Raw genomic sequence first — 72,089 nt, forward strand, 5'->3', positions numbered from 1 at the left:
TCGCAACAGTTGCTGGTTTCGTTCATCCTGCCCAGTTACGACTCGCAACCAGCTGTTTGACCTTCACTCGCAACCGTGGTTTCGGCTCATCCTGTTTTGTTACGACTCGCAACCACTTCGGTTACGACTCGCATCCACAGTTTGACTTGACTCGCAACCATCGTCATTACGACTCGCAATCAACAGAAGTTTTTGACTCGCAACCTCGTTTCGACTCGCAACGACACATTGTGACGGACATTGGACTGTTGACTTTGGACTGAATAAAATTAATTAATTAATTAACTGATTAATTAACAATGTCAACCACCAACAGTGAATTGTCTACCCTAACTCAGCAACAAGAACTTGATTCGAAGCTTGGGACCACATCACGCATTCCTAGGCTAACTGATGCCAACGACTTTCCCGAGTGGAAGTGGCGCTTTGAACAGCATCTTAAGGTTAAAGATTACAAGCTATGGCGCAGCATCTTGAGGGACCTAGGGAAATCATGATGGAAAGTCCTACAGAACCTGATGTTAAAGTTAAGAAGCCTCGAGAACAATACACTGAAGATGATTTGCTTATTGTTGAAGAAGATGATCGAGCTTTCTCTTACTTGACCATGGGTTTGGGTCCTAATATTGCCATGGGCTTTCGCACCTGCAAATCTGCCAAGGAACTGTGGGACTCTCTGGTAGAAGTGTATGAAGGTAATGAAGATATGAAAGAAAGTCGAAGGAACTTGCTGCAACAAAATTTCAACAATTTCAACCATATTTATGGTGAAACAGTAGATAATCAGATCCAAAGGTTTGTCAAGCTGGTGACTCAAATGCAGATGGAAGAAATTCATACCTCAAACGCCTCCACCAACAGACAACTTCTCAATGCTTTGCCCAAGAGTTGGGATCATCATGTTGCTATGATCAAGAAGACTAAAGATCTTGCAAGATGCACCCTGTCTGAGATGATCTCGCACATCAAAGCTTGTGAATTGGATGACAAGCAGAGAGAGACTAACTACAAGAACAGCATGCTGGCTGCCGGTTTCTCAATAGCTCCAACCACGTCTAGCGACAGCAACACAGCTCTTCTATCACAAGGAGGATTTCAAATGTTTCGCAACAATTCCTCTGTCTCTCAATCTGGATCCTCAAATCAAATCGTCTCTTCAGCTTCTCCAGCTTCAGTTCAAAATGCTGGAAAGGCTTCTGCTGCTGCCTCTGCTTCTGCTCACTCTACGAACAATGAGATGATGGCATTTTTCGCAAGTCAGTCAAAGGAAAAGCTAGACATAGCAGCTTCTGTAATCAACTGTTTGAATGCTTTTCTTGCAGGGAAGCTTGATCCACCAAAGTGGAGTCAAGATGATTTGTCACAGATTCATCCAGATGATGTTGAAGAAATGGATATCACCTGGCAAATGGCAATGGCGGCGTTCAGAGCTCAAAAGTTTGTGAAGAAAACGGGTAAAAACAGGTGGGGCAACGCTTGGAATGGAGCTTCTAAAGTGCCCTTCAATCTTCGATGTTACAACTGTCATGAGGAAGGACACTATGCTAGGAACTGCCCGAAGCCACCCATGAACAGAGATCAGAATCCTACTATTCCTGCACAACCAGCTACTCCTAATCGAGAAAGGGCTCTTGTGTCTACTGCAAGTATAGCAGATGCAGCTGCCTCTGGAAGTCCACAGCCGCAGGGATTAGCACAAGCGCTGGTGGTGCAGCCAAATGTCAACTTTGACTGGTCCTCTGAGATTGAGCGTCTGAACATATCAGCTCCAGATAATCAAGCTGCAACTTCTAACATTGCTTTCATGACCTCAAACGAGCATGACCCTGAGCCACAGGAAGAGACTGCTGCTGACGATTTCGCTTTCATGACTCAAATCCTGTCAGCACCTGTCAAAGGTCTCACCAAAGAAGAGGTACTTTCAGTTTTCTGCACTCCTGAATGTAGGGAACGTGTTGAGGCTTATAGAATACACAACGCTGAGCTAATCGAAGATTACAATGAAATTAAAAGAAAAAATTTCACTTTAACGAAAAATGAAAAACTTTTCAAAGAAAAAGTCGAAGCTCAGCGTAAGGACATCGTTCAACTAAAGGACGATGTCAGTGTAGCTAAAGGCCAACTAATGATAGTCAAAGAAAAATTATGTGAAGTAACTAAGGAACTGGAGAGTGTAAGAGACAAATACCAAATCAATCAATTAAACATCAAGAAATTTGATTCCTCCAGTAAGTTAATAAAAAATCTGTGTGATGAACAATTGGCTTACTCTAAGAAGAAAGGGTCGGGTTTGGGTTACAATCAGACTCCTCCTCCATACAATAACAATTACACTTATTTGCCAATGTCTGAGGAGGAGATCTTAAATGAAAGCAAAATGACTTATGGCTCATCTAGCAAATCGTCTGTTCACAACAAAACTGTTGAGCCACAAAAGCCCTCGCCTTTAAAGTTTATTCCTAAAGGCACAATTGATCCTAACATCTCGTTGTCATGTGCAGATGATAGCTCAGAAGTAAGATGTGATGATGTTCATGGGAGTGAACCAGTTATTGTTTCAAACATTTCTGAACCTTATTTTGAATATTATTCTGAACCAACTGAGTCAGACATTGCTTTTACCAATTCTTTGTTTGCGTCGTTTTCTGCGTTTGTTTCGTCTTGTGAGCCTGCTGTTTTGGGCAAAACTGATAATGTTTGTGTGGATGATTTGAACAATATTTGTGGTGATGATAGTTTTTCAGCTAATGTTTGTGATGATAACATATCAAATGTTTCAGCTTGTGATAATGTTACAGGTGCGGTCCCCAAGGATGCATTCAGTGAAACCACTGAAACTATTTCTCAAGAAAATCAAGTGTATCCTGATTCTTCTTCTGAACCTGTCTCAGTGGGAGTCCCTAATGTTGAATCTAGTGGGACCCCATTGGAAACCGAATTACCAAATGAATCAGAACCTGTGTCACAAAGTAAATGCTCTGAGGAAATGCATGTTGATGAAACTTCTTCAGGATCAGAAAGTGAACCTGAATCAGTTTCACTCGAGAAAAGCATTAAGGAAGTGCAAGTTGATGAAACTTCTTCAGGATCAGAAAGTGAACCTGAATCAGTTTCACTCGAGAAATGCATTAAGGAAGAGCATACTGTTGAAACTTCTTCTTGTTCGGAAAGTGAACCTGAATCAGCTTCAGATGATAAATGTGTTGATAAAACACATTTGGATGAAGCTCATACATGTTCAAATTCGGAATCAAGAGTAAGTGAAAAGGAAAAAGGGGTTGATAAAAGGGTGAAATCATCAGCAGAAAAGTTGATTAAAGAAAAACCACAAATCAAACATGGTCAGAAAACTAAAACGTTGAATCACATGAAATCGAACAAGCAGAGACCTAATGTCAAAAATGTTCAGAATGTGAAGCGTCAAACTTGTTTTAACTGTGGCATTGCTGGCCACATTGCCAGAAATTGTGGTAGACTCCCAAGGACACCAGACAAGAAATCATCAGGGCGAAATCAGAAAGTTACGTCTAATCGATCTAAATGTTCGGAGTCTATGAAGTCTGCTCGGACTAAGACAATGAAGAGCAAAGATCTTCATAGGACTAGACCTTCTGATCAGGATTGGAATGCAGCCAAACGCCTTAATCAGAATCGACAAACAAATTTTCAGCGTAATCAGAGAAATTATTTTGGTAACGCTTTTGAAAGTTTAAATTCTAACTGGTCAAGACAGTTTTGGAAACCTAAGGTCAATGGCATGCAATCCAATCCAATGAAGTCATATCATCAAAAGGCCGCACACAGAAATGTTTCAAAATTTCTAAACAAAGAGAATTTAGTGTGGCAAAGAGTAACGTATTTCGATGCTCAAGGGAAACCCAGATCCACTATGGGCTGGGTTCCTAAATCTAACTAATCCCGCTACTCGTGCAGGAACAGCTGTGGAGGACTACCGTGCGCCTCTGGTACATGGATAGTGGCTGTTCCAGGCACATGACAGGAGACTTATCCCAGCTTGTGAATGTCAAAGAATTTAATGGTGGATATGTCTCATTTGCGGGAGGTGAATCTGGCAGAATCACTTTGAAAGGAACTGTTCAAAACGGAGTTCTCAGCTTTGAAAATGTCAATTATGTTCCAGAACTGAAACACAATCTGTTGAGCATTTCGCAGATTTGTGATAGAGGGAATTCAGTTCATTTTACGAAGAAGGGATGTCATGTTCTGAAGCCTGGGATCGTTATTCCAGAAGACTGGTTCTTGATGACTGCTGAAAGAAAAGGAAACGCTTACGTCATTGATATGAACAAGAAGCCGTGTGAAGAGATCACCTGCTTATTCTCGAAGATTTCAGAGCATGATGGTTTATTGTGGCATCGTCGACTCGGGCACGTGAATATGAAAAATCTGAATCGTCTTGCTAAAGGTCAATTGGTACGAGACCTTCCGATCAAGGACTTCATGTTGGTGGAGAAGTGTGTTGCTTGTGCAAAAGGGAAGGCTCATCGAAAACCTCACAAGTCTAAACCAGTACCCTCGACAAAAGCTGTACTCGAACTACTTCACATGGATCTTTTTGGTCCAGTGAATGTGCTGAGTATCGGGAAGAAAGCCTACTGTCTAGTAATCGTCGATGATTACTCTCGCTACACTTGGGTGTATTTTCTCAGTCACAAAAACGAAACTGCTGCACTGGTGAAACAGTTCATTACATTGGCTGAAAATCAAGCGAGTACTAAGGTGAAGGTTGTTCGATCAGACAATGGGACAGAATTCAAGAATGTTACTTTGGATACGTTCTGCAGTGAAAAGGGAATTGATCGACAGTTCAGTGCGCCTCGCACTCCACAACAGAATGGAGTGGCTGAAAGAAGGAATCGTACTCTAATTGAGGCAGCACGTACCATGCTGGCTGATTCAAAGCTTCCTAGCTTCTTTTGGGCCGAAGCTGTTAGCACGGCTTGTTATATCCAGAATCATGCTTTAGTTAATAAACGTCACATGAAAACTCCTTATGAGATTCTGGAAGGACATAAACCTTCGGTTTCACACTTTCGTATTTTTGGTTGTCCATGTGTATTATTACTAATGGACTCAAATGGGAAGTTTGAAGTCAAAGGTGACGAATGTTACTTTGTTGGATATGCTAAAGGCTCTGCTTATAGGGTATACAACAAAGTAACTAGGAAAGTCGTTGAGTCGTGCAACATCGAATGGCTTGAAGAGAATGCTACGGACGCTAGAGTCGGTCCAGATTGGTTATATGATTATTCTGCTCTGTTTAAATCATTTAACATTTTGTCAAGTGATGTTTCAGTTGCAGGTGAATCAGTTCCAAAACAACCATTTTCGTTTGAAGATACAGAGGACGAAGTACAGATGGATGAAATTGTGAAGCATCATACAGTTGATCCACCGGGAATGGTGTTCACGCAACATCCTACACCGACACCGGTGGTCAATCAATCCCCTGAAGGTGCATCAACCAGTGACTCTGCAATGTTTCCTGATCCAATCCCTGAGGATTGTACAGTCACTTCTCCTGTAATTCACACTACAAGTGCACCTGATGAGGGGGAGTGTAGCAACACCACCACTGAAGAGGAGACGGTACCAGATTTGGCCATACCGACGAGCGTTCAACGCAATCACCCAATCGAAAATGTGATTGGTCCTGTAAATGCAGGAATTTTGACCAGGAGTCAATCAGGGACCATCAACACTTGCTTATATTCTAGTTATCTTTCTCAAATCGAACCTAAAACCATTGATATAGCTTTGCAGGAACCTGGCTGGGTAGATGCTATGCACGAAGAGCTGAACCAGTTTGAAAAACTTGGAGTATGGAAGCTTGTCAAGTTGCCAGCAGGAAAGCGTAAGCTTGGAACTAGATGGGTTTTTCGAAACAAGCAGGATTCTGCAGGAGTCATAGTTCGAAACAAAGCAAGACTGGTGGTTCAGGGTTTTAGGCAAATCGAAGGACTGGATTATGATGAAGTATATGCTCCGGTTGCACGACTTGAAGCCATCCGGATCTTTTTAGCGTACGCGTCATACATGGGATTCACTGTTTATCAGATGGATGTCAAGACCGCGTTTCTCTATGGAGATGTGAAGGAAGAAATTTTTGTCGAGCAACCGCCAGGATTCGTGCATCCAGATCATCCTGACTATGCCTACAAGTTAGACAAGGCACTGTATGGGTTACACCAGGCTCCTCGAGCTTGGTATGCCACCCTAACAGAACATCTGTTGGCTCATGGATATACACGTGGCACTATTGACCAGACTCTTTTCATCAAGAGGGTAGGCAGTGATCAAATCTTGGTTCAAATCTACGTTGATGATATTATTTTCGGATCAACAAGCGAGGATCTATGCAAGGAATTCGAGAAAGTTATGAAGAAAAAGTTTGAAATGAGTGCTCTGGGGGAGATGACTCTGTTTTTGGGCCTTCAAGTCAAGCAGAGTTCGCAAGGAATTCTGATTCATCAAGGGAAGTATGTGGATGATGTGCTGGCAAAGTTCAAATTCACGGATGCAAAGCCTGCTGAGACACCTATGGCTGAGAGACCATTGTTGACTGAAGATGAAGAAGGAGAGTCTGTAAATCAACGTCAATATAGGTCAATGATTGGGTCATTGATGTATCTCACGGCTAGCCGTCCGGACATCATGTTCGCTGTTTGCAACTGTGCACGCTATCAGGCTAATCCTAAAACTTCTCATCTTATTGCTGTTAAACGGATCTTTCGGTATCTTAAAGGCCGACCTCGGTTTGGCATGTGGTATCCGAGAGATTCCAATTTTGACTTGTTTGCTTTCTCTGACAGCAATTTTGGAGGTACTGACAGTGACAGGAAATCCACTTCTGCGGGATGTCAATTTTTGGGTGATCGGCTCATTTCTTGGCAGTGCAAGAAACAACAAACGGTGGCGATATCCACAGCTAAAGCTGAGTATGTTGCTGCTTCTGCTTCTTGCTCTCAAGTGGTGTGGATGCAACATCAATTGCAGGATTATGGTTTGACATATCTTAACACTACTATTTACTGCGATAATGATGCTGCAATACAAATTGTTAGAAATCCTGTTTTTCACTCCAAAACCAAGCACATTGATATTAAAGTTCATTTCATTCGAGACTGTTTTGACAGAGGCCTGATTACGCTTGAACAAATCGACACAGATGCAAATGCTGCCGATTTGTTCACTAAACCTGTCAGCAGCTCGAAATTCAGAGTGCTTGTGGATTTTCTGAAAATGATCCGTTTTACTGATTGAGCATATTTTGTTTTGTTTTGTTTTTCGTAGGTAAATTTGTTCATAAAGTTTTCTATTCTTAGGTAGTTTTTATTTATGCACAAATTTAGGGGGAGAAAAATCGAAAAATACAAAAACATTGAAAAAATCGAAAAATACAAAAACATTGAAAAAATCGAAAAAATACAAAAAGAGTTTCAAAAGGAAGTATGGCTGGACTGGGAAATGAAATGAATTTTCACTTTATGGTCAAGGGCTGACTCATGTAAGACCAGTATCGAAATTGTTTGACTCTAGTATGATGTGTTGGTAGGCTCTATCCTTAAGATTGGAAACAATAGCTGTTTCTGTTCAGAACTAAACCTGTACATGACCTCAGAAAAGAAAATCACTTGGAATTAGCTCAAGTCTATTTGAATGTTTGTATGCTTTTCCCGATACACACAATTTTGGTCTGATTCTGAAATCTTATCTGAAAAAGTCGTGTACCTCCTCTGCTGCATCCAGATACATGCTGACCTGGAGGTGCTAGGCAACGTCAGCTTCTGCTGCATCCAGATACATGCTGACCTAGCTGTACGTTGTCGATCTGTAGATCAATTAACACCCGAAAGAGGCCCTTTAGTGCCCAAAAGAAACCCAACAAACCTATATCAAATTGAGAAAACTCATTTGATCTGTATATTATATCATCTCATTCTAAGATCTATTCTGTTCTTTTCTCAACCTATTCCCAGTTAAGATTTCAGAAATTTGGATTGGGCTTGTGAAATATGTGGTAGGGAAACTGCTTGCATGATAGAGTGAGATATGTATAATTCCGGGATTTGATTAGTATTTGTTTGGGTGCTCATTATTAAAATATCAAAACATGATAAAAGGAGATACAGGCAGTTATATGGAAAAGATCTAGGGAGATGAGTTTAAGAGGACAAATATACTGGCAATTGTCTAGATCATCCTCTAGTAGATCAGTGTTGATAAGTGAAGTCATGCCCGAGACCCTGTGATTTGATCCCTGAGCATCTATGCAAATTTCCTGTTTTTATTTTTGTAAATAATATTTTATTATTTATTTTTGTTTTTGGTTTTGTTTTGCAAAATAATGCTCAATGGGTTTGATGGGTTATTTGAAAATCAAATTTTAATTGGGTTTGTTTAAATTACTGTTGAAAACATTTTATTAAGCCCAAAATTCTGAAAATATTTGCAAAGCCCAAGTCCATGAGGCCTAAGCCCAACAGACTTGGCCCATGAGAAACAGTGGCCATATATAAGGTGATTACGAGTCATTATTTCATTATTCACTCGCAATCTTTACTGAATTCTCTCTCGAAGTTCCGGCCGTAACCAGATTCCGACTCATATTCCGGTTGCGACTCGCAATCAAGTTAGATCATCAACAGGTAAATGTGACGTCATTCTTCAAGATTTTGCAGGATTGTTGAAGATTCCGGCGAATCTATGAAGATTCCGTTGAAGATTTGATGTTTCCGATGAGTTTTCCGATGACATGTTGAAGTTTCCGATGAAGTTTCCAGTCGCAATCAAGAACAGCAAGACTCGAAACCAATGATTACGACTCGCAACCTCGAGATTGCGACTCATGGTTGCGACTCATTTTGGTCTGTTGCGACTCATGGTTGCGACTCGCAATCTCATGGTTGCGACTCAGTTATCCTGGTTGCGACTCACGGTTTCGACTCGAAACTTTGGGTTGCGACTCATGGTTACGAGTGAACAGTAACAGTGTTTGTTTTTACTTTTGGTTTTTATCACTGTTAAATCAGGAAACTTATAAGTTTTGTGTGAAGTGCAGAAAATGGATCTAAAGTTTATTGCTTCTCACAATCAAGTTGCGTATTTGGCGCCTCCACCTGTAAAGCACAAGCAGTTGTACACGTCTTTGATTAAAGGCTTAAATACTTGCCGTATTGTTCACGCTCTTCGAGACAATCCGGTTGTGTATGAAAGTCTTATACGAGATTTCTGGAAGACTGCAAAAGTGGAAATTGTTGAAGGAAAGGGAGCAATAACTGCTGAGATTGACGGAACGAAGATTATCGTGACAGAGCAGGTTATCAGGGAAGCGTTGCAGTTTAATGATCAAGAAACGGATCCAATCGAGCTTGCTGCTGGAGCAATTGAAGCTATCTTGCCACGTCTAAGCTATGAAGGAAGATTTCCTCCCCTGGTCAAAAAGTTTGTTCATCCATACTGGCGTTTGTTATTGCATATGTTTCTATTGTGCATGACAGAGAACCGAGGGGGAATTGATCAACTAAACACAACGCAGACGGCTGCAGTGATTTGTGTAATTACCAATGAGCCGTTCAACTATTCACGATACGTTCTAGAGGCAATGAAAAGGAATGCTATTGGGCTACGAAAGGATAAGTTTTTGATGTATCCTAGGTTTGTGCAGATGATTCTGAATGCTCGTTATCCTGAATTGAGGAGATCGGGTAACACACTGGAGTTAAAGCCCATGGGTCCTTCCTGTTTTGGTACTCTTACAACAAAGAAAGGAACAGAAAAGAAGTTTGAGGGTTTAATTGACTTAGAGAAGTTCGGTCAGTTTGCAGAGACTGAAGATGTTGTTGAGAATCCAGTCAGGGCACAAGCCGTACCTGCACGTGCCATAGTTGCTGAAGAACATGACATTCAAAGGAGTATTGAAAATGAGCCAGAGCCAGAGCGTATCACTATTAACTCTGACGATGAAGGTGTTGAGATTGCATGTGATTCTGATGATGATGACTTTGAACTTCCTCCTGAAGTCAATGCTGATGCTGTTTCTACTGTTAATCCGGTGATTTCTGCTGAGAATTTGGCTCTGTTGTTAAAGAAAGTGGCTGATACGATGGGTAATCCTCCTACCAATCTGTCAGTGTCTACTGAAGAGCCTGAAGAAAGCCCAAGGGATTCTGATGATATTCCGCTAAAAAGGAAAAGACGGGATCCTAGACCCGGAATGTTTATCGAACGAAGCAAAGATCAATCCGTAACTGTTGCTGATGATGCTGAAGGTTTATATAAGTTTGATTTCGAAACAAATGTTGATGACACCACCACTACTACAGATAGTTTCTTTGAGTCTGATGCTGGAATTCAAGGTGATGATACAGTTATGGCAAATGTTGAAGCTCAACATGAAGCTGTGCCTAATGTTGAAGTTCAAACTGAAGCTGTACCTAATGTTGAAGCTCACACTGAAGCTGGGCCTTCTGATACTGTTAGTGCTGGACCTTCTGGTACTATTCATGAAGAACCGGGCAGTTCAAGTGGTAAACGGCCTATTGAACCACTCAGAATGCCTTTCGACAGTGATTCCAGTGATGATGATGAATTTATAAGTATGAGAGATATGAAGAAACGCTTGGTTGTGCTCGAACAAGATTCTATTCATAAAGATGCGAAGATCATACAACTTGAAGACACCATTGTGAAGAAAGATCAACAGATTGAACAACTGCAGGGAGATGTTGGTCTATTGTTTAATATTGTTTATGATCTGCGAGGCAAGCTTGAAAAGAAATTTGGTCAAGAGTTTTCTGATCCCACTGATGTAGAGAACAGAAAGAAAGCTTTTGAGAAAGATAATGCTGAAAAGGCTGCTGCTATGGAAAAGTACTTTGAAAGAGTTACTGATCCAGAAGCAGAGAAAGCGAAAGCAGAGAGGTTGAAGAAGAAGAAGAGAGAGTTTGTAATTCTGAAGAACAAAAATGCAAATCCTGATGATGAAGATGCACGTGCTACACATCATTTGATGGATGTTGGTGAAACTCTCTACGACAAGAAAGGGAATCGATCTGGTGTTGTTAGCTGGGGTTATGATCATGATCGTAACAGGTGGTGGATTAAGAGAAAAGTTGGACCGGTTGAATGGTACAAGCGTTCAGGGCAATTTCAGTCATTCACTAAGGTAGACTTAACAGATTTGGTAAATAAACCTTATGTGGATGATAAGCTTAATGGACCTGGTCATATGTTCTTCGAGAGATTGAAAAGGGAAGTTGCAAAAGGTTTTCCCTCAATGCGTACAGCAGATACCACTGTTAAACCAGCAAAAGGGATCAGGGATCCATATACAAACAAGCGGATGAAGATAGTGCATTGGCCCGCTACTGACAAGGAAAAGACGATTCCGTTGGTGAGAAAGATTCCTAAAGGGGCGCTGAAGACTATGCACTTTTGGGCGTATAATGAACGTCTAGGTCAAGCTGTAATTGTTTGTGATGGAGATGAGAGTTACTGTTTGGTGGATCAGGTTGATTTATTGAATCTTGCTGTTGAAGATCTTGAAGTACTGGCAAGCAACCAAATCCGAGCTACAGAAAAGTATGAAGAAATTGCTAAGGGATGGACGTCTGCAGTAGCTTCTGTGATTCGTATTCATAAGGAAGGATTTGGAGGACGTAGTGACAGAGCAAGTGGTGGTCATCAAAGCAGCTGAAGTCGGAAGAACCTGCATGCATAAACCTAGGGGGAGATTGTTAGAACCTGAAGGTTTATTCATGTAGGTTAACAATAGGGATTGATCTTGTAACTAGTTTGTTTATGTTTTGGGTTAAACACTTGTGGGTTGGGCTAGAGTAGGTGTCGCATGGGCCTAAGTATGATTTCGGCCCTGATGTGTTTTGTATATAAACACCCCTAATCACTTGATTAGGGGTTGTTGGTTACGAGTAGAAGGAAAGGCGACACCAAGCAAGGAACCGAGTTCCATCGATCTTGTATCAGTCATCTTCTAAGTTGAATGCAAGTTTCGGTTTGATTGTTCTTTATTGTTTGTTTATTATTTGATCTTATATTGTTCTTGAATCGACTTGTATTTGAATTCCGCGCTTATACAAGTTTAGATTGATATCATTGTGATCCTCACGGGTTTTACAATGTGCCTCTATGATTATGTGCTTATGTGTTTATATGTGTTACGTGACGTGAGATGCGACGTGATTCTAAGCTTTAGTAAACTAAGACGTGCGAGATTCGAATTCGTTGTGTTGAGCCCTATGGCGATGTCTATTGCAGACCATGTCGTCATCATCAAGAATCCGCCAAAACCTTTCCCGTCAGGAAAAGAGAGACCGACGTCTCGCCAAGCTCATCTCAAGGTCTGTAGCGAAAGCTGTCAGTGAGGTGTACGAAAACACCAGCAAGTCGTCGGAAGAATCCCGAACCCTCACTGAACCCAGCAAAGCTCCGTTCAGTTTCAAGCAATTTAAGGCGTGTGGACCGAAGGAGTTCACCGGTGAAGAGGGCCCTACAGGCTTATTTCACTGGTTTGACTCTGTGGAAGTTACCCTTCGTCAAAGCGGATGCCCGGATCATCTTCGAACTCTCAATGCTACCGGTGTCTTCCAGTCGCGGGCATTGGACTGGTGGACAGCCGAAAGAAATAAGCGCGGGAACGACGCTGCCTACGAGCTGACGTGGGAGGAACTGAAGGCTATCATGCTGGACGAGTTCTGTCCTCCCCACGAACGCCAAAAGTTGGAGGATGAGTTCTGGACCATCAAGCAGAAGGAGGGCGACAACGCTGGTCTCACCGCCCGTTTCAAGCAACTGAGCATTATCTGTCCAGACCAGGTCAAGACTCCCGAGATGACCATCAAGAAATACATCCGTGCTCTTCCGGATTGTGTTGCAGATTATGTGTTCGCCGCCAAACCCGCATCAATCGAGGAAACCTACCTACTCGCTGCTGAGATTAACGACAAGCGAGTTAAGGCTGGTGTCTGGGATAAGCCATCCAAGTCGTTGCATCAAGTTACTGCCGCATCAACCGACAACCCTACTGCTCAAGCCTCCAAGTCCTCGAGAAGAAAAAAGAAAAACAAGGGTTGTGCTGCTGCAACCAATGCTGCTCCTCTTCAGTCAGTACCGCCACAACAGCAACAACCACAGCGCACTGCGCCAGTGATCAATGCGCCGCCGGCTAAGCGTGCGTACACCGGCCCCCACCCACTCTGTGCTACATGTTCTTATCATCACCCGGTGGGTGTGGCCTGCCGTTTCTGTGTCCACTGCAACGTTTACGGGCATTTCACTGCGAATTGCCGCTATGGTCCCCGTCAAACGCAAGCTCAAGCCGCTGTTAACCAAGCCCTGCTACCTGCTCCTCAAGCTCCTCAAGCTGCACAGGCCCCGGCAAACAATGTTCGGACCTGCTTTGCATGTGGTGACCCTAACCACTTCGCAAACCGGTGCCCGAACAGAGTGGTGAAACAAGAAGCCCAACAACCCCAGCAACACCAACAGCAGCCTCAACAACAAGCCGCTCACGCCAGAACTTTCAACATCAACGCACGCCAGGCTCAAGCTGATAACAACGTGGTCAATGGTACGTTCCTTGTGAATGGTATTTATGCATCATGTTTGTTTGATACTGGAGCCGATAACTGCTTTGTGTCAATTGAATTTGAGAAGCTTCTTAGACGTAAGCGCTCTTATCTTTCGTCACCCTTCGAAGTAGAAGTCGCTACCGGAAGAACCATTGCTGTCGATTCTGTACTCCGTGATTGTACTCTCGAGCTCAACAATCATATATTCCCGATTAATCTCATTCCAATGCAGCTCGGAAGTTTCGATGTCATAGTAGGCATGGACTTTCTTCGTGAAAACCGTGCTGAAGTTGTGTGTTCCGATAAGATGATTCGTTTTGTGCTAGCTAGTGGTGATATTCTATGTGTTTATGGTGAAACTACTGCAAAAGATCTCAAGCTCATGTCCTGTCTTCAAGCTCGCAAATATCTCCGCAAGGAATATCGAGCCTTCTTGGCCAACATTGTTGTAGCAGAGACGGACAAGAAAAGGAAAGTTGAAGTCAAGGATGTTCCTGTTGTCCGAGAATTTCCTCAGGTGTTCCCTGATGATCTTCCTGGATTACCTCCTAGTCGTGATATCGACTTTCGAATCGACCTTATTCCAGGAGCCAACCCAGTGGCCAAAGCTCCGTATCGACTCGCTCCATCTGAGATGCGAGAACTCTCAAACCAACTCCAAGAGTTACTTGAAAAAGGCTTCATTCGCCCGAGCACTTCTCCTTGGGGCGCACCAGTCCTTTTCGTCAAAAAGAAGGACGGGTCGTTCCGAATGTGCATCGATTACCGGGAATTGAACAAGCTGACCATCAAGAACCGATACCCCTTACCAAGAATCGATGATCTGTTTGACCAACTACAAGGTGCTCAGTGTTTCTCCAAGATTGATCTACGTTCAGGCTATCATCAGTTGCGGATTCAAGAGGAAGACATACCCAAAACCGCTTTTCGAACCCGATACGGCCACTACGAATTTGTTGTCATGCCTTTTGGTTTGACCAACGCACCCGCGGTCTTTATGGATCTGATGAATCGCGTGTGTAAACCGTTCTTAGACCGTTTCGTCATTGTATTTATCGACGATGTCCTGATCTATTCCAGATCGAGGGCCGAACATGCGCAGCATTTGCGATTGGTTCTCGAGTTGCTTCAGGGAAACCAACTCTACGCCAAATTCTCCAAGTGCGAGTTCTGGTTGGAGGAGGTTCAATTTCTGGGTCACATTGTGAATAGCCGGGGTATACACGTTGATCCTGCAAAGATTGAGGCAGTCAAGGGATGGGTTACGCCAAAGAATCCGTCAGAAGTTCGCTCTTTTCTCGGATTAGCCGGTTACTACCGGTGATTCATCGAAGGATTCTCAAAGATTGCTGTACCGCTTACCTCCCTTACTCATAAAGACAAGCCTTTTGTGTGGGGAACCGCGCAGGAGACTGCCTTCCAAACCCTCAAACACATGCTGTGCCATGCACCAGTTCTTACACTGCCGGACGGAAGCGATGACTTCGTTGTCTATTGTGATGCTTCAAACCTTGGACTTGGCTGTGTTCTCATGCAACGAGACAAGGTTATAGCTTACGCATCTCGACAGCTCAAAATTCACGAGAAGAACTATACAACCCATGACCTCGAGCTAGGCGCAGTTGTCTTTGCCTTAAAGATTTGGCGACACTACCTGTATGGTACAAAGTGTACGATCTTCACCGATCACAAGAGCCTACAACATATCTTTAACCAGAGGGAACTCAATATGCGTCAACGCCGATGGGTAGAACTTCTCAACGATTACGACTGTGAGATCCGTTATCGCCCAGGCAAGGCGAATGTAGTTGCAGACGCCCTCAGCAGAAAGAATTACGTGATAGGTGTTCGAAACATCCAGGCTCAGTATAACCTCGAAGCTCTCATCCGCGAAGCACAACACGCTTGCTTTAACGAGCGTACGTTGAAGAAAGAACGAATCTATCACGACGGAACTCAGCTCGTGAGCAAAGCCAACGGGATATTCTATTATCTGGACCGAATCTGGGTTCCGAGGAGGACAGATTTGCGAAAGATCATCATGAACGAAGCCCACAAATCCCGATATTCCATTCATCCCGGTGCGGACAAAATGTACCAGGACCTTCGCTACAAGTACTGGTGGCCTGGGATGAAAAGGGATATTGCTCTATATGTTGGTAGCTGTTTAACTTGTGCAAGAGTCAAGGCTGAACACCAAAGACCTTCAGGCTTACTCGAACAACCGCCGATACCCGTATGGAAGTGGGAAAGCATAGCTATGGATTTCATAACTAAGCTTCCGACCACGCCATCAGGTCACGACAGTATTTGGGTTATAGTCGACCGTCTAACCAAATCAGCCCACTTTCTGCCAATACGAGAAGACTATAAGGTGGCCAAGCTAGCCCAAATCTACACCGACGAGATCATTAAGAATCATGGTACGCCTCGAAACATCATTTCTGATCGCGATGCTCGGTTTACATCGAGATTGTGGGAAACTTTTCAAGCAGCTCTTGGTACGACGCTGAATTTGAGTACCGCATTCCACCCGCAAAACCGACGGGCAGACTGAAAGAACGATTCGTACTATTGAAGACATGCCCCGTGCGTGTGTTATCGATTTTGGTGGTAGTTGGAGCAAACACCTACCGTTGGTCGAATTTTCGTACAATAATAGCTATCACTCCAGCATCGAAATGGCACCTTTCGAAGCCTTGTATGGTAGGAAATGTCGCTCGCCTATTGTATGGCACGAGGTCGGTCATTCACAATTGACTGGGCCCGAGATTCTGCAAGAAACGACTGACAAGATCCACCAGATAAGGGAAAATTTGGTGAAGGCCCGGGACAGACAAAAGATGTACGCCGATAAACGACGCAGGCCCCGCGAATTTGCAGTTGGCGACTACGTGCTCCTAAAGGTATCGCCTTGGAAGGGAGTAGTCCGATTCGGCAAAAGAGGGAAACTTGCGCCTCGATTTGTTGGACCTTTTAAGATTCTGGAAAGGATCGGTAAAGTTGCCTACAAACTCGAATTACCGGAGGAACTCAGCAATGTCCACCCGACTTTCCATATTTCAAACCTTCGAAAATGCGTAGCCGACCACGACGCAATAGTACCACTCGACGATCTTCAGGTCAATGAGACGCTACACTTCGTGGAAAAGCCTGTCGAAATCATGGACCGACAGACCAAGCAACTCAGACGCTCTCGCATCCCTATTGTAAAAGTACGATGGGAAGGCAAACGAGGCGCGGAGTTCACTTGGGAACTCGAAAGTGACATGAAGGCCAAGTACCCACAGTTGTTCAGATAGATCTGAAGCATCAAATTGGTTAAATCACACGGCGATGTACGGTTCTCGGCCTAATTTCGGGACGAAATTCCCTAAAGGAGGGGAGACTGTAACACCCCGTGTTTTCCAAAAAGTCAAAGTCAAAGTCAAGAGTTGACTGTTATTGGAATTAAAGATTAATAAAGATTAATTTCATTTTAGTTTCATTTTGATTTTCATATTATTTGGAGTAAGTGTTGTATAATCAAACTAATCGACCGATAATCGAACTGTGAATCAACGACCGACTGTGAATGATAGGAAGTAACAATGCAATAAAGCTAGTCAATCAATAATCAAGCTAATCAAATCAATCATCGAACTCAAGTGTGGATAATTTTAGTACTTTTATACGTGTGTGTGTGCCTTATGTGTTATTTGTGCATGTTTACTTTTATGTTAAAGTGTGTGGTGAATCAATCAAATCAATCGAGACTCGAAGGTGAATCAAACTCAATGGAAATCGAACCCGAAATGGTTGTAAGGATGCTTGTATGTTAGATATAGTAGTTGGGACTAAAAGTAATTTGATTAGGAAATTCTATCATTCTCAAATCATCGTTCATCGAACTCGAAATATCAAAAATCGTCGCGAAACACTCAAAACCAGGCAAGCCGATCGAACAGGGCAACCTGATCAAACAGGGCAACCTGATCGAACAGGCTAGCCGATCGAACAGGGCAACCTGATCGAACAGGCTAGCCGATCGAACAGGCTGTTCGATCGGGCAGCTGCTCGATCAGGGATGTTGTTCGATCAGCTGACCCTTTCCTCTTTTGGAAGCCTATAAATAGGGCTGTCCTTGTCAAACTTTCCACTTTTGGAAAAGCTCTGACCGACCAGCCTCTTCTTCTCACTAAATCTCAGATTTCTCTCAAACCGGTAAGTATTTTGCTCTAATCCTTGTACGTTTTTGTTCATTAATCGATTCTACATCTTTCTATCTTTCAAAATCTGAATTTCATCCATGAAATCACCAAGATCTAGGTGTTCTTGGGTGATGTCATCATGTGTTCTTCAAGAACACTAAGTTTTGGCATCATTCCACCATGAATAACTTAGATCTAACCGATTTCCACATAAATAACTTAAAATCTACCAAAGATCTTAACATTTCACGGTGAGAAAGGATTAGAAGATGGGTTTTCATCTATCTTTCAACTCTTTTACACTCAAACCGGTGAAAACGAAGCTTGAACCGATTTATAAACCATTCTAAACAAACACATGGTGCAAGATTCGGGTTCTACCGAGAGATATACCGATTCCGGGTTAAACGTTAAACTTAAGTTCCAAACCGCCTCTGGCCGAGCTTGGGTGATTCCTGCTCGAGTCAGTGGACTAAGTAGGGACTTCAGCTTGGTGGTTCAACTCGTAGTCAAAATATCTCTAAAACATCAACAATTAACGGGAATAACCAAGTGTTAAGTGATAGGTTAACCGAATCGAGAAGCTGGCCGAACGGCTAGCCTGTTCGATCGAACAGCCCAACCGAACGACTACGCCAGCCGATCGGCTAGGCTAACCGATCGACTAGCACTTAGACCCACCAACTCACAAAGTGTAGTATTGACGAGGTACTGTTCGATCGACTACGCCACTCGATTGTAATCATTACTACTCGAATCATGAGATACTATACTTCAAAACACTTAGACTTTTCGAAACATTGGAATGTCATCCGATCGAGCATGCCAACCGATCGAGTGACATATTTGAAAACAATGAAGTGCTAGCCGATCGGTTGGACTAACCGATCGAACAGCTGTTCGATCGGCCGACCTGAAAGGTAGTACAAACCATCATACACAAACACATCCTTCTCATCAAAGGAAGAAACAATCCACTTGAAGGAACCAGCCGATCGAGCCAGCCGGCCGATCGAATGGATGTTCGAACGGACTTTCAAACCAATCGAACAGCCCACTCGATCGAACTGCTGTCCGATCGAATGGCCTACTCGATCCAAGTACATTGTTTACTTTTTCCGCGTTACTCATCGTTGTGTTATCGAACTATTCAGGCTAACCTATTCTCAGTGCTCCTCTCAATTCACGATCAACCACTGTGAGTATACTCGATCCCTTTTTGCTTTCAGCACTTTTGGGTGTTACATACGTAATCTATCAAATTCACAAACAACACAAACTATTTGAACGCTAACCTACTTGCATGTATTACCTGTCTAAATGATTGCTGTTTATTATGTTTACACGTGGAGTGCTATCTGCCTGCTTTAGCAACGTAGTACTATAGTTTGGACTCAGCACCCGTTCACACGGGGGTTGCTAAGGACAATTACTTGCATGGATTACTGTGGTAATCATGTATTGCGAACTGTCTCGGACAGTCAACTTGAAGTCATTGGTATCGATGGTCCCATGTTGATAATTTACATGCATCGTTTGCCCTTGTGTACGTGCTTGGTTATGCGTAAACTATTCGAACTCTATATGCTATATCAAACTTGTGTACTCACCTTTACATTATATGTATTGACTTTTATTTTAACGTATGTGACAGGTGTTTAAGCTACTAGCGTGCTAGGGAAGCGAGGCAATAATAAGCTTCTAGGAGCCTGTGACCTTAGGACAGTGTCCACATACCTGCTCCAGGGTCATAATTATCTGTAGATCTTGTACTGGCACCTGTAGTCAGTAAGATCCACAGTTAGCCGTCTAGAAATCTTAAAACAATATTTAAATTCGGTCTGTAATAATTAAACTTGAGTTGTCGGAACAGTTCCCATATTGTTTAGTTGATTTCTATGATAACTTGTTATTATTTGGGACACGGTATGGGACGTGTTATATAACTGAATTGTATGATAGTTGTTGTGGAAACTTCTGAACAATCTGTTTCGCTCAGTGCCGCGCCCCGATGATTCCGCCATCGGTTGGGGTGTGACATCTTTAGCCACATGGGGGAAAGAAGATGGTATTTTTATGTTAGTTAAAAATATATTTGATAGTCCTACGGTGGGGTCTCTAGGTCAAGGAGGTGTTGATAATCCTGAGGAGAGTACTGTTAGTAATACTAATGTTAGGCAGTGTCTTCGAAAGGTTGCTGATAGACACTTTACAGCTGCAGTGAAGGTGTTATGTTCATCCGGTGTTGCTCCGTACAATGATAATACGGTACAGGCTTTAGAGGCTACACATCCATACAGAGAACCTCCATCTATGCCAGGTACTATATATTCTGAGCCTCCCCTTGTCGCAGAGGTGGATAGTGTTCTTTGCTGCATGAAATCGTTTCCTAAAGGAACCTCATGTGGGAGGGATGGCTTGAGGGCACAACACATTTTGGATGCTTTATGTGGAGAGGGGTCTGCTATTGCCACTGATCTCTTATGCGCTATCACTGCGGTAGTCAACTTATGGCTAGGGGAAATGCCCATCGTGTTTGGCAGAGTTTGTCGCGTCTGCTCCCCTTACACCGCTTTTAAAACCCGACAATGGGATTAGACCTATCGCAGTTGGTACTATATGGAGGCGTTTGGTTTCCAAGGTTGCTATGAAGGGTGTTGGTAAAGAAATGACCAAGTACCTTAATGATTTTCAGTTTGGGGTCGGTGTGTCGGGTGGCGCTGAGGCCATTTTACACAGCGTCAATAGGGTTCTAAGTGAACGTCACACTGATGGGTCTCTTGCAATGCTTACGGTAGATTTTTCTAATGCTTTTAACCAGGTGGATAGATCAGCCTTACTTCGTGAGGTCAGGATGAGGTGCCCTTCTATTTCTTTGTGGGTGGAATTTCTATATGGGCAGCTAGCAAGATTGTATCTTGGAGATGGGCACATTTGGTCTACCACGGGAGTTCAGCAAGGGGACCCATTGGGACCACTTCTTTTCGCTCTTGTTTTGCACCCCCTTGTGCATCAGATTAGAGACAAATGCAAGCTTCTCCTTCATGCTTGGTATCTTGATGATGGGACTGTCATTGGAGGTTCAGAAGAGGTGGCTAGAGTGTTGGACATCATTAGGGTGTCGGGTCCAAACATTGGGTCTTGAACTTAATATTAAGAAAACTGAGCTATTTTGGCCTTCTTGTGATGGTAGCAAGTTTCGTGAAGGGTTATTTCCTAAGGACATCGGGAGGCCATTAGTGGGGGTGAAGCTTCTTGGGGGAGCTGTTAGTAGAGACGCAAGCTTTATTAGTGGGTTGGCAAAGAAAAGAGCTGCTAAGGCAGTAGATTTGATGCGTCTTCTACCGAAATTAGGTGACCCGCAGAGTGAACTACTCTTGCTTCGATCCTGTATGGGCATTGCCAAACTTTTCTTTGGCTTGAGGACATGCCAACCTGTACACGTGGAAGATGCAACGATGTTCTTTGACAAAGGTTTGCGTGAGGCGATTGAGGAATTGGTGGTTTGTGGAGGTCCTTTCTTTGGAGACCTCCAGTGGCGACTTGCTTCTTTACCTATTAGGTTTGGAGGTTTGGGGTTGTATTCGGCTGTAGAGGCTTCATCCTATGCTTTTGTGGCCTCGAGGGCCCAATCGTGGGTGTTACAGGACCACATCTTAAGAGACAGTGGTTTGTGCTTTGGCTTGTCTTCGTGATACGATTCCAAGCTTTGACTTCAGCGGTTTCACTAATAAGGACACCGCCCCCCCTAAAGCCCAACATGCATTGGCGAGTGCTCTTTTTTGTAAAATTGTCCACGAAATCGAAGTGCAGTTTGACTTGACCGTTAGACAAAAAGCCGTTTTTGGTGTCTCCGAGCACCACATGCACAAGATTTTCTTCTTGCTATACCTATAGATGGGTTAGGCCAGCATATGTCGCCGGTGGAGTACCGTACTATCCTTAAGTATCGCCTCATGATTCCTTTTTCCCAGTTGACGAGGTATGCCCAGTTTGTTATAAGGCGTGTTTGGATTCTTTTGGTAAGCATGCAGTTCATTGTAGAGAGCTCCCGGGGTTCAAATACTGACATGATTTGGTTAGGGATGTCCTTTTTGACATATTCAGGTGCGCTGGTATTTCTGCTAAGAAAGAGGCACCCGTTAATTTCTTAACAGACCCGTTGGAAGGGAGATCTACCCTTCGACCAGCCGACATTCTTGTCTTTGGATGGGTAGGAGGAAAACACGCCTGTGTGGATCTAACAGGGGTTTCCCCGCTTGTGGGCTTAGGGAGTAGTGCTTTCACAGTGGGTCAGGCTGCTTTAAAGGCTGCTTCGGGTAAAGTGATCAAGCATGAGAAAGCGTGCCTTGACAACCAGCACGTGTTTATCCCATTTGCTTTTGATACTTTTGGTTTTCTGGCGCCAGAGACTGTGAACCTACTTAGTCGAGTTCAAAGGGTCATGCATAGTAATGTTATGACCCCGAGATCTATGGACGTAGTTTTTAAAAGGCTTAGTTTTGCTATTCAAAAAGGGGTAGCGGCGCAGCTTGTTGCCCGTTTACCAACTATCTCGATGTAAATTACCTGTAAACACTTTACGGTTTTAAATAGTTTTGGACTGATATGAAATTTGATAATACAAACATGAATGAACAAAAGTATAGAATACACAAAAGAGTGGATTAATGTCACACATATATACAGAATGGCGGGTAACCATCTTCTAACCGTTGAGATGGTTAATGGCGCCAAATACATAACCGTTTTCAAACGGTATTATGTAACTTTTGTGATGTTTATAAGATGGGTTACCCGACCCATTACAACTAACCTAATTATTGTTCGACTTAATATAAGTACGAGTCATAAATTACAACATAATAAACATATAATAGAAGTTTAGATTATTTACTAACAGAAGCGGCTAGCTGATACTCATCAAAATGAGCGTGTATATGAAGTTGGTGGTTTGGTTTATTTGAAGCTCCACTCTTGTACCCAGACGTCCTTCGCACAGTTAGTGTGGAAATCTGGCTTCTAAGTATTTCGGGCAACACCTCCTTGTGGAGAAGATAGAACCAGCTGTTGTTTTGGCTAGGCAATGGTCAAGAGGAATCATTGAGCTGCACTTATCAATTATCAAATAAGGGTGAGAGGGGCACTCCTCTCTTAGGGGAGTCCCCACTCTTACGCACGGCCAATCAGCACGCGCCACGTCAACTCCCCTCTTAACTCCCCTCACACCCTCAATTTGATGGCGGCACTCCTCTCTTAGGGGACTTGCTTTTTTATTTTTTTTTCTATTTTTTTTATTTGTTGTAATTATGCATGTTTATAAATTAAAGAAATATTAATAAAAATTAAATAAAATTTAATAAAAGACATTTCATTAAATTAAAAATAAAAATTACATTCAAACTAGAAAAATAAAAAAAAACAAACTACTCGTCGTCGGAACTCACTTCAAGGTGAGGTAGATCTAAACGTCCGAGATGCTCAACGAGATCGTGTTTTAGTCTCCAATGCGTTTCTTCGTCAATGAGCTCGCTATAAGCTGTATCATCGAAGACGGGTTCGACTGGAGGATCTTGAATGTGTACCGGTGCTATCGCCCTTCTGTCGTCTTTTATAATCATGTTATGTAAATAATGCACGTATACACGATGGACCTTATCTTTTTCACCGTTTTGGAATGCATTGGACGATTTAGTATTCCCCACTTCGCCTTTAACACACCAAACGCCCGTTCCACATCTTTTCTTGCGGCCTCGTGTTGTCTCTTGAACTTTTTTTCATTCGGGATGTGAGGATATGGAAAAGACTTCACAAACATGGACCAGTTAGGGTAGATCCCATCAGTAAGATAATACCCGCGTTTGTATAAGTGAAAGTTCACCTGAAATAGACAATTTGGCGCCGTTCCGTTTTGTTGAGTAAGAAATAACGGAGATTGTTGGAGCACGTTGATGTCGTTTTGTGAACCCGCCGGGCTACAAAAAGCATGCCAAACCCACAAATCTTGAGACGCCACCGCCTCTAACATAACTATCGGGTATTGATGATCGCCTCTCATATATTGTCCACGCAATTCTGTGGGGCACATTCTCCAGACGAAGTGTGTACAATCCAGACTACCCAACATACCAGGTAGGTGATGTCTCTCCTCATGAGCCTGATACAATAGCGCGACGTCGTGGCTCGTTGGTCTACGTAAGAATTCACCGGCATACATTGTACAGACCATCTCGCAGAAATATTCAAGGCACTCACGAGAGGTCCTTTCAGCCATATTTAAATACTCGTCGTTTTCGTCTGGTGGGTTACCGGTTGCAAGTTGTTTAATCGTAGAAGTAACCTTTTGCAACGGCGTGAAACTTTTCTTCATTCTCCCGTCCAAGGCCTCTTGAAACCACTCGTTGTTCGCTTCCACGTCACTAACAATTTTTAGGAACAAAGACTTGGACATACGAAACCTCTGACGAAAAATATCGGCATTAATTTTTGGATTTTCGACAAAACAATCGGCCATGAGTGTTTCGTGGCCTCCCACACGATCTCGACGGACAATTTTTTTTACTAGACGATGCCGTGTCTAGTAACTCTGCTTGTTGGATGAGATTTTGGAAGAAAAATTAAACTACCATCGCTTGACGATGAATCTTCATCGTCGGGAAAGTCGGGCAGGGGAGAAAAAAACGGGAACTTGGAATCCATTTTTTTTAAAGATTGTTTTAAAAAATTAGATGATATGAATGGGTGAGAGTTGTTTTGGGTTTGAAAAATAAAATGATTAAAGAGGTAGTATTTATAGGGGTTAGGAATTTTTTTTAAATGTATAACGGCTATATAGCCGTTTAAACCTCGATCCCCTCATCAGTGAATACACACCGATCTTGCTCACCGATTTCGCTCCCCGCGGTGATGGTGGCGGTGTTCCCGCTCGGGGACTTAGGTCACCGCAGCCCTCCCCGCATAGTGCCCCATATACCCTAAGGATTGCCATGGCAATGCACACAAGGCGGTACATAGTTGTGGAACATTATGAAGTATATCTGTGTGCCGAACGCAACAAACGACTATGTGCAGTCTCACTCTCATAGTCACAACCTTCGGTTTTAAGCCTTATATAAGGCCACCCGGGGCGGTGGCTTTTTTGTACGTGATGGCCGACTTCAACGCGTGGAAGATTGGAAGAAACCACCGCCGCCGCATAATTTTAACGCGTGAACATTAAATGGCGTTAATATTTTGACGCGTGATGATTTGAGGGTTGTGAGGGAAGTTGTTGGTTGGGGGAAATTATTGGGTGTGGTGGTGAGTGATGGGCATTTCCACTAAAAAAGGTTGTGAGTGATGGAATAATGGTTGATGACATGGCGGAACTTGATTGGATGTTATAAGTGATAAATGGGTGGTGAGTGATAACCACCCCTACCCCCCTAACACAAGCGAGTACTTGCACATGTGTATACGCAACAATGACCTTAAGATTAAGGTATGGTATCATTTGATAAGAAAAAAATGCTTTGACATTGATTTTTATACATATTATACATGGCTTTTTAATAGCTAACATTACAAGCATAAATATCACAATGTTACTCTACTGAGATATAAAAATCAGATGGGCTAGACGCAGCTGTTTCCTCATCGGTCGATGAAGACATAGAGCACAACGGATCCATACTCTTGCTCACTAGATGCCAGTCTTCGATGTGTATAAGTTTCCCATGATCTGAATCTTGAGGTCTTTTCTTGTCAATAACTTCTAAAATCTTTTTGGTTTTCCCAAAAAGTAGAACCGCGCTTCGAATACTCTTCTCCCTCTCCTCTATCCTACTTTCATGACATTTTCTTGAAATAACATACTGCAGGTTACTCAATGCCGCGAGTAATACATCACAAATCATGTGAGATATCTTCTCAAATAACCTCTCACTGGTTTCTTTGTGGTTTGTTAACATCAGTGTTTCACATATCCTATACATGGAATTTGCAGCCAATACGCCCAAGGGCCATCGCGATGGGCCATCTTTTAAGAATTCATCCACATGCACCATATCCTTGTTGAAAAATTCCATACATTTTCCCTTTGAGATTTCTGCAAGCGATTTGATGATTTCAGTAGTTCCTGTTGCGTGTTCTTGATGCGCGAGCTTTGAAAGATCAATATCTGACCATTTGTTAGAAAGTTCCACTTCTGACCAAGCTACTTCTGCTGCTTTCAATACATATTTCAGTTCTTTCGCCTTCTCCAGGTAGTTTTCTATCTCTTTTACATACTTGAGACCTTCATCCACACTGCTTATCAGTTGATCTTTTAACTGTTTGTCTATATTCGGAATTGCAACTGCTATGCTTGTTAATGTCACAATAGGTAGAGCCCAACAATTTGGCGGTTCTCCACAACCTAAAGATGGAACTTTGTTACTGTCAAAATCATGTACTCCATTGAAGGAACTTAAACAACTCGATCGTTCTAAAAGTTTTATCAGATTTTTCGGCTGCTGTTTCTCCCCAATCTTGATCCAGTGATCTGTAGCGTCACAATTGTTTTCCATCATCAAATCCACCAACACTTCTTCTCCTTCAAGATAAATCACATAACGACTCAATTCCGTATTCATATTCTTCGCATCTTCACTATGCACGGCATTATCGCCTTTTAAAAACCTTCTTAACCTCAAGAACCTGCTCACAAAGAAAATCGAAACATATCTGATCGCCTTACAACAAAAGACTAGTCCTTTTTGCATCCCAATCAAAAACCGGAAAAAATGAAACTTTGCTCCATGAATTAGTCTTCTTCCTCGCCGGCTACAGATTCTTAAATCTAAAGGCTGCACCTGCCATAAAAGCATCCGTTTGATCCAATACCTTTCAACAACAAACTCTTGCTCACTGGCCCGCGAGGCCAACGTTGGACACCTGAAATTGATGGTCATAAACCATCTAAAAGCCGGTGAAATCGTCCCCACCACCACTGCAGCCGTTTGACACATGAGGACCAAAGTGGTTGACCATCTGTAGTCCGAATCACCTGAGCAAAACCTGAAAGACCAAGGCATGAGCCGGGTTCTGACTATAGACTCAGCTAAGATCAACAAGTTTACAAGACAAAATGCCCCTGAAGCCGAGCAGGGTGCAGACCGCCCGATCACAAACTGAGGGCTCGACGTATACGCCATCATCCAATACTTCCCTAAATCCTGCCGCAACCTATCGGCAGCAGACACATTCCTTCTAGTAAAGCACACCAAGTTTGCTTTTCTCAACTTCTTCTCATATGTTATATCCAAAAAATACTTTTTGGTAGGAATAGCCAAAGACAAACAACACAAGATTGACAATAAAACAACCATCAAAACCATAATCAAAACATGTTCAATCCAAAACTCAAAGATGACACCAGTACCCATCTGAATACAAATATTAACAATTGCAGTGACAACAAGAATACCCAAAGCAATAATATTCATCAAAAGCTCAGTATCTTCCATTGTACCTAAAGAAGGCAGCAAGTTCCCCATAACCATGCATATGAAGGCTGAGCTGCTGACTTTCGCCAGCTGATCTTGGCGGCGAGGCATGGCTGCGTTCAGATCAACCGAAAACTTAATTGAAATTGCTATGACAGTAAGAGTTGTGGCATTCATGCTGAAGAACTTGCAAGGGAACCAAAACTTTTTGTATCTAAAACCATGGAGTGCATCTAAGGCCATGGCTATGCCACAGATTGATGATGCTGTGGCTACATAGATCCCGATCCATGGCATCGGATCATTGAATTTTGAGTTGTTCAGGGAGCCGTCCGCCGTGCAGCCACTGTGGAACATGTTTGCATATGTTGTTGGTGACTTAATTATTGATGTGAGTTGTAAGAGAGTGGTTGAATCCTTAATTTCTTTGATAAGATTTGATTTGTGTTCATAGTTTGAGGATCAGTGTATATATTTTGCATTATTATGAAAGGCTAGTTTATATTCTCTATGTAAAAAGTACACGTCACGGTGCATGTGGATGGAGTTACATGAATCTGTCTATATAATTATAAACTTGTTTTGGCCAAAAGTCTTTCAAGATTTTTTTTTTTTTCTGATTTAATTTAATTCTTTAATATTTAGACATTTAGTTGAGCTCATAAGTAATTCAACGGTCTTGATTTTAACTTTGACCAGAGGTGTTATTTGGTGACGTTTATGATTTTTTGGTCCAACTAATGCATTGTCTTTTTCCTCTCAAGGTAACTATGACATTAATTGTCATAATTTTAAATAAAAATATTTTATTAAATAGCAAGGCAGATTTAGTTGAATATTGACTGTCTCATCTTGGTGGATTTGGGTGCCAACTTAGGATAATAGTTATAATGATTTCTTGAAGTATTTTATTGTGTTGATTAAATGAACATTTTTATAGTGTATAAAGATATAGTTATCATAGGTGAATATACTATATATGTATTGTATGTATACCTTTTAAATTTTAATAGAATATCTTTGATTTAATGTATGCTATTGTATAATGTTTCGGGGTCAAATTTGATTTATTCGATTTAGTTAGAACCTTACTGAATTTGGTTCTGTTCGGTTTTCTGTTACGACAGAAAAACCCAAAAACTGAACCGGTGAACATTCACACAGATTCCTCTATTTTATTAAATATTTAAGAAGCCGTGAATAATATTATGTATTTAAAAATTTAACAAATAAAAGATAAAATATATTGGCAGATTTGACCCGGCCTTTTGATTTTGTTAATTGAAAATGAATATGACACTGAGTGAAATAAAAAATGAAAGTAAACATACATTGACCGATAATATCTATAACATATGATTATATCACAAAAATCTGTGTTTCTGATCCAAGAAATTCTATTAATCCAAAAACTTGCGTAACGGACTCGAAAAGAAAAACTTGTGGTTATTCACAATTTAACAGTATTATCATCTTTCATTTTACCGGTATAATTTATAAATAATTAAATATGATACTTTGTTAGTTCGGACGGGTGATAAGGAAGTGAGTGATCAAATGTAAGAATAATTGAAAAAAGAATTGATTGCTTGAGAAATATATGTACGTGAAAGATGGAGGTATTGTTGGTTATCAGATAATTTTGTATGCAATTATGCAAGTCTAAACATCTATGAAAATGAAAGTATGCTATGTTAAACATCTATGAAAATATGCTTATTATTTGGTATGCTATGTTATCAACATCACTACGTCACCATGACACCGGCCCAATTTGCTTGTTTTTTCATGTATTAATCAATTCTTGGCAGATTGGGTAACGGTCAAAAAATGGTTCCAGTTGAAACAGGTCTTTGTTACATGTTGAAACGGGTTGGATTGACCCGCGCCCACTTTAATGTCATTGCAAAAGCACAAACGCTTTTGTTTATTTTCTTAAAAACTATTAATTAATAATTGATATGTTGGTTATGATTGCAAAACAATATCATCACAATAAGACCGTCTGTAGTGGGTGTTTTGTTTAAAAAAAAAAGTCCTCAAACACGCCAGAAAACGCCGATCCCCCACCCCCCATGGCGTGATTTGGCTTTTTTTTTTTAAAAAAAAAACCCCAAAGCGTGTTTTGAATCATGCCAAAATGGAATATTGTTGGCCAATCACATGCATCCCTCTTTTTCTTGACCAATTCTTTTTTTTTTACTTAATTCTTACACCCCTTTTAACATAATATCCACGTCCCCACTACACTCATTTTAGAAAAACGCCCAATAATGCCCCTTGCTGACTGGACTGCCACATGACGGAAAACGCCCAAGAGTGGGGGCATTATTCACCTTTACCACTACGCATGGTCTAATAAGTTTTTTTTTTTTTTCAACATGTTTGAAATAAAACATAACCCATGCTAGTTTCATTCATAAGTAAATTTGTTAGAATTACAGCTCTATTGGTCAGGCTTAGTCCCTTTCTTGTTTGACTTTTGCAGGGAAGACCTACAAGGTGGACTTGAATGTTGAAGCAGCCTAGCATTCAGGAGATGAAGATGATGATGACAATGATTGGGAAGAGGGCTAATTTCTAGAAATCGTCTGGTTTTGGTTTGGTCGGTTTTTTTTCAGGAATTGTGTTGAAATGTAGAGAAAGTTTGTCTAGATACGCGTCTGTGGTATGTTACATGTTATGAACATAGTTGAGATGTTTACTAATGTTACACATTGTTTCATGTTATATGCATCTTTCGTTAGTTAGTTTATGCACCAGTGAATATTTGATGCACGACATTTATATACTCTTAAAAACCAAAGTCGGTGGCCAATAGGATTGTGCCAACCGACGTTAGTTTTACTTTAAGTAACTTAAAAAGGCAAAACCCGATAGAAATAAGATATAGTCCAAAGTGGTAGGCATGCTTTAAGTTTAACCATTTGACGTGAGTTCGAGTCTGTTTTGCATATATTTTTTATATGCTTCCAGGGGCGGACCCATCTGGCCATCTTAGCCCGTGGGCGGGCGGCCGCACCCCTTAAGAAAAAAAAATTTAGTGTTATTTTTCGTGAAAAATCCCGAGCGCACCCCTTGGAAAATTCTGACCACACCCCTTAGAAAAAAATGTTAGGAAATTATATAAAAAAAAAATTGTGAACACGGATTTAAACCCGACCCAATTATGTAAACAAGTTAGCCCAGTAATCTCTTTAAATAAAACTTGTATTCCTATAACCTAACATCAAGCCCAATTATATAAGTTTATGTTAAAGCCCAACCCAAATAACTAAATCAATTAAACAAAACATAACCCAAATAACCCAATCTTCCATTCATCTCCTCCCGCCCTCCCCTCTCTGTTGCCAGCGAACAAGAAACAGAACATCAACCTGCAGACTCTGTTCGATCAGCCACAAATCTCACCGGAAATTGCAAAAATTCCAGCCACAACAATACCGCACTCTTGAATTTATAGAGCTACCTTGATTTGTTTTTAGTTATTTTGATGTTTATCTAGACGCCTAAAATTTTTAAAAATTTTCCGCACCCCCATGGAAAAATTCATGGCTCCGCCACTGTGTGCTTCTATATTTAGTGTGCCTTTTTGTCTTTCTTTAATAAGTTTTCACGTGATTTTTTTTCCGTGAATTTACAACGTGTGCGATAACTTTCTTTTCAGGTTTCGCTTCTTTATATATAAGATTTTCAATATATTTAAATGCTCTCACTACAACGCGTTAGTTTACGTGATGGTTTTGATTTTGTTATACAAAGTTTCTAAGATGTTGATTAATTATGCGGTTTAACGAGCCACAATGTGTAAATGTTTTGTTTTTTTCTACTTTCATATTTTTTTTCATGAATATGACAACTTGTCGACATAACATGAACGCGCGATAACTGAGTTCTGTTCCGAGAGCGAGTGACAAGTCGCAACGCGTGGGGAATTGATAAACTTATTTTTAATTGTTATATATTCGTTTTACGCTTCAAAGATATGAATTCATGTTTTGGATGTAATTTTTTTTTTCCGGAAAGGTCGGTGGCCTATACCACCGACATAAACAACTCTTATACTTTGAAAATTGTCAATTACACCCCTTATACTTTCTACAAACTCTATAATTCTAACGTTTCAAGTTTACACCCTATATTTTTATTCTTTAACTTTAACGAAAAAAAATATTTTCTCACATGCTTATTTTTATGTACACGTAGGTATAAATTTACATTTCGACGTAAACATTATAAATTTACGTTTTAATGTAACTTTTTTCGAAAATGAGTGAGGTCAAATATGATACGATTGCATACTTATTTTTATGTATATTTACAGTTGGTCTACGTGTTGAAGTAAATGAAAAAAACAATATTTTACCACGTGCTTATTTTTTGTACGTGTTGGTATAAGTCATGTTTCAATGTATTTTTTTTCGGAAATGAGTTTGGTCAAATATAATACGTGTTCATGCTTATTTTTATGTATGTTTTCGGTTGGTCTACGCACGTAAATTTCATTCGAAAACAAGTCGTGTCAAATATTATATTTTTTTTTCATTTGACGGTCTAAATTTGAGTTATTGTACATTCTGACTCTTTTAAGTCTTGATGCAAAGGTAAGGGTGGTGTAGTGTTTACGTAGAACTCTCACTAAACGAACCAACTCGAATTCGATTCCCTTTCTTTTATACAATATAAATTTGATTTACATTACTTTTTGTTGAAACTGCAATGCTTATATAGGTTATACTGAGTTAGATCGGATACGTTGGAACATGCGTTTTCATATCACGTATGGACTAATCTATCCGATGTTTGCAATAGGCCCGCGGCGCAACGCCCGCGGGTCATATTGTTGAAGAATCTTTAATGTATGTATGTCATGGCCATGAGTTCCACAAGCATGGGATAATCTTTTTCTTCTTCGACAACTTTCAAAAGTGTATATGTATAGAGGCGCACCTTGCTTGTTCTAAGATGCACATAACTAATACTTCTGAAAATTCTAAGATGCGCCAACATGCAAACGAATATCCATCCAAGATCTGTGCACAAAATTGCCACTCGCTACAGAATACTTGATGCATGGCTGATTGACTCAACTATTTTGTCATCTAATTACTCGTCGTTACGCGCTCACTAGCCAGTAGACTCAGTTGTGCTTTTCTTTCTTTTTAGCCAATAGGTTAAATGACTATCTAGGACTCTAGTGAAGAGTGCTGGTGAATCAAAGAAGATTTTTTAATTAATAATGGAAAATAAGACGTTTATAATTATGCCTTTATGGTTAAGTACTTCCATATAGTGATTGTATTTTTAAAACGTATACATCCTTCATGGAATTATGCCTTCCTATAATTCAGCCTTCCGGGTTGGGAAATCACAGTTTGTATCCCCTTGATAATACTTAAAACTACAGGAAATGCATGATCAATTTAGGGATGGAGTTAGTGTGTTAGCAGAGATAGCACGGGCTACCCCTCAACCCCGTCTTCACAGTGTAAAAATACCTCTTAAGTTCGTCTCCATAGTGTAAAAATACACATCAACTTCGTCTCTTTTATACAAAAGATACCCCTGATCCTAATTTTTTTATACCTCTAAAATTTTAAGATAGATCCGTCATTGCCATTAATTCTAGTGATGAGAAAAATATAATTTTTTCAAGAACCCATCAACAACACAAATTGACGCGAGTATAAATACCCTAAAATATTGTAAAAGTGATGTGCCATGTAATTCTAGATCCGCCAATTATGTGTTTTTATACTTTTATTCACATTGCCGAAAATATCAATATATATTTGGTCTTTTCAAGGGCAATTCGGTCTTTTGCACAAAACATTCTCTCCCTCCGTCTATTCCGCCACTGTTGAATTCTCGGTTTTTCTTTCCATTTTCAATCCTGCACTCCCTCTATAGACTATACGTATATATGCATGTACGTATACATACACATTCATTCCAAACCCTAGATCAAAACATGAATCATCAACACATCTGTTTTCATCGTCACCGTCACCGTCGCCGGAGCCAGTTTTCTTCTCCGTCACCGTCACCATTGCTGACGTCATCCTCCACCGTCTATCACCTCCTCCTGTTCACCTTATGTATTACTACTACTAACCATTTCTTCATAGATAACAATCCTATACACACAGCGATGGCGTTTGATCTGAACACGATAACTTTCGATCAAGGCTATGTTCCTCTGTTCAGCGACTTTAACATCGATCGATCTGAAGACGATACGAACGTACGTCTCCTCCTCAATCGTCAATCCGGTACGTGCGGTTACTGTTTTCGAATGTTTTTGTTGAAAACTGATTGTTATTTTACGTTTTCGTAAGATTTGAATATAAACTGTAACAGGATCTGGTATTATATCATCCGATTATTACAATTATGGATTCTTCAGTGCCAAAATCAAATTGCCGACGGAGAATACAGCAGGCATTGTGGTGGCGTTTTACGTACGTAATCATAATTCATAATTTATAAATCATCATCTCTAATTTTGAGGAATTAGGGCAAAAAATGAGAAAACAAAGGCAGTTTTCGTATTTGATTATTATGTTGAAAATGAAATGGAATGGTTTGGTATATGCAGAGTAGTAATGTGGATGTGTTTCCTAAAAGACATGATGAATTAGATGTGGAGTTTTTGGGGAATGTTAGAGGGAAACCGTGGAGGTTTCAGACGAATGTTTACGGTAACGGTAGCACTAGCCGTGGCCGGGAAGAGAGATACCGCTTGTGGTTTGATCCGAGTAAGGAGTTTCATCGGTACAGTATTCTTTGGACACGCAACAAGATCATGTAAGTTTGATGCATTCTTTTGAATCTGTTTTCTTTCAATTTAAATGATTGCTTATGGATCAACTTGTCAATGTGAGCAAATTTAACACAAAATTGATGGATTTAGGCTTATTCTAGCTAAAGGGGGTCATGTAAAATACATATGTTTTACATCCTATATTAGCTTCTTTAGAAGTAGTACAATTCATGTTATGAGATTTAGTAATAACTAGCTAGTGGGTACAAAATTTGCAACTAATCAAAAAAGAATTGAGAATATAAGATGAACTCATTGTGTCAATAAAGTATAAAAGGTGAAATATGTAGACAGATTGTGATAAATGTCTAATCTCATTTTCGTATCATCTCATGTTTGACCATTTTTGCGACTCGCCTCTGAGCTGTCATTTTCATCCAAAAAAATTGGAATCTTGTCATTTAAATCTGTGTGGGCCAAATTTCGAGGGACGAAAGTAGCAATAAATTGCCAACAATGTTGGCATTTTACTCGATACGAAAATATAACCCAAAATAAAGTATGTAGGTGATATAAGATAAATAAAAAATTAAATACGTGGAAAAATAAATAGCCGGTCAACTTTGTATATTTGTAAGGTATTATTTCTAATGATATGTTTTAATAGGTAATGAATTTTTATTAAAGTAAAAACTTGTATAAATATAAAAAAATTGATCATCTTGGTATTATGTTTTTTAGACGTGTGGATCAATGAATAATGCTACTAGGCATGCGAATCCCACTTTGTGTATAAGTAGCAACTCATAAGTGATAAGAGAAGGCTTTACTTTAACTAGACACCCTTGAATATGTTAAGTCTTCAAGCTCTTTTGGACTTTGACCTCATAAGAGATTATTACGCACCCGCTAAATGTGGCTATTTTCTCTACTCTTTCTCCAATCACAAGAAAAGGTTGGCCTCAAATTATCGGTAATCAAATTAGTCACTTTTTTCTTTATGAAATACATATTTAAATCTATGTTTAGTCACTTTTTTTCCTTTATGAATTACATATTTACATGGTTACAATAATAACATCATACATGGTCAAATCAAATGAAAGGAAGCAAAAGTATATCTATATATTTATAGCTTTTAAACTTTAAAAAAGTTTAGTGGTGTTTTCTAATTTGTTTTGTCCTTTATTACTCACCATAACTATAATCAGACTTAAACCTAAAAAAAGAAAAGAAAAACTAATAAGAATAAGGGTTTGACCAATTTTGCTCCCTTTCGGCTAGTAGATTAACCTAAGGTTAAGATGAATAAGGGTTTGAACCGGATTTTTTTTTCTACTTAGGTGTCAAGAGACCGAAAGGGATATATTCATTCCTTGTCTACTCTTTTCTTTAAGAGGATTATTTGTAACATAAGTATAACTTCACAACCCATTAGGGACAGATAATCCATATCATAAAAAAGGTCTTAACTGTTGTGTGTTAAATATATCTCTATTACAATTGTTTACCTTTTAATTAATGATGCAATATGCTAGACAACTATTAATCCAATAGTAACCGACTTTTTTAACTAGGCTCATATAATCAATGTTTTAAAAACCAATTTATACCGGCCGGTTGAACCGGTTAAACCGGATGCCAGAAGCTTAGTCGGTACGAATCATACCGGTAAACTGAGGGAATGGTAAGGAAGTTGTACCGCCGGTAAATTAGATTATACCGGTTTAAACCGGTATACCGGTACCAGGTCAAAGGTTAAAATGAGGAAATCTTATATGGGCACAAAAAGGTGACGATTTAAAAACCTAGCGTCTAAAAAGGTAACAATAGTGAATTTTTGAATTATTTTTTTATTATGGATTAACTTTTAGAATATATTTTTTTACTAGGTTAGACCACCCGTAGTGGGCGTGTTTTTTGAAAAAAGTTGAAAAAAATGCCCTCAACACCATTACACTAAGGTAGCGTTCGTTTCATGGAATGGAATGGAATGGAATTAGGAAGTTTTTCTTTGTAAAATTGATCTTGGTTGGGGGAGGGAGGAATTTGAAATCCCATGAATTACTTTAATCAATGAAATTTGTGACTATTTCAACATTCCTTAGAAATCCTTCACTCTAATGAAGGAATGGAATAGAATGTTGAAATAGTCACAAATTTCATTGATTAAAGAAATTCATGGGATTTCAAATTCCTCCCTCCCCCAACCAAGATCAATTTTACAAAGAAAAACTTCCTAATTCCATTCCATTCCATTCCATGAAACGAACGCTACCTAAGCGTTTTGGGGGGTTATTTTTGAAAAAAAATTGCCTTGGCGTTATTATTAAAACGCTGCATCCTCCATTCCATTCTTGCATGTAGCCAATAGAAGGAGTTGGTTTGACCAGCCAATGATCATTTATTAGGTTTTTTTTTTTTTTTTTTTTTTTTTTTTTTTTTTTTTAATGATTGGAAGGGACATTATTTAGGCATTATTCCTACTACGCCACTTTTGCTATAATGCCTCAATGCTGATTAGGATGCCACGTGTCGAATAATGCCTCATGGTGAGGGCATTATGTTGGTTCACCACTACACATGGTCTTATAACCCCGTGTATTACACGGGTTAAATAAATAAAAATCAAATAGTTAAAAACGAAGATTTAACAATGATAAAACGATATTTTTAAGACGTTTTTCTGATATCCAAACAAAATTTTGTGTCATGTATGATCAAAACTTGTGATGTTTGTCAATTTTATAAATGGGTTATTGGATTTTATCACTCTAAACTATTGGGTATTGGTCGTTGTCACTCCCAAGGAATTTTTTTATTTGTATTATTTAGTATATAAAGTAACATTTATTTAACCCGTGTAAATACACGGGCCACAGGGTTTAATATATAAAGTAATATTTATTCAACCCGTGTAAATACACATGACACATGATTCTAGCTTAGTATCATTATATATAGCATAACAAAAGAAATATGCATATAATAATACAGTTGTAACATTACTTCATCAAATATTAACATGCGTAATCATTTTAAAAGAAAATCACATGAGTTGTATTTTTGGTAGTTTTGTGTATTTTACCACGTGTATTTAAGCATATTCAAATTAAAAGATTTAATATAGTAAAATTGATAACTTTATTCGTATCCATAATTTCTTAAATGTTTGAAATATATATTAAATTTAATAATTAATAATAATTATCTATAAGTAAGAATGGTCTAGAATAATTATAAGTATCCCTATATTGGTTTCTTTTATTATATAGTAAGATAAGATTGTGAAATGATAGTTTTTGATTATTTTTTTGAGTAAAATTTGTATCTTATGGATTTATAGGGTTAGTTAGTCAACCCGGTTAAACCCATGGTACAACCCAGTTCTACCGGTTGAACCATTTCTGAACCTAACCCGATACGATTTAAAAACAGGTTTTTGAAACATTGCATATAATTGCTAGGCAACTAAATAAAGTCCAACAAAAGTTTTTTCCAGTCTTTTGAGTCATAAATGTAAAAAACCAAGACACAAGACATTTTGTTTTTATTAATTTTTTGTACTATTTAATTTCTTCAGATTCTACGTGGATGAAATCCCAATAAGGGAGGTTTTGCGAGACGAGAACATGGGAGGAGACTACCCATCAAAACCCATGTCTTCATACGCCACCGTATGGGACGCCTCAACATGGGCCACCGGTGGCGGCCGTCACAAAGTAGACTACCGCTTCGAACCCTTCACCTCCGAGTTCCAGGACCTTGTCCTCCAGGGCTGTCCAGTTGACCCCACCGATGCAGCCTCAACCAACTGCCTTGACGCCATAGACGAACTCGAAGCATCTGAATTTGCCACCATCACTCCACGACAGCGCCAAGCCAAGAAGTGGTTTAGAGAAAAATACATGTATTATAGCTACTGTTATGACAGAGTAAGATACCCTTCTCCGCTGCCGGAGTGCTTGTTAATCTCATCCGAACAAGAACTGTTCAAGAATAATGGGAGGCTAAAGAACCCCCCACGATTTCATCGGTATCGGCATTCCCGGGGAGGCTCACAGCGGCAACCCAATACGACAGCTGCATATTAGCCCATGTCAGGGGTACTTGCATTATATATATAGGGCACGACTTAAGTAAAAAATAGCGATAACCGCACGCATGTACCTGACATATAATGGAAAGACATAGCCGTATTGCATAAAACATAGATACAACTGTTTATACGGTTATGATTTTCAAACTTTTATGGATTTTGTTCGATTCGTGACGCCAAATCGTACAAAATCCAATTCAACCTATGAGTTACATTTTGGGTTTAAAAAAAGAACATAAGATTTTTTTTTTTTAAATAAGGGAGAGGGAAGAAAGAGAAGTTGTTAATCACACAGAAAGCATCCTTTTAACAAATATAAATTTCAAGTATATTTTCACACAATGAAAGAAAGAAGAAAACAATCCTTGTAGAACCCAAGATGCTCAAAAGGAGCAGCATATTAAATTGCTTCTGACCCGTAGATACATTGGTATGAAGTCAAACTGCAACGATTATGACCACGATGCAAAGCACAATCGCGACTATCACCAAAAGCAAGCAAGTCTGCACAAAAACAAGGCATGATCATCAAGATCAAAGAAATGGTTGGCTAAACCAAATTATTAACAAGATTTTACTTACCATGGAAGAGTTTGCTCTTTGAGTTTTTGATGCTTGCGCGAGATGAGATCTCGCCTGTGCAGTCGCAGCGTGAGAATTCTCAACGTTGGAGCCAATATCATCTGCAAAAAGAAACAACTCAGGCATCAACCACGAAATAGAATGTGTTGAATGTCATCGAGATTTTTATATTTTTAATGCGTATAACCCCGCATAGACTCGATTACATATTGTATTTGAAATCATAAATTAATATATTGATTAATTATTAGAAAATAAAATGAACCAAAAAATGCTTACCGATCATAGCTCCTTGCTCATGAACCAAAACAGCAAGATCCTTAAAAATCTCGTTTACCTCGCCTATTTGGTTCTGGATTTCTTGAATCCCTTGATCTCTTTCTTCAATAATAGCCTCGTTAAACGCGATCTCATTGTCCAACAGCAAAACCTCCTGCCTGCACACACAAAACATGAAAGAATTCAGCACACAGCTGCAGATTAACACCTAGAAAGTTACATTAATACAAGCAGAGCTCACCTTCTAGATTCCATAAGAAGAACACGCTGTTCTTGACTTCTGTCCGAGCCTATATCCATTTCACTGGCTGCATAACTGCACATAAAACTATAACAATCAGTCCTCCATACAATTCCCTAAAAGTACGACTGCAAACGAAACCTAATTTACCTTGAGGGAAGAACAGCTTGAGGAACAGAAGGAGTGTAAGCCGTCTCCCTTTCAGCTGCAAGGCGCTGGGCCTTCTGAAACTCTTTCAAAGCCGCTTGAAAATCTTTCGCAAGTTTAGCATCCGTAATCTTTTTGCTCACCTGCACAATTACCAAGCTCCATTAGCATCTCAAACAGCAATACAAAACAACCAACCATCAAAATACTAAAACCCACTTACGCTAACTTCCGCATGATGATCTGTTTCGCTCGCTTGCTTGAGTTTTTCCGAAGTATCTTTAACCAGTTGGCCAATATGTAGTCTTGACTTATGCCTACCAGTTAATAACAATCAATAACTAATTAAGTAACCTCAATGTCAACATTCATCAGATTAAGTAACCAATATGTAGTCTTGTCTTGTGTCTATCAATTAATAACAAACTATAACTAATTATATAGTCATGCAAACAAATAGAACCTATAACTAATAAATAAGTAACTAGCTATTTCTCAACTTTAAAAGTTAATTCCTAAATCATATCTTATCCATAGTTGTTAATGGCGAATAGCGCCGCCAAGTAGCAATAAGGGACCATAGCGTATAGCGATAAATAGCAGGCGTAGCGATACACTAGAAAAAAAAAATTATATGTATATTCTATCAAAATACTCTATATATATATATATGCTATTTTACAAAAATAAAAATAAAAACTAAAATACAACTATTTATCGCTATATTTAATTGCTATTTATATTGAAAAACAAAAAAAGTGTCAGCCATTCACGCTATCTATCGCTACAACTCTAATAGCCCTAATACTAGACCTATATGCTACGTAACGCGCTATAACTATCGCTACGATCGCTATTGACAACTATGATCTTATCTCAGGATATCGTTTTATAATTCCTAAATCTTTGTTACTAACACCATTTAATAGTTGACTTATAAATCAAGAAAATATAAAACCAAACCCTACTCAAATATAATCACAAGTAATAAATACAATTCAAAGCAACACAAAATTCAATCTATCAACAATCAAAATTACAAACCAAAACATACAGTTTTTCCCTTAGTTCATGGGTATCTTTAGGTGTTCCAAGAGTTTTAACCAGCCGTTGAAACGAGTTAACAGCCGTATTGATCTGAAATATCCCGGACGCAATAGCTTGGGTCGGATCTTGTTGCTTGAATCCATTGGTGTATCCGACCCGCCTTGTATTCAACGGACGACCCGCTTCCAGATCCTGAAAGCTCATCTTATCTAATTATATATAAACCCTAAAATTCGATTTTTTCTTTACGAATTGAACCTTGAAATCAATCAGTAATTGTGATTGAGATGTAAAACCCTAACGAGCGAGCAGGAGATTGGAGTTTGAGATGAGGATTATGGGGTTTATAGGGATCGGATGATGAAGAATTTTAAGGCGAAAATTTTGGGGAAAATTGACGCAAAAGCAATAATGAGGATTAAGGAAATAGAAATAATAAGGGGGTGGTGAGTTGTTGTTGTTGTTGTTGTTTGTATGTATTTGACGCCGGCGCGTGTAAGTTGAGGGACACGTTGGTATTTTAATATTGTTGGATGAGAGGCCATAAGTTTTGAATGGTGTGAATTGGATTTTATTAAATTTGTTTAGATTTGTCAATGGGTTTGGTTGGTTATTTGTGTTCCGACTTTTTATAATTAATTAACTAGATTATAGGCTCGTGTATTATATGGGTTTGAGAATAAAAATTATATTTAATCTAACTTGTAATAAAAGACTCTAAATATTGTCACAGGGCATTCTCTTATTCAACCTTATAAATTTTATTTATATTTGTTTAATAAATTTCTTTTAATATTAATATTAATTAATAAACATCATATAGATATCATTTATTTTTATCCTTATCTTTATCTAAAATTATAAATAACTTCAATTTTATAATTTAGACCCTTTGTTTTTTATTTTTAACATAAAGATTTTCATCTTTTCCAATTTAATCCCAACTTTTTTTTATTTTCAATTTTGGTCTACCATACTTTTCATTTATCCCAAGTTTTTCGTTTCATTCTAAATTTTGTGAGTTAACGCATCGCAACTTGCGTGTGGGGTTCAAAAATTTTTCGTATATTTTTTTCCCGTTTGACTTACCCGTCGTGTCACACCTATTTTTTCTGTGTTTGACAAGTTCGTCCAACACGAGGGTCCTGGATGGACTTAGTTAATTTTTTCTATGTTTTACGTTTCGGTTTAATTTCTCAGCAACGAGCGTGCGTGATTCAAAGATTTTACTTTTGTTTTTCACTCGACGTTATTTTTTTCTCATTTTTATTTATTTTGTTTTTACGAGCTTTTCCGGTGTTGGTGGTCGCTGACAATGGTATAGTATTGCTATACTTAACACAGTTTTATGACAACCGCTGCAACGCAGGGGGCTTAATACTAGTAACTTAATAATACACGACTGATATGTGTCATATTTACTTTTTTTAATCAAATATTGCAAATATATGATAACCATACCATATTTACTATGGTAACCATTTCATTTCCTTAATTATGTGATTTTATTGGCATTTCTAAACTATTTTGCACGTTTCTAATTTTTTTAGCTCACGAAACATTCTTATAAATATATTAAGATAAGTCGTCCTTGATATAACAATTATGTCCCCATCTTACTATTCAATCTGCTATGGAGTTGTTAAGCCAATGTAGATACACGTTTGCTTTATTCTACTACTCTTTTTGTCACGCCCCAACTGATGACAGAATCATTAGGATGAGACGAAATAGATTGCAAGAGACTTCATAACACTATTTGTGACAATATTTAAATCAACTATTTTCATTTCATAATAAAATTGTCAACACATTACAAGAAATTCAAATGACAACAGTGTTCATAACATACACATAACAAAATTGATACAACAATTTAAACCTAAGACGTCTAAATGTGTATCTAGGCATCATCGCTACTTCGTTTCATAGCATCATCATCCTCAACCTGTAACATGTTTAAAATAATTTCAATGCAAAAGCAAAGGCGAGTACACAAGGTTTGAATAAGTATAGCATAAGTATAAAAGCATTTTCTCGAATCCACATGGCAATTTGTAAACAAGGTAACTAGCATGCATAGCAATACGTCAAACCCAAGTGTCCACTAGTATTTAGCATCCCTCGCCACAAAAGTGACGAGACCGTTTAGAATAAAGACTTAACAAGACCCCGACAGGTGGTGTGCTACTCCTATAGCGCTATATATGTTAAGTTGAGGGCTTAGCAAAGTTAATGACATATAACATGTATAATCTAGCATGAACCTAAGTAAACAAGTAGCATGTATAATAGATTGAGAGTATAAAGAATGGTTAAGTGTGTGAGGGTGTATCTTGTATAATAACATGTTACAACCCAAAGTGTCTTTAAAAGTAAATGGGTCAAGTGTACTCACGGTTTTGCAAGTCTTGAACTTGAGAATCCGCGAGTGGGTTGTTTTTTTATTAGGAGGTTGGAACACCAAGTCCTTCTATATGAAGTAAACAAGGCGTATGAGTATCAGAGAGTAACGGTAGATTAAAGATTTAGGAATTTAAACAATGAGAACTTAAACATATGAAAATAACCATCCTTAACATATGATGTTTGGATGATAAACTTACTACTTGACAATGTCCATTTGTTCATCATCAAAGGTTCTGTTTGTTAAGTATATTACATATTATATACATATTATTATGTCCAATATTTCAAGCATGAGGTGGGAGGATAAATCCTCCATTCAGGAACCTCTTTAGAGTCATAGAAATCATGTAGGAGGTAGGAAGAAAAGTCTTTTATTTAGGCACCTCTAAGTGTTCACCACTACACTTGATGTTATGAACATACAAGAAGGGTCATGAACTACAAGTAATACAAGAATACTAAACACTAATCTATAAGAAATCATCAAACAATGTGTGGATTTTATGTAGGACAACCTAAGTTATTCCTAAATCACACTTACATTAAGTCTTGAACTTGAACATCACTTGTGGGTTAAACCCTTGAACAAAACAGAAAATTTGTGAGGATTAATCCTCTGATTTTGAATGTCTCAACCTTGTTTTTAAGCCTAACTAACCATAGAAGTGGTTATAAGCATAAGGACATAGGTTTGAGATGAGTTAGACTCAAGTTTGAACAAGTTTAGTAAAGATTTAATCAAAACAGAAACGAACAATGAACTTTGGAGCCTTTTTGGCGACGTTCCAGGGACTGGTTTACTGTGAAAAGCCCACGGAATCGAAGCTAAGGTCAACCAAGCACATAGGAAAAAGAATGAAGTAAATCGGACAAGAAACGAGTGAGTTATGCTCACTTTTGTGAAGTAGGATGAATCTGCTCGAACACTGATTTGCAGCTGCGCTTTTTGAGAGTTTTAGAGTGATTTGGATGAGTTTGTAAAGTGATTTGAGCTTGGATTAGCTTGGTATTTATAGGGGATGATGATGGTTAGTGGTTGTGAGTTATTAATGCAAGAAACACAATAAACAACTCAACAAGCACAACATGAGTGCCCAATCTCGTAGCTGGGAAGTGGAATCTGCGGATTACCACCTTTGGTGACCCATGACGGTCACAAGGGGAGGAGGCCGCGGGGCGCGGCGCCCTTGTGGCTGGTCATAAGTTTTTTTTTTTTTTTTTACAATTTAGGTCCTTATAGTTTATAATTAGGGTTTTAAGGGTATTTTATGCAATATAAACAAAGTTTGTGGGTAAATGAAGTGTAGTTAACATTAAATAAACATAATGAAGTATGATTTGGCGTATGAATGTCATATTTAAGTATCGCACACGATCAAAAGACGTTTTATGCATAAGTTTCACATTTTTGCAAGTTTGGCACATAGTTTCCAAGAATTTTGAATAAGCATCAATTGTTTCACGAAATTAAATGTATGAGCATGTGTAAAGTATATTTAACACGAAATTAAAGAAATAAGAGTTTTATTTATGATCCAAGTCTCGGATTTTACAACGATTACAAAGAAAGAACGATTATAAGAACACAAGACTTCCAAAAATGGAAATACAAGCAAGACCATCTAAATATGGAAAGTACGAAGAAGCAGGGCGTTACACTTTTTTGTTACATAGCTTGGCTTTGTTATGACTTGATTTGATTCTGGTTATATTTTCGTTATATATAACTTTTACATATTACTGTAACTTTTTATAAGTATATTTTATTTTTTCTCAGAAATAAAAACCATAACATCAAAGTGGTTAATTATGAAATTGCATTGACCATTTATTAAGATTTAGACGAAGTCACGACCAAAAATAAAGTTCCATTTGCTACATCCATTGCCTCTCAAGTTGCATGGTTGAAAATAATTTAGTTATGTAAATTTGTGCATACATTATTATTATTATTTTTTGAACGACAAATTTGGATCACTGACGGACCACTGAAGTATCATCGTGCCACCAGCAGAACCACCCGATCATATCCATCTCCACTAGGCAATAATGCCTATACACCAATTCAGGAGGAAACCCAATAAATCTGGAAAAACCCCCTTTGTGGGAATCGAACCCATGACCTAATGGTCATAAGCCTTATCCCACCCCCAATACCACTAGGCTATAATGCCATGGGTGTGCATACATTATTAAATTATATAATTTTAATCCTCAAACCTGTATAATACACAAGTTTATAACCCATGTAATGAACAGTAAAATTTTTAATAAAACTCATATCGAACATAGATTAAAATAAATATGTTGTAATATTGTACTCAGAATTTTATAAAAGTTGTTCTAAAATGGAAAAATAATTAAATTAATGTGATCTTGGAACTTTTAAATATAAACAAAATTAAAAACATATAAATTAATAATAATAATAATAATAATAAATCATACAAATAAATTTCCTAATCTGAATTTACTTACGTACATGATTTCCCCACATTCGTTTAAATTTATTAACTTATATAATATCATAATATCATAATATATATTTATTTGGAATCTTTTATTAATAGTTAGATATTATACTAGGTTAGTTCCCCGTGTGTTACACGGGTTGAACAATTTAAACTATTTAATAAATATTTTGTGTAAATGCAAATCAAAGACGGAGACATTTATATACCAAATTGACATAAATGAGTTAATATAAAGATGATTTATGTTAGTATTATAAAATTTATCAAAGAAGCATGTAATCAAACTGTTGTTGAAAATAATATAAAAATAAATATATTATATAATACTTATTACTGTATTTACTTATAAATGTCACGTAAACTTAGAGAATACCGTATTTGAGTTAAGAGTTGAACACGAAAATTAAAGTATATAACCAATAAACATTGATTAATGTTTTTGTTTACCCCTTATAAACATTTATAAATAGGTTTTACCTTTAACTACTTTAGTTTAATAAAATAAATAAATCATTTATATTATATTAATTTATATTTAGTGTACGTCTTTTGTTAATTTCAGAATAAATAATTTTGAAATCTAATAAATATTTCAAAATATTATATTATCTCCTATACGAATTGTTTAAATTTATATTAAATTTAATTTTATAATTATCTTTTAATTAATACTGATAATCTATAATTAAGTAGGATAGAGGGGAAAAAAACTAAAAAAATAGATGGCTTTAATAAATGACATGTGTTCTCTTATTGGTTTCTTTTATTATATAGTATAGATTATATTATTTGATACACTTATATTAGTTATAGATAATTTATATATACTCTAATTTTCAATATTTGTATGCATAAAGAGTTGTACGTTGTGCTTAGTCTTAGTTTTGGTGTCTCAGTTTCTGTCATTGGGTAGTGTGCACATAAGCTCACCGTCCTTTTCATATGAAATCCACATACCATCTTTCTCACACAAAGTCTGGATAGAGAAAGAGATCGGGAGAAAGGGAATCAGGAGATCCGTCCACACTCCGCTTGCGGCCAATATCGATTACGACGGTGATGATAGGGTTAAACGAAAATGAACACGAGGGTGGTTCCGACGAATGGTGGCGCATCAGACCCGATCTCCGAGACACACAACTAACCTAAAGCTCATCCTAGAGCTCGGTGGCGGGAGATCTGCTGTTCGATGAGATCCTGTTTCAGTTGTGTAATCCCTAATTTTTAGTTTGTGGTTATTGCTTTAATTTCTATTGTTTGTTTGATGATGGTGAGTATCGGCTCATCTGAGAGTTTTTTAAGTTGTTATTTGGTCAGATTATTCGTCCGCTTGCTACGATTTTGTGGTTTAAGAAAAACGAAAAGTAAGGTGTGATGTTGCAAGTTTGCAGTTGGTTTGAAAGATTAGGGTTAGGAGATTGTTGGTTCTGTGTTGTGTTATCATAAGGTAGAAAAGAAGAGTTGCGTCTATAGATTAACTTTAGGGTTTGTGTGTGTTCATCGTATAAAGAAGAAGTAGAAAAAACAATTGGTTGTTTGTTGTTGTGGCATGGAATAGAAAAGAGTATGTGTAGTATGCAGCTAGTATAATAGAATATTAGGGTTGGTGTTTCTTTGTAAGTTGTAGAAGAAGAAGAAGAAGAAGGGTGAATGTGTGTTGGGTTTGGGTTTTAACAGAAAACGAATAAGAAAAGTAGAGTGAAGGTGACGTGATGGCTGCTTTTCCTTAGGATTGTTGTTGTTAAATGAAGTAGAAGAGGAAGTTTTGATATTTATGAATGCAGTTTGGTAGGATTGCTGATGTTATTCTGGTTAAACCGGTTCTCCCTATGTGAACCGATTACCCGTCCAATGATTTCCAATGCAAGTTAAGTTCGGTGATAGTAATTAAATGGGTTAGTCGGGTTAAGGTTGAATTATTTAATTGTGGAGTATTAATGCTAGGAATTCATAGTTTTAATATGAAGTTTTATTTAAATATTCAATTGTGATTTGTGAATATGGTGTGGCTAGCCAATCCATATTGAGGAAAGAGGGAAGTTAAACATCATGAAGGAATTTGATGAAAAGACAATCTGGACTAGTGATCTTATTCCACTCATGGCATGCTATCATAAAGGTTTTTTACTCTATGCTCCTTGCTTACCCTTTGGAAAGTTAGTCTGATTTTTATTTTCACATGATTGGAATATGGTTTTTCTTTCAGAAAAGTTACAACATTCGTTATGGACCGCAGAAGTTATAAATTCCAACCTTATATCAGGGGATTCTTTTCTTCCTGATGCTATATTGTCTAAGAAGTTCTTTTTTCGAAGAATATGGCAAGGGAAAGAGGCACAAGCAGCTGCACGTGAGGTGACATATTCATCAATCTCTCTATGTAATGCGTTGTCATGTCTTCATACTAATAATTGAAATGAATTATATGCAGGTTTTTTTGGCAACAGATAGTGATGCCACTCCTGTTATTTGCTTCCTTCTTCAAGAACAGAAGAAGTTGCAAGCAGTGAGGCTTCAGTGTGTTGAAATGGATAATGATATTCTTTATGATATTACTAATGCGTTCTCTATGTAATGCGTTGTCATGTCTTCATATTAATATCATATTAGACCCGACATGAGCTGGAGTATACTAGCCATCGTAGCAGCTCCTGTTGTTGTAACTCGTCCAAGGTAGATGATGTCTATTGTTATTTTATCTTTTAAATGAAAATATGTATTGAAATGTTTAGCATTAGAAACTATTATACTAGACATAGAAACATTAGCAATTATATTAGACATAATTGGTGTAAATCTGATCGATTGCACGCCAATTTCGTTGCCCGCGGCGCAACGCGCGGGTCACTTTTCTAGTTACTAATTAAATTTGAATTTATACGTTTATCTCTAACTATATTAATTAATATTATATTATTATTAAAAGTGAGGAAGCACGAGAGAGTGACACGTGTACAAAAGATTTTTATTTATTAGTATAGAAAGATTAATATACTGTGTTGCTGTTTAACGTTGTGGACGTTCAAAAATAGTGTTGTTGTTGCTCAACGTCGTTCACACCATCCCGTTCATGGTGTTTACCATTAGTTTTCTTAGATCACACGGTGTGGACGTTCAAAAATAGTGTTGTTGTTGCTCAACGTCGTTCACACCATCCCGTCCACGGCATTATTCAAAGGGCAGGGGAATCTCCACCATCGTGAAGGAGATTTTGCAGACAATGTGGCACGCGGTTAATGGACGTGATGTTAGCCGTTTTACCTCCAACGGTTAACTTTTAAATTTAAAAGAAAAATACTTTTTTTTAATTTATAATTTCACACTATAAATAAAACCACAATTCTTCAATTTTATACCAACTTTTCCACTTCAATGTCGTTCTACTTCACTAAAAAAGACCGACAATGGCAGCCGTGGCGTGGACCGAAGAAGAGGATATTGCACTTTGCGAATCGTGGGTCGAAGCTTTAAGCAATCACACGCCGAGTAGGCGCACGAGCGGTCCTTTTTGGAGGACAACAATCTGACAACACTTCCAAGCCTATACGAGTCATAACAACCGAACTGTCGACTCCCTCTCGGCTCATTTTAGGACGATCCGTCTTGATTGCGAAAGATTCGAGATGATCCACAACGCCGCGGAGATCGAGGGTGGTGATCTCGGGGAGGACGACATCATTCAAGTGGCCCTCATCAACTTCAGGCACGTGCACAACCGTGAATTCAGGCTCCACTCTGCGTGGGAAATCATTTGATTTTTTATTTAAATTATGTATTTTTTAGTTTCTTATTTTTTATTTTATGTATTTTTTTTAAATGTATGTAATGTTTTTTTTTTTAATTTTGGTGTTTTGTATTTGTTTAATAACTAGTAATATATTTATAAGTTTTTAATACATTTTGTATACAGCTACTACTTCTAATAAAGCATAACCAACTTATGCCACATGACATTTGCTTAAACCATTACTTGCCACGTGGCACCTTAAAATCATCCCCTAATTCTCTTTAAGCGCCAAACACCTTCAGCAGTTTCTTTCTCCAATTCTCCTTTCTCAGTACGCTACCTTCACACGCGCTCTCTCTCTCTCTCCAATCAATTCAGTGTTGCCAAAATTATGAATCCGTTTCTATTTCAAATGAAAAAACCCTAAATGTTAAGAATCATCTACATTCGTGAACATAACTCACCGGATTTCTCTCTGCCGATCTAGGGTTTAACAGTGATTCCAGGTATGTATCAAAAAATGTCTATCTCATATTTGAATTTCGAAATATCAACCTATGATGCATCTTTTTAAGGAATTTAGGGTTTTTTCATTCAACTTTATACATCATATTCTCAGTCAATCAAGGTATGTATTTTTGTTGTTTGTGGATTGAATGCATTTACGTGAAGGGAGTTAAAGCCCTAACTTAATTTCTATTCTATTGTTGTAATTTTTTTTGTTTGTGAAGTCAGGATTCAGAGGATAGTGCTTCAGTCTAAAAGTTGTCACTGACTCATTTTACGATTTTTGTTAATGATTGTCATCTTTGCTAATCAGATGAGATAATTGAAAATAAATAAGATGTAGAAGTGTTTCTTTGAATGTAGTAGGTGTAGACATAAGAGGGATTGGTAATCTACTGTTAAAGCTTTTCATTTGGAGAAGACAAGAACATATATCTTGACAACATGAATTTGTTGAATTTCATTTTCAGTTGATCTAGATAATTTAGTCATTAATCATTAAATATGTTTTTTTCATCTGCACACTCGTGAAATATCAATACCACTAAAGCTGAACTGGGACCTTTTTTAACGAGTAATGTATAAATCTTCCGTTTGTAATTTCAGGTGTTTATATAATCTATGACGGTCCTGTGCTTTGACACGGGAAATATCTTAGATGGTTACATTATGCTCCACCTTTTCAGTTCTTCTTTTATCCGTAAAAGTTTGCATTTTCATTGTCAATTCATGATGCGTGCGAAGTGTCGTATATTTTAGGTGTATATTTTAAGCCCTTTTTACACTTTTTAGCCAAGTTTTAAATTTATAAAACACGATATTTTACTAACACTAAACACACATATGGGCAAGTGCACCCATCGTGGACATAGTATAGTGTTGGTAAGATACCGAGGTCGTCCAAGAACACAAGAGCTTTTAGTACCGGTTTATCCTCAACGTCTAATCAAATCAAAAAGTTAGAAAAAGGTTTTAAACTAGAAAAATAAAACTAACTAAAATGTTGAAAAATAAAATAAAAATAAAAACAGATAAACAAGATGAATCACTTGGATCCGACTCGTGTGTAGTTTAACCTTTGATTATTTCCGCACTTTTGCACATTTTAAGAGATTATCTTAGTTATTGTAGCAGGCCCCTCTTTTGAAGGTGACGTTACCCTCAACCCAGTAGTTTGAGTCAGCAAGGATACAATCCTAAAGGGTCGGATTATTGAAAGATAATTAATTAAGTTATTAATGCATAATGTGGTAGGCCCCTCTTTTGAAGGTGACGTTACCCTCGGCTAAGTAGTCTGAGTCAGTAGGGATACAGTCCTAAGTAGCCGGGTTAAAGTTTTAATAGTAGTTTAACTTATGAGGGGATCAAAGAGTTTGGACCCCCGCCATCCAATACCGGTGGGTATTGAAGGAGATCCTACTAAATTTGACCCAGGTCCTTTGCAGGATCTATACACTGAACAATGGCAAGACTCTTACCAAACCGTTCCCTTAACCCCCGACCAGGTAGCCAACATATCTCCATATAGACCGTGGAGATATGAATGGTGAAAATCTTTTATTTTATATAGACAGTAAAATAATGCCAAGACACCACAGACAAACGATAAGGAAGAATCACCTTCAACATAAGAAACTAGTTATTAAAGTCATTAATACATAACCAAATAAAAAGTGCGAAAAGATTAAAAATAAAAAGTATTACACTAAACACTTGTCTTCACCAAGTGATGTAAGAGACTTAGGCAAACATGGCCTTTGATTGTCAAGAACTCTTACGATCAATCTTGGATCCCGAGATAACTCACATACTCTATGATGGACAATGGATGGTGGTGGTGGATGATGGTGTTGTGATGGTGGTGGGTGGTGGGTGATGTGTGAGAGAGGTGGTGTGCCAAGGGATGAGTTGCAAGTGATCCAAGCACTCCTATTTATAGGCTGAACAGAAGCTCGGGCACGGCCCCGTGTCTGTTGGGCACGGCCCCGTGTCCATCCTTCTCTCTTTCTTCATTAATTGCAGTTTGTCTGCATTAGTTGACTACGCCCCCATGTCCGCTGAGCACGACCCCATGTGTAGAAGCATATCTGTACTATCAAGATTTGTCTGGATTCTGCGAATCTTATAGTTGACCACGGCTCCGTGTCCGCTGAGCACGGCCCCGTGGTGGGCGATAGAAGCTTCTACAACTTTGTCTTTTCTGCTGACACTTGGGCACGCCCCCGTGCTAACTGAGCACGAGGCGTGTTCAACCTTCTGTTCTCTTTGTTTTGCTTGGGAAGATGCTGTCGGGGGGTCGGGCATGCCACGTTTGTTCCTTCTCTTGTATTTATGTTAGATTTAGCTGCCTTTTTGCTTCTTTTGTTTATTTGAGCTCATTTAATCCTGAAAATACAAAAGAAAGACAAAAACACACTTTTTCCAACATTAGTACTAAAAAAGGGTTAGTTTTATGCCACAATTGATGTAATTTATATGTTGCATTTTGTGCACATCAAATACCCCCACACTTGAATCTTTGCTTGTCCTCAAGCAAAACTCTTTATAATGTGGCTTTACACACCCAAATGGACTGGGTAAAAGAGAAGGTTTTGGGCTTGTCATAGAGTGTCGGGATTTCCAAGATTCGTTATTAAGTTTTATTTTTATTTATTTACAATCCTATTCGTCATGATTTATTAAAAACGTTTCATAAGATAAATTACTTATTAGGGCACAACATGCCTTTTTTTAAAAATTCCATTTATATGCAAGTTCACATACCTCACGGGGGATCACTCAACACTCGGCCGAAGGTGTATTTTTAGTGAATCACTCGAGAGCGGCATGGAACTTATTCCTACCATAAGCTTGCCAAGCAATCAATCCTCCTCATTTTTAACTATACACCTTTGTAAATATCAAGAGGACTTTTTGGGTGAAGGGTTAGGCTTGGGCTAAAGGTGGGTGGTTGGGTTAGTGGTTAGTAAAAGGGCGAAAAGCGTCGGTTTTCATAAGACTTCGTATTTTTCAAAACTTTTTATTTTGATGAAGCATTTCAAACAAAGTTATTTTTGATAAACTTGTTTGTTTATTTCTTTGGCTTCATCCTCATATTATTATTTTTTTTCAAGTCTAAGAAAATCCAAGCTTTGTTACTAAAACAAAGGGTTTAAAAGGAAAAAAGTTGAGGTGGGTAAAAGCGTGTTTGAATTGTGTTAAGAAACGAAAAGGTTTAGGCTCAAAGGGGTTAACTAGGGGGATTTTGGGTAAGTGGTAAAAAAAAAAGAAAATAATGGTGTAGAAATAAAAAGGGTTAGTCCTAATGCCTCCATCATTTACTTACTCGGGTTTAAGTTGGTAAGGACTGGGAATGTATCGTCGTGGCAAGTTCTAGACTTGTAAGAACCAAGCGGCTATTCACACAAGAAACGAAAAATGAGCATTTAGTTTAAAGATATGTATTTATATGCTCAATAAAGGCTCAAAACTCACTTTTGTGGGAATGGGTTTTTATGTGATCAATTATATATAATCAAATTTTAACTAAGTTTGTCCTGTCGTTTCATAATTTTCTTATGTTGGTTCTTTTTATCATGACGCTATCGGTTGTAATTTATGAAAATATAACCTTTTTAGAATTTTGAAATTACCAACTTAAACTTAGACAAGTAAAAAAAATGAAAATTTTTGAAAAAAATTCGGGGTGATTAGCGGTTTCAATAGAGTTTTGTGTAAGGCTTGTTAATTAGGACTTGCAAGATTCAAGGTTTTAGCATCCCCCCCACACTTAAATTACACATTTTCCTCAATGTGTCCCAAAAATAAGTTTTTAGGTTGACTGAATGTGTAAAAAGGTGTAAAAAAGCAAAATTTTCTGTTACTGGGCGTCTGGACACGGCCCCGTGGTGTCCGGGCACGGCCCCGTGTTCAGGTGCCAGTAACAAAAGTTTGTAAAAAGAAACAGAAGCCTGGACACGGGGGCGTGTTCAGTGAGCACGCCCCGTGTCCAGTTACCTGAACTGGGCATTTTCTGCAGATTGTGCAGCACGGGGCCGTGTTGGGCGGGCACGGCCCGTGCTGAACTTGCTGTAACGAAGAAAAATTTGTCGGATGGTCCTGTTTTCGTGCATGGGGCGTTGGTGCAAGTTTCCCTTGTTATCCTTCACCATCCCGAGTGTGTTTTATCCATTACAACATCATCCAAACACCAATTTAACTAAAACCATCATTTCATTTAAGTCATAGAGAGAATTACATAACCTAGAAAGTTAAAAATAAAGAAAAAGAAGAAAAAGAAAGATAGGAGTTAAACTAGATAGGTCAAGTGGTGCATAAAATCATTCTAAGGAGCTCTACTTTTACATTAAGAACCAAAATTCCGAGAATAATTTTCCGGTATCTAAAAGTTTGGTAGAACTCCGGCCGAGGGGTGTTCCTAGATGTTGTTAAAGCCATTCTTCTATCTCTCTCAGAAGGAAGAAGGCGGCTTCATTCTCCTCAACATCTCGTGGAGGGGGAGTGGCACCAACCGGAACTCCTTGTAGTATATCACGAGGAGGCCCCGGGTGCACGATGTACTATTCGGCTGGTATGATGACTTCGGGCACCACGTTCCATGCCCTTTGGGTAATGACCGGTACCAAAGGAGGAGAGGCGAGAATGTTCAACCTTTGGTGTAAAAGGTTGACCTCTCGGAGACACCCATATAGTCCCACTGTTAAGGGATTAATACGGTCGACCAACGCTTCTTCCACCCCTGTCATTTCATCAATAGCCTCTCTTAAAGCGTAAACATAGTTTACAAGAGAGTCTTCTACCATTGATGACCTCCTTCCATGTCGGTTGTTTCTTGAGTGTGATGAAGATGTTCCGCTAGTTCTGCTCGCCATTCTGAGAAAACAGACCGAAAAGAGTTCAATTTTTATGGAACAGTACCTCGGACACGGCCCCGTTTTCAATGAACACGGCCCCGTGTCCAGTAGTCAGTAGGTTTTTTAGAGCAAGGAATCTTGGAGTTTTAAATTATTTTTCCACTTGTAAGTTGTTTTTAAGCATAAATAATTTAAAACAAAGTTGTATACTTATTTTAAGCAAGATTCCTTGAATAATAACCTTACAAACATCACAATAAAGCTTGGAATCATGGAGATTTCAAGCTTTAATGGAGGTATTGAGTGAAAATTGAAGAAGAAGGCAATGAACAAAAGTGGAAAAGACAAGATGGTTGTTGAGAACCTTCTTTAGAACATACCTAGGATGGTATGAGTGAAGATTTCAGCAGATCTTTGTCTTTGGAGTGGTCCAAATGAGCAGGAATCTTACTGCATTTATAGAAAACGACAGCACGTTGCACACGGCCCCGTGTCGGCTGGACACGGCCCCGTGTGCAGACAAAATCCTGACACATTTTGTCCGTATTCTGATGAAAATCAGAAAAGAATCTTTTAGTGGACACGGGGGCGTGTTGACCCGGACACGGCCCCGTGTCTAGAAGCTGTCTTAAGGATTTTCCGATCTCTAAGGAATTTATCTTGATCGGGCGGCTCCTTACTTGACGGGACAACCCCAAAGTGCCTAAGATACCTTAATTGCTCTAGATTAAGACGAGAACGCAAGAGGTTGTCGGTGAGGGTGATTCCTATGCTAAATGTAGGTGGACAAGTCCACCCCTTTCCCGGGCTCTCGTTAAAGAAGGTGTATGCCGAATCGCTCAGGTCTATGTATGCACCGAACAAAGTCGATGGAGAGTCCTTCACGGCACAATCGGCACAGGGACGACTATCGATCAAGTCCTCGCTAGAGTTGGAGGTAATATTAGGAATATCAGAGTTGTTTGAATGCGATCCCAACAATTCTTCTTTGGTGTCGTCTTGAGATGAATCAATAAAATCCATCCTAAGTTCTTTTAACCAATTAAGAATTAGAACTTCTAATTGAAATAGTTCATCAAGAAGCATTTCTCCTAGAATGTCCGGTTGAGCGCATTCAAGGGAGAGATAGGGATTATTTTTACTTTCGCCCCTCTTAAGGTTATAGGAAAACAATGGGTCTATATAATGGGGCTTATAATTTAGAAAATAACATTTTAATTCTTCATGAGAGCCTCCACATATTTGACACCACGTACCATAAGAGTGCCGAAAGTAAAAAGTATCAGTATCACTCATGTTTGTGTCAGAAATTGCCATCCGATCAGACAGCCATCCGATCCAGTGATTAGTCTGACACTTTATTCAATCTCGTTACTCTGCCCGACTCTTATCCTGTTGTAATCTAATCAGGCTAATTCTAAAAAGAGCTCCCTTTGATCCAATAGCAGTTATACTATTTAACAATCACTGTGAGTATACTCGATCCCCTTTTTACTTTAAACTTTTGGGGTGTAGCATGTATTCTATGAAACTTAAACTTAAACCTTTGAAACTTATACTCTATCCTATGTGAACATGAAACTTGTGATTCTTGATTCTTGACTCTTGACACTTTGTGCTATGTGACGTTTAATCCAGAGTGTAGTTCCGCCTTAACAATAGTAGCGCTATAGGAGATGCACCTCTCCCATTATTCTCGGGGGGTATTGTTAGGAGGATTCTAGTTTACCTTGAGTCTTGGGTAAACACTAAAGCATCGGGATACTTGGGCTATCACTGCGTGGACTGCGACACTAGCACGGCTGAAACTATTTTATTGCTTGCACTGTGGATATGAGTTGTTTTAATCTATTATTCTATTATCAAACTTGTATACTCGCTAATACTTTTGTATTGATAATTTAATACATGTTGCAGGCTGATAGGATGCTTGGAATGCATGGAAATCAATCTAGGAGATGCTTAGAAACGTCGCCTAGTTAATTTAGTCTTTTGAACAATTTGAACAATTTATGATTGGTTTGTAATGTGATACTTGTGACAACGTTTGCTAGACATTGCATGAAATCAATTAATCTTTATTGAAACAATAGTTTTATGGAAATTCTCATGAGCAATCTGAATGCTTAGTGCTCGCACCCCGATGTTTCCGCCATCGGTTGGGGTGTGACAGATTGGTATCAGACCCATAACTATAGGGAATTAGGATAAGTAGGAATACTTGCCCTAGTCTATAGTTCTAGGAATCTTGACTCTTATTTGTTGTTTAAGACTTATGTATTCTACCGTATCTGCTTCCTAGCAGCACATTTCCCTGTTAAACTTACATGCCTTTCCTAAGGCTGATACAATATACACTTGATGCTTTGGAAACACTGTTAATCAGTTTTTGTATTTTGCACGAGATTTACCCTCAAGTCAGGAGTGACATCCAAACCTTGATGGGAAATCTCCCTACTACTCTAATAGGTCTTATCTGCGGGTAAGTACCGACGCTATTTAGGGTACGATGTTGTCAAGTTAGAGGTGAAACTCCGATCTTGATAACTAGTCCCACTCCTTGATTTCCATATCTCGCCAAAGTCTCGTAACTTCCGATCAATTGAGTACGTGAAATGACCAAAAGGACGAATATCGTAGGCCTAACATCGATGACGTATTTGTCTAAGTAAGTCAAAACACGCTACCTCAATTCGAAAGGGGTTCGAATCACTTTGGTTAGTCACCGTTCCTCTACCCGGAACACTCTATGTTTTATGAGCCTATCTTTTATGCTATCTCGATTTTATGTATGGTTTTTAAACTCTATTCTTCGTTTATTTTGACTCTTTATTTGTTTTGAGACTTTTAAACGAATCACACGTTGTCCGCAATCTAAAACATAAATTCTAATCTCAGATCTAAATAAAATTATGAAGCTTTATTCTATGTGTAATCTATGTGATAATGTGATTGTAAGACGCTAGATGTAACATGGCATGGAATACGAGGGGAAAGTGACGTGTCCGAAGCATGGTGGATACGCCGCTGGTACTTCCTATATATAAGGGTCTGTTTGGTATGGCGTAATGGAATAGACGGGTGAATGGAATGTACGAGGTAATGGAATGGACGATGTAATGGAATGGATCATTACCATTCCATGTCTTGTTTGGTTACCATACGAGAATGAAATGAATCATTAATTTGTGTTGTTTGGTAGGAAAGAATAGTCGAAGGAATAAAATCAGTGATGAGTGACAGTAGTCGATGGTGGTGGGTGGTGATAGGTGGCAGTGGTAGCGATGGTCGGAGGTGGTGGCAGTGGGTGGTGGCGGGGGTAGAGGTAGGTGGTGGCGACGACAATGGTGGTGGGTGACGGGGACGGTGGTGGGTGACGGCGACGGTGGTGGTCGGTGGTGGAGGTGGGTGGCGGCTGATGGCGGAGGCGGGGGTGGGTGGCCGTTGTGGCGCGGTGGTGTCAGGGGTGGTGGGTGGTGGCGAGTGACGGCGGGGGCGGAGATGTGGATGGTGGGTGACAGTTGGTAGCGGCGGAGGTGGGTGACGACTGGGGTGGAGGTGGGTGGTGGTGGGGGACAGCTGGGGTAGAGGTGGTGGTGGAGGCGGAAGTGGGTGACAGCGGCGACGGTAGTCACGACGACAGCTATGGCAGTAGTGGTGTCGCCCGTGAGTGAGTTATTAAAACCAATAATAATTAATAATAATAATAATAATAATAATAATAATAATAATAATAATAATAATAATAATAATAATAATAATAATAATAATAATAATATATCTTTCCATTCCTTGAATGAATGAAAAAAAAACACCACCTTACCATGGAATGAAAATTATTATATTTGGAAGGTTTACATTCCTTGTGGAATGCTCCATTCCATTACCACTTGACAACCAAACATGTTTCTTTTCCTTCCAATAGAATGATCCATTCCATTCCGCCTTCTATTCCTTCATACCAAACGCTACCTAAGTGTTTCTTGCATATTACCAACTTTCGTACCAAGTGCCATGCGAAATTTAGTGTCTGAGGTGGGATTCTAAAGCTATGGAAGGTCTATTTTATGTATTCTATGAGAAACTTATGTGAAATCTATTGTGTACTCTAGTGAAATCTATGTGTAAGCTACGTATGTGTGGAAGGAGAAGCAAAATACGAAATGTAACCTAGCGCCGAAGACGAGGGGGAAAGTGGCATGTCCGAAGCGTGGTGGATACGCCACTGGTACTTCTTATATATAAGCGTTTCTGGCATGCTACCAAGCCTTCGTACCAAGTGCCATGCGAAATTTAGTGTCTGAGGTGGGATTCTAAAGCTATGGAAGGTCTATTTTATGTATTCTATGAGAAACTTATGTGAAATCTATTGTGTACTCTAGTGAAATCTATGTGTAAGCTACGTATGTGTGGATGGAGAAACAAAATACGAAATGTAACCTAGCGCCGAAGACGAGGGGGAAAGTGGCGTGTCCGAAGCGTGGTGGATACGCCGCTGGTACTTCCTATATATAAGCGTTTCTGGCATGCTACCAAGCCTTCGTACCCCACGCTTAGTGAAATTCGTAGTTTTGTAGGCTCGGGTTTGAGTGATTGAATCTACCTTGTTAATCTATGTGGTTGAATCTATCTGGTTAATCTATGTTTTGAGAAGTGGTGGAATCGAAAGCAGTGGTTAACGAGGCATGACACCGACGACGGGACGGACGTGGCATGACTGAATCATGGTGGATACGCCGCTGGTACTTCCTATATATAAGTGCTTCCGTCATGTTGCCGAACTTTCGTAACACGTGCCATGCAGGATTTCGTTGTTTGTGGATTGTTAGCACGAGTCTATGCGAAACTATGTGAATCTATTGGAGTCTATTGAATTTATTGAATCTATCAGAGTCTATTTAATCTATCGAATCTATGGGAGTCTATTGAATCTAATGGCATCTATTTGAAATCTACGTGAATCTATTAGAATCTATTGTAAACTATGTGAATCTATGATGATGATGATGATGAGTGTATTCTACGACACGTAACATGACACCGAATACGAGGTGGAAGTGATGTGCCCGAAGCGTGGTGGATACACCGCTGGTACTTCCTATATATAAGCGTTTCTGACATGTTGCCAAACTTCGTACAACATGCCATGCGAAGGTCGTGGGTTTTGTGGTATTGGAATCTATGTGAAACTTGAATCTTGAATCTTGTGAATCTTGTTGAGTTTTAGTCTATTGTGTGTGAATCTATATTATGAGGCTTCGTGAATTTAGACTTATACGATCCTCTTATTGGATCTTTAGGATGTCTTCTCGAAAGCTATCCGACACTCTCAGGAAATCTAGGGAGAAATCTCAGAAAAAGTTGATGTCGTTCATGGCCGACCAGATTGCTCAAGTCGTGCCAAAGACCATCTCTGAGCTCCACGGATCAAACACCCCTCCATCCTCCGTGGACTCCAAGGCTGAGAAGCAAAAGCCTACTAAGTTCAACTATAAGCATTTCATCTCTTGCGACCCTAGGTCTTTCACCGGCAGTGATTGGGTGACTGCTATGCTCGAATGGTTCGACAGCATCGAGGTTACTTTCATTAACAGCGAATGCCCAGACCACTTAAAAACTAGGATGTGCAACTGGGATGTTTCAAGGAAGAGCGTTGGAGTGGTGGTCGAATGAGAGAAACATCCGTTCAAATGAAGAAGCCTATGCTCTTCCATGGGCTGAGGTGCGAGAACTAATGATGCTTGAATTCTGCCCTCCTCATGAACAACTGAAGCTTGAAGAAGAGTTTTGGCATCTGAAGCTGGTTGGTGATGATAACGTGGCTTATATACCAGATTCAAGCAGCTTAGCTTGATCGTTCCTCACTTGGTTTCGACTCCTAAGCGAATGATAACCAAGTACATCAATGGTCTACCTCCTGCTATGTGTGATTCTATTGAAGTAGCTCAACTGGAAACTATTGAAGAAGTCTATCGTTTGGCAGCAAGTTTGAACAACAACCGTGTGCGTAATAAACAGTTCGCTACTCCTGCTCCCTCCAAGTCTGCGAACCAAGTTACCCAGCAGCCAAGCGACAGCAAGAACAAGAAAAGGAAATCCCAGGGTTCCGGATGTAATGCTATTACTCCTGCTGTAAACCCTGCCGCTACACCTGCTCCTGCTACTGATGCTGCTAACCCTGCTGCTCCCGAAGCTAAGAAGCAGTACACTGGTTCTCACCCAAAGTGTACCACTTGCAACTACCATTATCCTGCTACTTCTGTATGTCGTTTGTGCACCAACTGTAATCGCTATGGTCACACGACTCCCTACTGTCATCAAGGTGACCCAGCCCAGCTAGCTCAGCAAGCCCCAGCTCAGGCAGCTCTACCTGCACCTCCAGCACCTCTGCAGAACCCAAGGCCAGACAACGGTGTTCGTGCATGCTACAAGTATGGAGATACTACCCACCTCCGTAACCAGTGTCCTCAGCTGAACCAGGACCCGCAGCCAGCCGCTCGTGGACGAGCGTTCAACCTTAATGCAAATCAGGCTTGTAATGACAATGATGTTGTCAATGGTATGTTCCTTGTTAATAACCTTTATGCTTCGATTCTATTTGATACTGGTGCCGATAAAAGCTTTGTGTCCGTGGAATTTGAGTCTTTGATAAACTGTACACGCTCCAAGTTACCTAAGTCATTCTCTGTTGAGGTCGCTAATGGTAAGTCGATTCTTGTGAATTCTATCGTGCGTGATTGTTCCTTGATTCTTAACGATCACGTCTTCTCTATTGATCTTATACCCATGAGTTTGGGTAGCTTTGATGTTATCATCGACATGGATTGGTTGCGTAAGAACCATGCCGAAATTATGTGTCATGAGAAACTTGTCCGTTTTCCTCTTCCCTCTGGTGATACTTTGATCGTCTATGGAGACCAACCTTCAAAGGGACTGAGATTGATTTCGTGCACACAAGCGAGCAGAAGCTTACGTAAACAGAACCCTGCCTTCTTGGCCCACGTGGTGGAACAAAAAGGCAAGGGGAAGAACATAAGCGATGTTCTAGTGGTGTGTGACTTCACCGATATCTTTCCTGAAGATCTTCCTGGTCTTCCTCCTCCCAGATCCGTTGACTTTCGTATTGATCTCGTACCTGGTGCGACTCCTGTCGCCAAGGCTCCCTATCGTCTTGCGCCTTCCGAGATGCAAGAGTTATCTAGTCAGCTACAGGAATTACTCGATAAGGGTTTTATTCGTCCAAGTACCTCCCCGTGGGGTTTTCCCGTTCTGTTCATCAAGAAGAAGGATGGTTCCTTTCGTATGTGTATCAACTGCCGTTAACTTAATAAGCTTACCATGAAGAATCGTTTCCCTTTACCTCGTATTGATGATCTTTTTGACCAACTGCAAGGCGCGTCGTGTTTCTCGAAGATTGACTTACATTCTGGATATCATCAGCTACGTGTCCTCGAAGATGATATTCCTAAAATGACGTTTCATACTCGATATGGACACTACGAGTTCGTGGTCATGCCTTTTGGCTTAACTAACGCGCCTGCAGTGTTCATGGACCTTATGAACCGTGTGTGTAAACCTTATTTGTATCGTTTTGTGATAGTCTTTATTGATGATATTCTTATTTATTCTAAGTCTAAAGCTGATCATGCTCGCCATCTACGTCTTATGCTTGAACTTTTACGTGGTGAACGTCTGTATGCTAATTCTCTAAGTGTGAGTTTTGGATTGATGAAGTGCAATTTCTTGGTCATATTGTTAGTAGGCAAGGTATTCATGTTGACCCTTCTAAGATTGAGGTAGTGAAGAATTGGTGTACGCCTAAATCCGTGTCCGAGATTCGTTCTTTTCTAGTATTGGCGGGTTATTACCGCCGATTCATCGCGGATTTTTCTAAACTCACTGTTCCTCTTACTATGCTAACCCAAAAGGAGAAACCTTTTGTTTGGGGTCCCGAACAAGAGGAATTCTTTCAAACTCTTAAGAACCTCCTGTGTAATGCTCCTGTGTTAACTTTACCTGATGGCAATGACGATTTTGTGGTATATTGTGATGCCTCGAACCGTGGATTGGGTTGTGTGCTCATGCAACGAGACAAGGTTATTGCTTATTCCTCTTGTCAACTCAAAGTACATGAGAAAAACTATACTACTCACAATCTGGAGCTTGGTGAGGTTATTTTTGCGTTAAAGATCTGGCGACACTACCTTTATGGTACTAAGTGTGTGGTCTTCACCGACCATAGGAGTCTTCAACATATATTTAACCAAAAAGAGCTGAACATGCGACAGAGACGTTGGGTGGAATTGCTTAACGACTACGACTACGAAATTCGCTATCATCCTGGCAAGGCGAATGTAGTAGTCGACGCCCTTAGTCGTAAGACCCATTTCAAGGCTATTCGTATCTCTAGTGATCTGCATGCTTGTATTCGTGAAGCTCAATTTTCGTCAGCAAATGAAGGAAGTCTAACTATTGAAGTTCATGACGCTAATGTGAATCAGCTCGAAACTAAATCTAATGGTCTTCAGTATTACCTAAATCACATCTGGGTGCTAGATCGTGATAATCTCCATAAGTTCATTATGATTGAGGCTCAGAAATCCCATTACTCTATCCATCCAGGTGCCGATAAGATGTACCAAGATCTGCGTACGACTTATTGGTGGCCTGGCATGAAGAGGCACATTGCTGTATATGTGTCTAAGTGCCTTACTTGTTCGAAGGTAAAGGCTGAACACCAGCGTCCTTCTGGACTCTTAGAGCAACCCAAAATCCCTGTCTGGAAATGGGATAGCATTGTTATGGACTTTATTACTAAACTACCCCGTACCTCTAATGGTTACGATAGTATCTGGGTGATTATAGATCGTTTGACCAAATCAGCCCACTTTCTCCCTATTCCTGAGGATTACAGAGTGGAGAAACTTGCTCGAGTCTATACTGATGAGATTATATGCCGTTATGGCATACCTCTTGACATAATCTCGGACCGTGATGGTCGTTTTACTTCGTGTCTTTGGCAAACGTGTTGATGCATATTTTGTCTATCGCCTTCGTCAATCCGAGTCGTAGTGAAAAGCCGGAAGAAATCAAGCGTATTATGTCATATTTAGTTAGAAATGGCAAGGTGGCAAACTTGTAATTAGTGTGAACTTTCATTTAGTTGCATTGACCATATAAATAGGAGTTATGTCATGATTTTAGATAGAGACTTTTGGAAGAGTTTTAGAGAGATAGTTGGAGAAGACTTGGAGAAGACTTTCTAGAGAGAGAAAGTAGAGAGAGAAAGTTGTAGATTTGTGATTCTTGTATCGATCTTGTCAAATTCAGCAATGGAATCACATTAGAAGTACGTTATCGTGTGTTCGGTCACGTTCGTTCACGGATTCCGCACGTGAAACGTTCGTTACGCAATCGAACGGTGCCAAAACCGGTCCTACAAGTGGTATCAGAGCTAGGAGCTCGATTGCTTGATCAAACACGTTGTTCTCGTACAGATTTCAGCCGATTCAGAGTCGATTCAGATCCGATTTCGTCGATTTCTTCATATTCTACTTGTTTCTTACGTTTTTTTTCTGAAAAACGTCAAATTGAACAGGTAAATACGGTCCAAATCGTCTGATTTTTGGATATGTTGTGCGTTTAGACCCGATCTAAAACTCTACCAAGTTTCAGCTCGAAATTCAAAGCCGTTTTGGAGAAATCGCAATTTTTCGAACCGAATTCGCGTCACATTTCAGGTCTGGAACCGCTCGTAATTTCAGGTCTGGAACCGCTCGTAATTTCAGGTGTGGAACCGCTCGTATTTCAGGTCTGGAACCGCTCCAAAGTTACATGTGTGAATCGCTCGAAATCAATTGTGGTTGGATCGCTCATTCGGTTTTAAGTTGAATCGCTCATAGTTACATGTGTGAATCGCTTTTCTGACCTTCGTTGGAACCGCTCATACGTCAAAGTCTTGAATCGCTCATTGTGTCAGTATGGATCGCTTATGAATCATCTTCTTCACGTGACTGACTGATCTTACAGGTTGTTTGTCGGTTGTGTATTGTGTCACCGCCCCACTCAAAGCCCACTCACACTTGTCGGCCAATCCAAAGTCTACCGCCCACTACCTTTTCGTGACCCAATCAACAATTTTTTCAACCGCCCCACTACCTTATAGAAGCCCAATCATTGGTTGTTACCCACCGCCCCCATAAACCAATTGGATTTTGTTTTCTTGCCGCCCCATTAGCCCATGTGTCTCAAACCAATCCATGGCACTATCTACCTTATAAGCGGCCCAATCCCCTTCTATTAATTTTCCACCTGCCGCCCCATTCAAAGTTGTGGCCCAATAGTGAAGCCCATGTTCACCGCCCCATAAAACATTAAACATCAAATTTCGGCCTTTGTAAACTATCACCGCCCCACTATCATTTGTTCCATCGTTGAATATCATTTGTCGGCCGGTATCACCACCCATTTATAACCCAAGGCCCAATTATTGATTAGTGTAGTGGACAGGAGGTGCCATCCTTTGAAGGTAAACACGTGTCGGGTGTGTTTTTGCGAAAAATGGCAATGGTATTTGATGAACAAGAAAACATTATGCTAGAGGATTTTAACAATTGGTATATGCGAACGATGGATACCGGTTATAGAAATGTGAGTACGGACACTTGGACTAAAAGCTTTGAACTATTCATATGTCAAAAGGAGGAAACGTTGAAAGAGATAGAAAATCGGTTTAAAATCTTAACGGAAAATATGTGGAATAGGGGTATTAAGTTGTCAAATGAGGAATATCTTTCAAAATTAACAACTGCTTTACCTGCTAAATGGGATGAGTTTATGGTTGAGCTAAAACAGAAAAATTACTTTCCCAAGCTTTCTCCACATCAGTTCTTTAATGAAGTTAGATCAGAGTGGTATAAAGAAGAAAAGAAAAAGAGGGAATTTTCGTCTGAAATGGAAAAGAATTTACATAGATTGGAGCTGGATGAACTCATTGAAGTAGATCGAAGAGTTTGTGGTTTTCTTGCAACAAAGAGTTCTCTGAAATATGATATCAAACGGAAATGTTATATTGATGATAATCTGAATCCTTTTGATGTTGTTAAACTCTTTTGTGCAGGAATCGACAAGATGGAAACAAAGGATACGCTAAAGATTGAAGAATCTGTAGAGTTTGGATCTTCAAGCTCTGCATCAGCATGCTCAAATTGTGACAACTTGAAGACCGATAATGACAAACTTGTCAAAGATGCGGAAAGTTTGACATCAAAAGTCAAGAAGTTGGAAGACGAGAAGCAAGCTGATATTAAACAAATTCTTATGGTTCAGGAAATGTGTGAAAAGTTGAAAGCTGAAAATGGCAAACTGTTAAATAATTTGAACAGTTTGACATTTGAAAACAAGAAATTGAAAGAAACGGAAATGGTTTTTGAAAGAAAAATTAAGAATTTTGAAATTGAAAAGGCAAAAAGTGAAAAAGAATTTCAAAATCAACTGAAAATTCTTGAAGATGGGAGAAATGTTTTTAGCCAAAACAATATTGAGAAACAAAAACTGATCAATTCACATCTTCAGAAAATTATAAGCTTGAAAAAAGAATGTGAAAGTGCTAAAAAGAAAATCAAAGAGCTTGAAAAAGAGTTTGAAAGCAAAAAGAAATCGTCAGAAGATGAGGATTTCTGGATTAAGCTTGAAAACAAAAATCTGAAAGCGAATGAGTCAAAATTTCAGGAACAGATAAAAGTTTTGGAAAATGAAAAATCTGTTCTTGAAAATTTGAAAAATGAAAATTCAATCAAGTCTCATCTTGAAAGAATATCTCAGTTTGAAAAAGAGGCTGAGAATTCCAGGAACAAGATTGATGAACTTGAAAAGAAATTGATAGGTTTTGTGACTTCATCAGACAGTTTGAAGTTTCCTTGTCCAAAACCAATCAATTCTGTTCCAATAAGTGACGATGTCACAAACTTTGACTCTGTCAAAGTTGAAGATTGTGATGTAAAATCTGATGATGAACATGTTAAAATTGAAAAACAAAAATTGTTTTTAAATTTAAAAGAAAAATTTCAGAAAACTGTTCTACAATCGACTGAAAAAGGTGAATGTTCTAAACAGAAACCTTTGAAGAAGAAAGTGGAACAGAAACAAAAAGATAATAAAAGTTCATCAGATCGATCATCCAATCAAAAGAAAAAATTACAAAAAGTAAAAAATGAAAACTCAAAAAATGTTGGTAATAAGTGGTGCAGGTCGGACCACAGTGCTTCAAAGCCAAATCCAGCAAGTTTGAGAAAAGAATATCACCAAGCCAAACAATGCTTTGATCTGAGCGTTTGGACTCAAAATGGTGATAGGTACGATAACAGAGTGTGTTACAGCTGCGGCTATCATGGACACATTGCTGTTAATTGCCAGTATTGGAGTTATGAGACCAGGAGGTGCTTTAACTGCAACATCAAAGGTCACATTGCCAGAGATTGCCCGAGGAAAATCGAATGAAAGATTGAGGGCTAATTTTCAGAAAATGGCAAAAATTCCAGTCAAAGTCAAGCCCCAGGAGCAAAAGGTTCTGAAACCTAAAGTTCCAGTACAGTCAATTCAGGAAAAGAAAGTTAAACTTTCACAGGGGCAGAAAGACCGACTGAGGAAGAAGAGGAAGAAAGCGAGAGAGTATCTCGAGAAGATTTTGTCCTCGGGTTCACCGGACACAATGAATAAAAGTTCTGATGAATCAACTTCCTCGATTGCAAAGTCAAGCAAGACAGATTCATCAGATACAAATCTGAGGACTAAAGAGGAAGAGAAAAAGAAGAAAAAGGTCGGCGATGAATCTGACAGGTCAAAGTCAGACAAGCCACCTTCAGGCAATGATTCTGGTATGGTAAAACCAGAGGAGCCATTGGTTGAGGTAAAAAAGGAGAATTCAGGTTTAACAATGAATGATGCAAATTTTCCATCATTGTTGAACAAGAATTCGAAATCACCCAAGGACCGTCAGGCTTGGGTGAATCTGTTTAAATGAAAAACCTGATTTGCCGGAGATCCCAAGATGGTATCGTGGATCATGAATCGGCACATTTCTTGAGAAATTTCACTTTGGTGATTTTTCGCCTCAAATGTGGTAAATCAGGGACATTAAGTTGTACTTGATTTTCTACAGGTGGTTTATGGTAAACTGGAAATGATAAATCTTTAAAATGTTCGAAGAAAACAAGATGATGAGATAACCCCAAATCTACAAATGGTTGGAACACAAACTAATTTTTCCGGAAAAACCATTTTGATTGAAACAAACTTAAGTGTTTTGAAATCATTATGGGAAAATAGTTTGTTGAGAGGGGGAGTTCTGATTGTTTTTGCACAAGAATGGTGAATTGAGGTAATTCACATAATGTTGTCAAGTTTCTTGTATAGTTTGTTTTCAATTTTTCTTCAGAAAATCAAAATTGAAACATATTTTGATTTTAGGGGGAGTATTAAAATTTTGAAAAATTTAAAAAAATTGAAAAATGAAAATGAGTTTTGTTGCAAAAAGAGGAGATGATAGTACATCGGTGGACTATCACAGCATACTAGAGATTTGTAAAGACAAAATTGTTTTTAAACAAGTCTTACTAATGATGTGTCAGTAGGCTTCACACAGTTAGTAAATTGTATTCGAGATATAAACATAAAATCAAAACTTACTTATTTTGTGGGGAACACTACTTGGATATATAGGTAACCCCTGAAATCTCGTTTGAAAGGTTTCTTATTCTGGAATACTAGGTTCTTGTACTCAATTGATGTCTGGGGTATTATTCCGGGACTTCTGCTGAACGGTAGTTCTGACCTAGTCCCTGGCTAATACTTTCTTCATATGCTTGAAACATAGCATAAAGCCCTCAGCTGATTAGACAATAAAATTGATGATCAGTTGTTGTAGCTGAAAAGATCCTCTAAAGGGGACACACTGCTAAGTCGAAACTGATATCTCTCTGCTGAACGGAAGTTCTGACCTGAGATCCCTCAGTTCTCGCATTTTTCCCCTAATTTATATACAGATATCATTTGTAGTTATACTTACCTGTAAATCAGAATATTGAGATCTGGATACGGGAGTATATTCAAGAGGTGGGACACTCAAATAAGTCTAAGTTCTAAAACATTAAATACGTATCTTGAATCAATTGAAAATTTGTGTAGAGGTTTAAGTGGACAACAATACTGACAATCAGAAGTAAATTTGTTTTTAACATTTGCTGATTAATCAAGATCAACGGTGTTGGTGATATGTCTCAAAAAACCGATATGATCCTCTTGCACAATCTCTCAAAAATTAGTGTTCATTTTTGTATTTCATTAAATTCAAAAATCCAAAAATATTATATTTTTGTTTGATATTTGAAAACTTCAAAAAGATTTTCGACAACAGAGTGTGAAGAACTGATTTTCGACATTTCAAGTGTAAAACATGTTGAACTTGTGGTTTGGGAGAGAGTGTGAAATTGTGAAGATTTGAAATGCAAAATTGGTTCATTAACTTGATGACTAAGTTGAATGGTAACCTACAGTTTGGTCTTCATAATTTTTCTTATATGATTTGCTGATTCATTAAGTTGAACTTCAAATTATATTAGTTTGTGATAGTGTGTTTGAGATTTGCAGGTTTCTGATCCTGTTGTTACGGATAGCCAGGAGACTCATCAGAACCAGAGAAGAGCTTAAACAGAGAAAGCCAGGAGTTGATTTCAATGGTGATAACGATTTCCAGACAGAGATCCCAGCATGATGATAGGGGGAGTCTGACGAAAGTTAGAGCCAGAGAAAGATCCAGGCATATGATTCCAGGCAGAGTTCCTGAAGAAGATCGAACAAGATTGAGGTGCTGTGAATGATTGAAGACTCTCACTGAAGATTCCGTCAACATTCAAGGGGGAGTTTGTTAGTGCAGTTGTCTGTCGACTACATCTTTGTTCGAGTCTTAGAGAGAGAGAAAGACAAGTCATTATGAGTTTCACTACGAGATTGACTACGGCAATATCCAAGGGGGAGATTGTTGATGCATATTTTGTCTATCGCCTTCGTCAATCCGAGTCGTAGTGAAAAGCCGGAAGAAATCAAGCGTATTATGTCATATTTAGTTAGAAATGGCAAGGTGGCAAACTTGTAATTAGTGTGAACTTTCATTTAGTTGCCTTGACCATATAAATAGGAGTTATGTCATGATTTTAGATAGAGACTTTTGGAAGAGTTTTAGAGAGATAGTTGGAGAAGACTTGGAGAAGACTTTCTAGAGAGAGAAAGTAGAGAGAGAAAGTTGTAGATTTGTGATTCTTGTATCGATCTTGTCAAATTCAGCAATGGAATCACATTAGAAGTACGTTATCATGTGTTCGGTCACGTTCGTTCATGGATTCCGCACGTGAAACGTTCGTTACGCAATCGAACGGTGCCAAAACCGGTCCTACAAAACGTTTCAGTCCGCTATAGGTTCGCACTTGAATATTAGCACGGCCTTTCATCCTCAGACGGATGGTCAGACTGAGCGTACTATTCAAACCCTAGAGGATATGCTCCGTTCTTGTGTCATCGACTTTGTTGGTAACTGGGATGTACATTTACCATTGATAGAATTCTCGTACAACAATAGCTACCATTCCAGTATTCAGATGGCTCCTTTCGAAGCTTTATATGGGTGAAGATGCCGATCTCCTCTCAGCTGGCATGAGGTTGGAGAAAAGTAGTTCACTGGCCCTGAGATTGTTCAAGAGACAACGGATAAGATTCTTCAGATCCGTGATAACTTGATCAAGGCTAGGAGCAGACAAAAGAGCTATGCTGATAATAGGCGGAAGCCTTTGGAATTTGCTGTTGGTGACCGAGTTCTTCTCAAGGTATCTCCCTGGAAGGGAGTAGTTCATTTTGGAAAGAAGGGAAAGCTTGCTCCTCGCTATGTGGGTCCTTTCGTGATACTTGAAAAGATTGGCAACGTAGCATACAAACTCGACTTGCCACAGGAACTAAACAACGTGCATCCAGTGTTCCACGTATCCAATCTACGTAAATGCCTAGCCAACGAGGGACTGTAGGTTCCTCTTGAAGACTTGCAAATAAACGAAGCTGTCCAATTTGTGGAGAAACCGGTCGAAATCATGGATCAAACTGTCAAGCGTCTGAGGCGCAGCAAAATTCCCATTGTTAAGGTTCGGTGGGAAGGAAAGCGTGGCACCAAATTCACCTGGGAATTGAAAAGTGATATGAAGGCTAAGTACCCGCATCTCTTCGAGCAGTCTTCTTCTAAGATTTCGGGGACGAAATCTCCTAAATGAGGGGAGACTGTAACGCCCAGCGTCCCTAAACTTTAGACACTTGGCAAGATCAGTCCCTGAACTTCTATTAATTGTCAGTTTTGGTCCCTGTAGTTATGTGATGTTGATACTTTGATACTTTTGGTATGAATATTATTGATATTGATGCTTGATTCTTTATTCTAGATGCTTAATTCTTGACACTTAAACTATGAGACTTGATACATAATCTAAATACTTGACTCTTGATGCTTAATCTAGACACTTGATTCTTGATGATTAAACTAGATACTTGATTCTTGATACTATGGATTACTTATGTGGATTCTTGATACTTAATACTTGATACTTGGACTCTTGATTCTAGATGCTTGAGAAACTATGATTCTTGACTCTTGAAACTTATTTGGGGCTTGACTCCTTAGACTCGCGAAACTTGATTCTTGGTTGAACGAGAGACTGGAGTCTTATCACTGGCAGAATCTATGAAACTTTGAGACTTTAGTGTTTATGATGTAATCTAGTTATGACTTATGAGATACTTTTACCCAAACCATACGCAACGCAACGTTTAACATAACTCGTAAACGAATCAAAGTCAGGAACGCGGAAGGAATGGATTGGCCAAAGTGGCCATCCGATCGGATTGCCACCCGATCGGATGACCACCCGATCGGATGACCACCCGGTCGGATGACCACCGGAACGGGCCACCACCCTATCCACCTTGCACCGCCTTAATACCCTCTTTCACTATAAATTGACCTATCACATCACCATTTTGAGTGATGTGACAGCTCTGCTCGACCAAGACAAGCGCATTCTTCATTTCTTCATTTTCTCATCGATTTCGGTACGTTTTAGACAAGATCTTTGTACTTTCTTAATCTACACATCATTCTCTACATGATTCTCACTTGAAATCACACTTTTCACAGAGAAATCTCTTGGATCTGAGTTCTTGAGGGTGATGTCATCATGGGGGCTTGTACAAACTGCCATGTGACGTCATTCTGAGCAAGATCTAGCTCAGATCCAAGCCATTTCATACATTTACACACTAAATCTAAGCTAAATCTAGACTTTTCATATAAAACTTGAGTATCTTCATCTTTTTCTCAAACATTTACTTTCTTCGGTGGAAACGCGTCTAACTAACTGTAGAGCTGATGAATAGTCTAGAGTTGGTGTTGATCTGAATCCTTACCGGAAAGGACGAGCAAAGCATGGTTTCCGACATAGACCCGTCAGAGACATACGAATGGTTGGACAAGGGTGGTTCCTACCGATCATAATGATTGATAGCTGATAGGATTACCGTTGTCTCAATACGTGTCGTGCCATCACCACTACGCTAGAAACTTAGAAATTTTACAAAATGATAAACAAGAACAAGGGTCGCCTGATC

General features: G+C 39.2%; 5 protein-coding genes across 5 annotated transcripts; 3 read left to right on the forward strand and 2 right to left on the reverse strand.

Annotated features, from left to right (window-relative positions):
• The first annotated feature begins 1,481 nt into the window (after positions 1-1,481).
• On the forward strand, positions 1,482-3,035 carry LOC118485615. Its single transcript, XM_035981929.1, has 2 exons — positions 1,482-1,915; positions 2,502-3,035. The coding sequence occupies exons 1-2, from the start codon at positions 1,568-1,570 to the stop codon at positions 2,517-2,519; spliced, it is 366 nt and encodes a 121-aa protein (XP_035837822.1). The 5' UTR covers positions 1,482-1,567; the 3' UTR covers positions 2,520-3,035.
• A 17,412-nt stretch (positions 3,036-20,447) lies between these two features.
• On the forward strand, positions 20,448-21,495 carry LOC110932259. The gene is made up of 2 exons (XM_022175610.1): positions 20,448-20,938; positions 20,994-21,495. Exons 1-2 carry the CDS (start codon positions 20,448-20,450, stop codon positions 21,493-21,495), a joined length of 993 nt encoding a protein of 330 aa, XP_022031302.1.
• Positions 21,496-25,383: 3,888 nt separating this feature from the next.
• On the reverse strand, positions 25,384-27,621 carry LOC110932260. The gene has a single exon (XM_022175611.1). The coding sequence runs from the start codon at positions 27,619-27,621 to the stop codon at positions 25,384-25,386; it is 2,238 nt and encodes a 745-aa protein (XP_022031303.1).
• A 5,388-nt stretch (positions 27,622-33,009) lies between these two features.
• On the forward strand, positions 33,010-38,236 carry LOC110930097 (probable xyloglucan endotransglucosylase/hydrolase protein 30). The gene is made up of 4 exons (XM_022173323.2): positions 33,010-33,536; positions 33,625-33,725; positions 33,863-34,071; positions 37,611-38,236. Exons 1-4 carry the CDS (start codon positions 33,188-33,190, stop codon positions 38,119-38,121), a joined length of 1,170 nt encoding a protein of 389 aa, XP_022029015.1. The 5' UTR covers positions 33,010-33,187; the 3' UTR covers positions 38,122-38,236.
• Positions 38,237-38,390: 154 nt separating this feature from the next.
• Positions 38,391-40,915, reverse strand: LOC110930098 (syntaxin-22). The gene is made up of 7 exons (XM_022173324.2): positions 40,430-40,915; positions 39,599-39,692; positions 39,379-39,518; positions 39,229-39,303; positions 38,988-39,145; positions 38,709-38,809; positions 38,391-38,630 (listed from the first exon to the last, which is right to left on the reverse strand). Exons 1-7 carry the CDS (start codon positions 40,624-40,626, stop codon positions 38,565-38,567), a joined length of 831 nt encoding a protein of 276 aa, XP_022029016.1. The 5' UTR covers positions 40,627-40,915; the 3' UTR covers positions 38,391-38,564.
• Between the last annotated feature and the right edge of the window lie 31,174 nt (positions 40,916-72,089).

The sequence above is a fragment of the Helianthus annuus genome, chromosome 13 (genome assembly GCF_002127325.2).
Source record: "Helianthus annuus cultivar XRQ/B chromosome 13, HanXRQr2.0-SUNRISE, whole genome shotgun sequence".
Classification (NCBI taxonomy): Eukaryota; Viridiplantae; Streptophyta; class Magnoliopsida; order Asterales; family Asteraceae; genus Helianthus; species Helianthus annuus.

Bases quoted from the DNA above. Each gene is read 5' to 3' on its own strand.
- LOC118485615 (XM_035981929.1), top strand. From the start codon at position 1,568: ATGAACAGAGATCAGAATCCTACTATTCCTGCACAACCAGCTACTCCT.
- LOC110932259 (XM_022175610.1), top strand. From the start codon at position 20,448: ATGAAGGGTGTTGGTAAAGAAATGACCAAGTACCTTAATGATTTTCAG. The intron at 20,939-20,993 runs GTCTTGAACTTA...TTGTGATGGTAG, and splicing joins GTGTCGGGTCCAAACATTGG to CAAGTTTCGTGAAGGGTTAT.
- LOC110932260 (XM_022175611.1), bottom strand. From the start codon at position 27,621: ATGTTCCACAGTGGCTGCACGGCGGACGGCTCCCTGAACAACTCAAAA.
- LOC110930097 (XM_022173323.2), top strand. From the start codon at position 33,188: ATGCATGTACGTATACATACACATTCATTCCAAACCCTAGATCAAAAC. The intron at 33,537-33,624 runs GTACGTGCGGTT...AAACTGTAACAG, and splicing joins CCTCCTCAATCGTCAATCCG to GATCTGGTATTATATCATCC. The intron at 34,072-37,610 runs GTAAGTTTGATG...TAATTTCTTCAG, and splicing joins TGGACACGCAACAAGATCAT to ATTCTACGTGGATGAAATCC.
- LOC110930098 (XM_022173324.2), bottom strand. From the start codon at position 40,626: ATGAGCTTTCAGGATCTGGAAGCGGGTCGTCCGTTGAATACAAGGCGG. The intron at 39,304-39,378 runs GTAAATTAGGTT...TTTTATGTGCAG, and splicing joins CAAGCTGTTCTTCCCTCAAG to TTATGCAGCCAGTGAAATGG. The intron at 39,146-39,228 runs GTGAGCTCTGCT...TTGTGTGTGCAG, and splicing joins CTTCTTATGGAATCTAGAAG to GCAGGAGGTTTTGCTGTTGG.